Source organism: Leuresthes tenuis, unplaced genomic scaffold (assembly GCF_036924035.1).
Source record: "Leuresthes tenuis unplaced genomic scaffold, fLeuTen1.0.hap1 SCAF_3, whole genome shotgun sequence".
Lineage (NCBI taxonomy): Eukaryota > Metazoa > Chordata > Actinopteri > Atheriniformes > Atherinopsidae > Leuresthes > Leuresthes tenuis.
Window position 1 is genome coordinate 482,732 of NW_027325357.1, and position 69,831 is coordinate 552,562.

The window sequence follows — 69,831 nt, forward strand, 5'->3', positions numbered from 1 at the left end:
CGGCGTCCTTCAGAAGATATTTAGATAACTGGAGATCCATATAACGGAGTGAACGGGGCTTAGAGGATGCAGCCTCTAAATAAGGCATTATCTGTCTTTATTTCACCAATACTTTAAGAAGAATGAATGAATGAACGTGTGCTATAGCTCTGTTAGCTCATAGCTGCTGTTAGCTCATAGCTGCTGTTAGCTCATAGCTGCTGTTAGCTCATAGCTGCTGTTAGCTCATAGCTCTGTTAGCTCATATCTGCTGTTAGCTCATAGCTCTGTTAGCTCATAGCTGCTGTTAGCTCATAGCTCGGTTAGCTCATGGCTCTGTTAGCTCATAGCTCTGTTAGCTCATAGCTGCTGTTAGCTCATAGCTGCTGTTAGCTCATAGCTCTGTTAGCTCATAGCTGCTGTTAGCTCATAGCTCTGTTAGCTCATAGCTGCTGTTAGCTCATAGCTCTGTTAGCTCATAGCTGCTGTTAGCTCATAGCTGCTGTTAGCTCACAGCTCTGTTAGCTCATAGCTGCTGTTAGCTCATAGCTCTGTTAGCTCATAGCTCTGTTAGCTCATAGCTCTGTTAGCTCATAGCTGCTGTTAGCTCATAGCTGCTGTTAGCTCATAGCTCTGTTAGCTCATAGCTGCTGTTATGTGGCTACTTGCAGCTATAGGAGAGCTAACGGAGGGAATTTAGAACCTTTGATAAAAAAAAAGTAGGAACAAAAACATATTCTTTAATCACACCAAAACCCAAACTTTTATCCTTAAAAGTTAATCAGCAGAAAATCACAGAAACCTTCAGCACAGGTTGTTTTGGTTGTTATGGGTAAATGTAAGCTTCATTGGTTATGTGAGTGTTTCTGTGGTTACTTTCGGATCCTATTTGAACAAATTAGCCTCATAGCTGCATTTTCACTCAGTGTAATCGTGATGTTGGTCCTAAAATCTGTTTCTACGTCTAAACTACGTGCCAACAGAACTTTTACTGGTGAAGAACCTCATGAAATCATCCCTGGGTTAAAGTTAAAGTTAAAGTTAAAGTTAAAGTTAAAGTTAAAGTTAAAGTTAAAGTTAAAGTTACAGTTAGAGTTAGAGTTAGAGTTAGAGTTAGAGTTAAAATTAAAGTTAAAGTTAGAGTTAAAGGAAAAGTTAAAGTTAAAGTTAAAGTTAAAGTTAAAGTTAGAGTTAAAGTTAAAGTTAAAGTTACAGTTACAGTTACAGTTAGAGTTAGAGTTAGAGTTAGAGTTAGAGTTAAAATTAAAGTTAAAGTTAAAGTTAGAGTTAAAGGAAAAGTTAAAGTTAAAGTTAAAGTTAAAGTTAGAGTTAAAGTTAAAGTTAAAGTTAAAGTTAAAGTTAGAGTTAGAGTTAGAGTTAGAGTTAAAGGAAAAGTTAGAGTTAAAGTTAAAGTTAAAGTTAAAGGAAAAGTTAGAGTTAGAGTTAGAGTTAGAGTTAAAGTTAAAGTTAAAGGAAAAGTTAGAGTTAAAGTTAAAGTTAAAGGAAAAGTTAGAGTTAGAGTTAGAGTTAGAGTTAGAGTTAAAGTTAAAGTTAGAGTTAGAGTTAGAGTTAAAGTTAAAGTTAAAGGAAAAGTTAAAGTTAAAGTTAAAGTTAAAGTTAAAGTTAAAGTTAAAGTTAAAGGAAAAGTTAAAGTTAAAGTTAAAGTTAAAGTTAAAGTTAAAGTTAAAGTTAAAGTTAAAGTTAAAGTTACAGTTACAGTTACAGTTACAGTTAAAGTTAAAGTTAAAGTTAAAGTTAAAGGAAAAGTTAAAGTTAAAGTTAAAGTTAAAGTTAAAGTTAAAGTTAGAGTTAAAGTTAAAGTTAAAGGAAAAGTTAGAGTTAGAGTTAGAGTTAGAGTTAGAGTTAAAGTTAAAGTTAGAGTTAGAGTTAGAGTTAAAGTTAAAGTTAAAGGAAAAGTTAAAGTTAAAGTTAAAGTTAAAGTTAAAGTTAAAGGAAAAGTTAAAGTTAAAGTTAAAGTTAGAGTTAGAGTTAGAGTTAAAGTTAAAGTTAAAGGAAAAGTTAAAGTTAGAGTTAGAGTTAGAGTTAGAGTTAGAGTTAGAGTTAAAGTTAAAGGAAAAGTTAAAGTTAAAGGAAAAGGAAAAGTTAAAGGAAAACATGGCTCAGCAGAGCTCGGACTCTTTGTCAGCCTGGCTACAGCGCTGAAGAGAAACCTGGGATTATTCTTATTCTCTTCTATCAGTGATGAATAATAAGTATAACATGCTATCAGACTATCGCTCCAGACTAAGTGAGATTCTTCTAAATGAGTAAAACACCTTTTTCTCTCCAGCTTTCTTTCAGCCTGCTTTAAAGCAGCTGTGAATTAGACCAAAGAGCCGACCTCCTCTGACTGATTACCTTCTTTTTCAGAGGGGCAACATTGTTCGATGCTGTGAACGGTAATGTTGTTGTTTCTTGTCACGTGCACGCTCCAGCTGGGACGCACTGCCGGCAGAATTTTACCATAAAAGGAAATCCTGTCGTAGAAAAGAAGTCTTATGAGTGAGAGTTTGAGGCTTCGGGGTAAAAGTTCCTTCTTTGGGTGACATTAATCAATAAAGCTTCATTTTTTCACTAAAGATAAGCCAAAAAACATGGAAAAGAAAATATTTATACCTTTTTTTTTGTCACTTATTTGTTTGAAATGTGCTTTAATTATTGATCCTGCTTAAATATTTGAGTGTGTTTCAGTATTTGTCAGGATCAACAGTTTCTGTTCTAAACTAAACAGCTTTAATTGGACACTTTGTAGATAAAAACCCTTTTGATCATTAAAAAGAGACAAGTTTGATGTTTCAATCCCTTTCAACAACGAAGCATTTTTCTGTCAGTAAAACTGAGAAGTCACCATGAACATCATGAGCCTAAAAGCTGGAGCAGAGCGCCCCCTGCAGGTAATAACGGTGAACCTCCAGGATCTGCTGCTGCCTCAGCCTGCAGACCATCTCATCTGATCTGAACTGAGGTCCATTAAGTCAAGACTCAGGAATGTTTGGACACAATAATGGTCAGAAACACTCTCATGATGAAGTTTGTCTTTGAAAGGTTTCTTTACTGGAGCAGAACGGTTGAACGTCTTCACCTTTAGGGGGAAAATGGCAGGAAAATGATGCACAAAAAGCATGAAGTTTCTCAAATTAGCACAAAATGAGCAGTTCAGGGGTAAATCCCAAAGATTCAGAGGGTTAAATACTCCGGAAATTCATCAGAAAGAAGTTTTCTCCTGGAATTCAAACTCTGGTTGTGCTGTGGCGCCACCTGCTGGTCACCCCAAGAAGCTCTTCTGGGGAGCTCAGACCAGCTCTGAAAGCTGATGGTACGTAAAAATATACGATGAGATATACTCGTAATGACGAATCCAAACTGTGACTTCTTCACATGAGTCATAAAAAGGCATTAATCAACCTCCGATTAATTTAGAGACGACAGACTTCTGTTTCCATCTGTTTCCAGCTGCCAGCATCACCTCAGGACCTGCAACACTCACCAGGAGTCCTGGTCCTGGGCTGCGTTTTTATGGTAAAACACTTTGTTTTCAGAGACGCTGCTTTTATTAGGATTATTATTAATAATGAGCTTATAACTTGTTAGACTAGTTCTGTCTTTATGATGTCAGATTCATTCATTTTCTTTCTTTTTAACTCTGTTACTGTAATGAAAGCTGATCAAAGCTGTCCCTTTTTTTCTGTTTATTTTGCATCATCACTTTATTCTTCTCGATACGAACTAATTCTAAATGATGCTGTAAAAGTTCAACGCAGCGAAACTCTCTTTCAGCGCGGATATTCAGACTGATGGGTTCATAAATCCTGTGAGCATCATCGGCCGAAGTCTGTCGTCTCTAAATTAATCGGAGGTTGATTAATGCCTCTGACCCCACCTGAATGATGAGAAATGTGCTAAAGCTGTTTCCTAATCCAGTGTGAATGTCTTAATTATGAATAAGATTCTTTTACAGCTTTTTAAAAACTGTCTTATTTTCTGCGCATGCACGTGCGCGCTCACACACACACACGACTTTATATTTATACCAGATTTTTAAAGGATCATAGTTTTTTCCAGCAGGTTCTCAGTGAAATCAAAACTTCTTCTAAAAGTACCGAAAGGCTCTGATAAAAGGATGTTTCTGAATATTTCTCGTCTTTTTCAGCATTTTCACTGAAAATCTGTTTAAAAACAGGAACATACATGTTGTTCCATAAGTGAGCAGCTGGGGGCGCTAAAGCGTCAGAAAAAGATGCTGCAGTTGCTCCAAATAAAGAGTGAACGGTTGAAACTGAGTTAAATAAACTTTTATCTAACAGACAAACTGATTTTCAGTGTCTTCACTGACCAGCTTCCTCAGATTTATGCAGAATCTGCAGCAGCAACACTCAGTGAAAGCTGCTCCAGACTCATGTTTCCCTTCAGCTTCCTTTAATGACTCTTTTTAATGCTTTGAACTAAGGAATCTGAGTCCATTCCTGCTGAATCCCAGATTCCAGCTGCTCAGCAGTCCCTGGTTGTCTGGTTCTCCTCTTCATGATGCTCCAACATCTGCAGCAGGAGACAGATGTGGACTGCAGGCAGCAGCCGAGCTCACACACTCTGTGTGTCTGAAGCTGCTGGAAGTCCTGCAGAATGAGGTCTGGCATCGTCCTGCTGAAATAACCACGGACCTCCCGGGAAAAGACGGCACCTTGATGGCAGCATCTGTCTCTGCAGAACTCCAACATCCAGCTGTGCATCAGTGGTACCTTCACCCAGATGAAGCCCTCCATGCCCTGGACTCTGCTGCAGCCCCAGACCATCACAGACGCTGCTTTAAACCTTCCTCTGAGAACAGCTGGATGCTCTTTCTCAGCAGTTTTTCCCAGAAGCAGCTGAAACGTGGACTCATCTGCCCACAGAACACGTGTCCACTGTCTTTCTGTCCCTCTGAGATGAGCTGGAGTCCAGAGAACTGGGCCGTGGTTCTGCTCAGAGCTGATATATGGCTTCCTCCTGGTGTGATGCAGCTTCAGCTCACATTTCTGGATGCAGCCGTGGACTGTGTTGAGTGGAAATGCTTTTCCCAGCTCCTCCTGAGCCCATGTGGCTGTATGGATCATGGTGGCCTGACGGTTTCTCCTGCAGTGCTGCCTGAGGGCTCCGAGCTCATCCAGCAGGGCTTTCTGTCCTTGGCCTTTCCACACTGAGACTTCCCCAGACTCCCTGAATCTGTTCCCAATATCCTGCTCTGTAGATGCTGAAAGACCAAAGTTCTTTACAGTTTAATGTGAAGTTCTGCTCATTTTGAAGCTTTCTATGACAGAGAATCCAGCCTGGAACAGTGGAAATGTCCATTTATGTCACTTGTCCTGACTCTTCTGACATCTCAAAGGTTTGTTTTCTGACTTTTCAGACGGTAAAGTTGCTGCTAACTGACTTTATGAGGCATAAAAGCTAAATCTGTGAGGGACAGAAGTTCGAATCAGCTCAGACTGAAGTAAAAACCATCTGTGATACAGTGACACCATAAAAGTGTTTCTTCTTATTCATGCAGTCAGAAACGTTTACTGTGGGATTCTCAGGAATCCCAACATTCATGAGTCACTTCCTGTTTTTCTTCTCTCAGACGTCTTTATGGACTCGGCCTGTAGAGCATGTAAAAGCCCAACTTCACTTCCTGTTTCTGACAGAATATCAACTTCCCAGGAGCTTCTTCTAAATCCTGTTTCTGTCTTTGTCTTTCACTTCTCCTCTCGGACATCATCGGACTCTAAAGGTCAGCTCAGAGGGAACATGAACTTTGCCTCTGCTCAGTTTTCTCTGTTAGTCACATGAGGCTCTCGGGTTTCACAAAAAAACATGAACCAGATAAATGTGTCACACAAAACGGCTACAATGTTTCTGTATTTATCAGACGCTTTTATCCACAGCGACTTACAAATGAAGATATAACAGCTTTATAAAAAGCTAACAATAAGCTACATAGAAGGAACCCAGGAGTCCGACTGTCTGACAGAGGGGACAGAGTAGAGATAGGGTGCAAAGAGACATAAATTAAAACTAATAGATATAAAAGGACCAAAAGAAGTGAGAAAATGAAAACAAAGAGAAACAAAATGATGAAATAAAATGGCTGCAACCATGTTTTATTTCACCAACTCGCCATCAGAGAGGCGGCGTCCTACTGGACGGGCTCCAAGTGTCAAAGATAATTAAACTTTTATCATGAAAATGATTTGACACAGAATGGCTACAAAGATGCTACAGATGGGTGCTTTATGTGATGCGTTCATGGACATGTTAGCGTTTATAAGTGGTGCTTTTCCTCTGCTCCTCCTCCTCGGCTGAACTGGAGCTTACCTGCATCATCCTGTTCCTGCTGGTCTGAGGCCCCACAGGGCCAGAAACTTTGATGAAAACAACACAAATATGTGGTGAAACACTTTAAAAAGACGGGATTCCTGCAGAATTGATCCACCTGAGCTGAGCAGATGTGACAGATCAGGTGAACTCCAACTTCCTCCTTTAGATGCAAACAGAACAGCTGACCTTCATTTACAAGCTGTTTGCATTTATAGGCAACCAAAAATAAAACCCAAGACACACAGTGAGCATTTCCTCTCATGGAGCTAATATATAGTTTGCATCAGCGATGATATTACAGAGCAACACACAATGCCTTTGCCTTGGGAATTTCCCTGATTCACCTTATCTTTTATCTGCGTCTTACCTCCAGGTGGAACAGGAGAACTTTCCCTCTGATGTTTGTCTGAGCAGAATAAACAAATGTTTCCAAAGATGAAACTCAAATACAGAAATCAACGCCTTCAACACCAGCTTTTTTGTCCAATTTTACATGTAAATTCAGTTTGTTTTACATAAATATTCAGAGAGAAGTTTCGCTTCCCTTTCAACAGAAAGAAGTATCCTGTGTGAAGACTCGGATCAGTTTAGAGAAGATTTTTACGTGACAAACGCCTGAAACTCAGTAAGAACTTCAACCATCAGAGTCCAGCTCAAAGAGTTCAGCTCAAAGAGGAAAGGGAAAAACATCGGGCTGTAAAAACTGAAACAGGAAAACAAATGGCGCTGTCTCCACACGGAGGACTGGAGAGGAAGAGGGAGGGAAAGTGAAAGGAGGGGGGAACTTTACCAGAAGATGTCGTCACTCCAGGAATTTCCATGAAGCAGCATTAAAAAAGTCCCTCAGGCGTCTATTAAAACTGACAGTAGCTTCTATCTTTATGTTCAACAAAGAGCCACAGGTGGTGACAAAAAGACGTAAAAAGACAACAAAAAGACATGAAATAACCACAAAGAGAAATGAATGATGAATATAAATGTTAAACAACGAAAAGAAGGAGGAACGTAACAATTAAGAGACACAAAATTACTACGAAACCATCCTTTAGTTACATTTGTAAAAGAGTAAAGAAAAGTGTGGTTCATTGTGGATAAAACTCTCAGCAGATTATCAGCAGATGTTGATTTTTATTCAATTATGTAATCGTTTGTTATTTGTTATCAGTCTATATGCAGTTAATGTTTTGGTTTTCTTATGTGCCTCAAGTTTAACCATTAGACTCTAACTTTAGGTTGCTTTAAAGTAAAAGTAATTTATTTCTACAGCCCTTTACAACAATCCATTTCGGTGCTTTACAGCAGATAATAAATAAAGAAAAGAATAAGTACAAAACAATAAAATAACAGTAAACGCAATAAAATACAGCAAAATTGAATAAGATAATATAAAAGTGTCACCATACTACTGGGTATTAAAAGCCATCAGAAATAAGTATGTTTTTAGCCTAGATTTAAAGATTTAAAGGACAGAAAACCATCCAGCTGCCCAGTCAGGCCCAGTTAGTTTGTTTCTGAAAAATGTGATTAATAATTATTCTGTGAAACAAAAACACATCTGGTGTTACGGACGTAGTAAAAGAGTTCAAACTGTTGCTGTCGCAACGGGCCCGTAGCAACATGGCGGACAGGGGCGTGGCCAACCTGTCGAATGAGACGGAACTTCCCGAAAACTCGTCGGCGGGGGTTTGGGTCTCCGTCCTGACGTCACGGCCGTCGCTGATTGGCGGAGAGAGTAAGCGCGTCTGGGATATAGAGGAGCGGACGTGCCGGTGAGGAGCCCCAGTAAAGTCCAGCAGGGAGCGGAGAAGAAGCAGACACGAGCGGCGGAGAAGACACGGAACACCCGACATTTTACTGGACTATTGTTGGACACAGCAGCGGCTCACGGAAGACGTTACAGGTGCTGATCTCCAAGCGATAAGCTCCCCTGGAACCGGCGCCACTTTAACGGCTTGTTTTGAACTACCTGCGAGGACCGCCATGTTCAGCCTGTGCCTTGTGTTGATGTTATCTGCCTCCGTCTTCTCGGAGTCGGTAAGTTGTTCCTCTGAATCTTTCCGCTTGAAGCCGTAAACTTGCTTTTGGAAGTAGAGTTTTCTGCCAGCTTGTGAGCTCAGAGAAACGGTTTAAGCTCGGTTTAAACGGTAAAACCGTGGGTTTGGCTGCCATCTCTCTCCCGTCCGGGGCCCAGGTGGGGGTCCGGCACTGATCCAGGACCAGGTTCTGCGCATTTTTACGCCAAATGCCCCCCAGGTACCGTGTCTCTGGATGAGTTGTTCCGGGCTGTGGATTTCCATCCTAAAGCTGAGTTTCTCACACATTTGAGAAGTTAAACAGCGACTTCCTGTGTCGCTAAAAGCAAAATGTTGACTTAACGTCGAAAGAATGTGAGCTCTGAGGCCTGGAAGAGGCTGACATTTACCCTGTGAGCCCCAATCTGTGCGGGTTTCACCACTTTCTGCTCATTTAACGCTTTGCTTCCATTCCCAGACTGAACTTTAGTTTCTTCATCATCTATTTGAAGATGGCTGTTACCCCCTCACCTGAAGAAAATGACTCATGGGATGGTTTTAGGCCATAAACCACACAAGGATCTGCTTTATCTGCACATACAGACGTTTAAGCTGTAGAATTAATGCTGGATTTTTGCTGGTTTTATCTTTTCTGGGTTCAGGATAGTTGATGGGTTACAGTTAGATATTTTTTTGTTAGTGTAGAACAACAGAAAGCAGGCGTTGAATGCTTCTGGTGTAGATTTGGATAAATAATGTTGTTTGTGCTTATTTAACAAGTTAATTTAAAACATTTGAAATGTTTTTTTTTCATGTAAAATCCTCATCAGTTTAGTTTCCAGTAGCTGCTGTGAGGTGAATAAACGGGTGGCCAGCAGGGGGCGGTATGGGGGTCGCTCTGAATGGGAACTAAACTCAGAAGAAGAAGAAGCAGCAAACTTTTATATTTTCATTTTTGTTTGGTGGAAACAGCTGATCAGAATCTTCTCCGGTCACAACAAAGCAGATTTAAACCAACTCTAATTAAAGAAAGACGTGAAGGTGAAAAGTTTTTCAAATGTTTCCATCGACTGAGCTCAGGTTTATGAAATAAAGTGAATTATTGTGTTAGTCTGACTAAGATCAGACCGTCACGTGTTAGTCTGACTAAGATCAGACCTTCACATATTAGTCTGACTAAGATCAGACCGTCGCATGTTAGTCTGACTAAGATCAGACCTTCACACGTTAGTCTGACTAAGATCAGACCTTCACACGTTAGTCTGACTAAGATCAGACCTTCACACGTTAGTCTGACTAAGATCAGACCTTCACACGTTAGTCTGACTAAGATCAGACCTTCACACGTTAGTCTGACTAAGATCAGACCTTCACACGTTAGTCTGACTAAGATCAGACCGTCACACGTTAGTCTGACTAAGATCAGACCGTCACCTGTTAGTCCGACTAAGATCAGACCGTCACCTGTTAGTCCGACTAAGATCAGACCTTCACACGTTAGTCTGACTAAGATCAGACCTTCACACGTTAGTCTGACTAAGATCAGACCTTCACATATTAGTCTGACTAAGATCAGACCGTCGCATGTTAGTCTGACTAAGATCAGACCTTCACACGTTAGTCTGACTAAGATCAGACCTTCACACGTTAGTCTGACTAAGATCAGACCTTCACACGTTAGTCTGACTAAGATCAGACCTTCACACGTTAGTCTGACTAAGATCAGACCGTCGCATGTTAGTCTGACTAAGATCAGACCTTCACACGTTAGTCTGACTAAGATCAGACCTTCACACGTTAGTCTGACTAAGATCAGACCTTCACACGTTAGTCTGACTAAGATCAGACCTTCACACGTTAGTCTGACTAAGATCAGACCTTCACACGTTAGTCTGACTAAGATCAGACCTTCACACGTTAGTCTGACTAAGATCAGACCTTCACACGTTAGTCTGACTAAGATCAGACCTTCACACGTTAGTCTGACTAAGATCAGACCTTCACACGTTAGTCTGACTAAGATCAGACCTTCACACGTTAGTCTGACTAAGATCAGACCGTCGCATGTTAGTCTGACTAAGATCAGACCTTCACACGTTAGTCTGACTAAGATCAGACCTTCACACGTTAGTCTGACTAAGATCAGACCTTCACACGTTAGTCTGACTAAGATCAGACCTTCACACGTTAGTCTGACTAAGATCAGACCTTCACACGTTAGTCTGACTAAGATCAGACCTTCACACGTTAGTCTGACTAAGATCAGACCTTCACACGTTAGTCTGACTAAGATCAGACCTTCACACGTTAGTCTGACTAAGATCAGACCTGGAATCCTGTTGGATGCTAATAACAAAGTTTTTGGTTGAATTTTGCTGAAAAGGTGCAGAAAGTCACCAGAACTTATTCCTAAAGTGTGTCGGCACCACAGCTGCTGATAAGCGGCACGACACAAATGTTATTTAGATTAAAAGAAGAATGAATTTCCCCTGCTTTGGTTGGAAATATCTGGTGAAAGGTGCGTCCTGTTGGGGCCCGGTTGCTCGGTACAGACGGGCGGCGGCGGGTCCGGTTGCTCGGTACAGACGGGCGGCGGCGGGCCCGGTTGCTCGGTACAGACGGGCGGCGGCGGGTCCGGTTGCTCGGTACAGACGGGCGGCGGCGGGTCCGGTTGCTCGGTACAGACGGGCGGCGGGTCCGGTTGCTCGGTACAGACGGGCGGCGGCGGGTCCGGTTGCTCGGTACAGACGGGCGGCGGCGGGCCCGGTTGCTCGGTACAGACGGGCGGCGGCGGGCCCGGTTGCTCGGTACAGACGGGCGGCGGCGGGCCCGGTTGCTCGGTACAGACGGGCGGCGGCGGGCCCGGTTGCTCGGTACAGACGGGCGGCGGCGGGTCCGGTTGCTCGGTACAGACGGGCGGCGGCGGGCCCGGTTGCTCGGTACAGACGGGCGGCGGCGGGCCCGGTTGCTCGGTACAGACGGGCGGCGGCGGGCCCGGTTGCTCGGTACAGACGGGCGGCGGCGGGCCCGGTTGCTCGGTACAGACGGGCGGCGGCGGGCCCGGTTGCTCGGTACAGATGGGCGGCGGCGGGTCCGGTTGCTCGGTACAGATGGGTGGCGGCGGGCCCGGTTGCATGCCCGGCACACGCCTGTTTGTGGCCTTTACGCGTTAGAAAGCGTCTGGTCACTCGCTGGTGAGCGCTGCGTCCCGGAGGAAAGGCGGATCCACCTGGTCTGGGCTGCTGGTCACATTCCTCCTCCTCCCGCTGGAATGTGACCTTTGCTGACCTTGACCGGCCCTCTTGGGGATTTTGCACACTTGGAGGGATCTCAATGGGGCGCCGGCCTTTCAGCGGGACGCTTCTTCGGGCCTACAGAAACACCTACAGCTTTCCCACCTCACGGCTGCTCCCTAAATGAGCTTCTGCCCTTTGTCTCGCCGCCTCCTTCATTCAGATCACCGGCTTTTCTTCTCCTTTGATGGATACTTAGCCTCTGAGCTATGGCCATCCTTCTCCCCTTTTCTTCTCTCGACCCACGAGGTCATTATTGGTATGCGGGTCGGCCTAATCGATGACAAAAGAACGTGCTCTGAATGCAGGAGACGGCCTTTGAGGAGCCGCAGGCACGATCGGAATGTTTTTATCTGAGGAATCCCGTTGGATTTCAGCTCCACTGGAAGCCAGGAGGAAGTTATTGAGTCGACCTTCAGCTTTGACCCGTTTTCTCAGATTTTCCACCTGAGACGGGCCCAAACTTTCCTTTGGTGCTCTTTCTCTTCTGATTGGCTCCCTCGGGGTGTAATGATTGGCTAAATGTTTGGCTGCGGCGGATAATGGTGGTAAAAATCCTCTTTTCCAGGGGTTAATCCATGTTGCAGCACCGGCTTGTTGCCTTTGCAGCTCGGGGCCAGGTCCATTTGTTATGTCTTGTTGGAATGTGACTGGTTTTGCTTTAACCCCCCCCCCACATCACCACCAGTCATTTGCAAGAGAATGAGCCAGTTTCTTTTTTTTAAGGAAGTTTTTTTGGTCTCTTTTGCATGACGGGGCGCTCTGAAAAGCCGGGGGGGCATGATAAATGGTACGGCCGGGGTGTAATAATGGTTTGTGCTTCGCTGGTCTATAAAATCCCTTTGGACCCAGGAATGTTGGCAGGCAGAGGGGAGGTTTTTGTCCTTCCTGACGGCGAGCAGCGGAGAATCTGATCCCTTTCAACCGCTGCATACTCTGGCAGCTGGAGCTGCGGACACATTCAGGCCTGAACCCCCCCCATCTGACAGAAACGGGCATAAAACGGCTTTCTGCAGCGAGCGCCTGAACGCATCCTGGAGCTGCTGTGGACCCTCAGTTCCTCCATAAAGGAAGTAAATGTTTAGCTGGTCTTTAAATCATCTGACGGGTGAAACTGACTCATTAACCAGCTGGTTCCACTGACTCATTAACCAGCTGGTTCCACTGACTCATTAACCAGCTGGTTCCAACACACGTTAACCAATAAGGCGTCCTTTAAAGACTCCGGTCGATGACTCGGCTGATTGTCACCTGGTCACAGGAAGTGATGTAATATGACAGGTTATTTGGTTTGAATCAGCTGTTTATTGGTTAAGAATGGAGAGTTATTGTAAGATCTGACTGTTTGGAGCCCTTTAGAGGCCACCAGGCTCTTTTTCCTCAGCTTAGTTTGCTGCGTATCTCAGCTGGAGGCAGATGTGCAGCTTTGGGCCTTTAGAGGAGGTGAGATCCTGGACCTCAGCAGGAACCTCCTTAGGTTGAGGAAACCTCCACAGCTGCTGGCCTCCGAACTCGTCCTGAAAAGAGAAGTTTAGCTGCTTTGAGGGCGTTGGATGGCGGTGAACATGTTATGGTTTCTTTTGTGGGTTTCTGTAGAAACTGAGGTGGAGATTGCAGAGCTTTGGGGGCCCGAGGGCTCCCCCTCACTCAGAGACCCTTCCTCAGAGCACCATAAAGCTGATCTGAGGGGAACCGGGATGATTTAGACCTGCTTCCAGCGCAGCTTTGAGCAGAATCTGTGCTGGAAGCCTGGAGTCCGCTCCATGAACCTGGAGGCAGCAGAGCGGCAGCGCTCTGTGGTTCTGGCTCTGATCCGGCAGCGCCTCTGTGGCTCCACTGCAGGAATGTGGCGGCTGACTGAGGAGCCACGGTCTTGGCTGCAGAGCCGACCCACTTTCAGAAACTCATTCCTCAGTCGGCTTTTAGCTCGTGTAAAATCTTTACTTTTAACTGCGACTGAACACAGAAGAAATGACACAAAGTCTTTGCTCAAAGCTTCATTTCACTCATCAGAAGTCTCTGGTTTCCAAAAAAGGTGAAAATTAGACCGGAACAAACAAGTGAGAGCTCTCAGTTCCTGGCATCGGCCTCCTCCTTTAATGAGCCTCAGAGGTGCTGGAAGGGCCTCGGGCCTCATTTCTCCCCGTAAATGAAGGGCCTCGGGCCTCATTTCTCCCCGTAAATGAAGGGCCTCGGGCCTCATTTCTCCCCGTAAATGAAGGGCCTCGGGCCTCATTTCTCCCTGTAAATGAAGGGCCTCGGGCCTCATTTCTCCCTGTAAATGAAGGGCCTCGGGCCTCATTTCTCCCTGTGAATGAAGGGCCTCGGGCCTCATTTCTCCCCGTGAATGAAGGGCCTCGGGCCTCATTGCTCCCCGTGAATGAAGGGCCTCGGGCCTCATTGCTCCCCGTGAATGAAGGGCCTCGGGCCTCATTGCTCCCCGTGAATGAAGGGCCTCGGGCCTCATTGCTCCCCGTGAATGAAGGGCCTCGGGCCTCATTGCTCCCCGTGAATGAAGGGCCTCGGGCCTCATTGCTCCCCGTGAATGAAGGGCCTCGGGCCTCATTGCTCCCCGTGAATGAAGGGCCTCGGGCCTCATTGCTCCCCGTGAATGAAGGGCCTCGGGCCTCATTGCTCCCCGTGAATGAAGGGCCTCGGGCCTCATTTCTCCCCGTAAATGAAGGGCCTCATTTCTCCCCGTAAATGAAGGGCCTCGGGCCTCATTTCTCCCTGTAAATGAAGGGCCTCATTTCTCCCTGTAAATGAAGGGCCTCATTTCTCCCTGTAAATGAAGGGCCTCGGGCCTCATTGCTCCCCGTGAATGAAGGGCCTCGGGCCTCATTGCTCCCCGTGAATGAAGGGCCTCGGGCCTCATTGCTCCCCGTGAATGAAGGGCCTCGGGCCTCATTGCTCCCCGTGAATGAAGGGCCTCGGGCCTCATTGCTCCCCGTGAATGAAGGGCCTCGGGCCTCATTTCTCCCCGTAAATGAAGGGCCTCATTTCTCCCTGTAAATGAAGGGCCTCGGGCCTCATTTCTCCCTGTAAATGAAGGGCCTCATTTCTCCCTGTAAATGAAGGGCCTCATTTCTCCCTGTAAATGAAGGGCCTCGGGCCTCATTGCTCCCCGTGAATGAAGGGCCTCATTTCTCCCCGTAAATGAAGGGCCTCATTTCTCCCCGTGAATGAAGGGCCTCGGGCCTCATTGCTCCCCGTGAATGAAGGGCCTCGGGCCTCATTGCTCCCCGTGAATGAAGGGCCTCGGGCCTCATTTCTCCCCGTAAATGAAGGGCCTCATTTCTCCCTGTAAATGAAGGGCCTCATTTCTCCCCGTAAATGAAGGGCCTCATTTCTCCCTGTAAATGAAGGGCCTCGGGCCTCATTTCTCCCTGTAAATGAAGGGCCTCATTTCTCCCTGTAAATGAAGGGCCTCATTTCTCCCTGTAAATGAAGGGCCTCGGGCCTCATTGCTCCCCGTGAATGAAGGGCCTCATTTCTCCCCGTAAATGAAGGGCCTCATTTCTCCCCGTGAATGAAGGGCCTCGGGCCTCATTGCTCCCCGTGAATGAAGGGCCTCATTTCTCCCTGTAAATGAAGGGCCTCATTTCTCCCTGTAAATGAAGGGCCTCGGGCCTCATTTCTCCCCGTAAATGAAGGGCCTCGGGCCTCATTTCTCCCCGTAAATGAAGGGCCTCGGGCCTCATTGCCATGAGGTGGCTTGTTTACTCGGACGAGTCTTTTCCTCTTTATCAGACTCATTGTTGGCTTTTCTTTGCTTCCTGCTTTCTCTCATTATCTCCCGTCTTCCAGCTGAAAGGCTCTTCGTTCGGCCTTTGGCCGGTCAGAGGGACAGACGGACCTCAGGGAGACTCTCTGAAGGCGTCGGGCTCATTTCGCCTTCCTGCCATTGGCCCATCGGAGGCAGGAAGTGACCAATGAAGGCTGTGAGGATGAGATGAGACGTTCAGGCGCTCATCAAACCTCAGTTTGGCTCCAAGTCGGCTTTCTGCTGCTCAGGAAAGCTGAGAGAAAACTTTGGGTTATTTTAAGAATGACCGGCTGTCCTGATGGCTGAAAACTGTCCTCACTGAGGGGGGGGGGCGGCTCTGGGAACCGGAGATCTTCTCTGATAATTCCAAAGATGAACATTTTGTTTTACTTTATTGCCCCCGACGACACAACAAAGCAGAGTTTATTCACTTCAGACCGTGGGTGGAAAGGTTTCGGCTCATTTCTCTGAACCTTTCAGCTCTGCTTCAGTAGTTAAAGGGAACCCGGTCGCTGTGGTTGTTAAAAGGGCGCCGTTTCTTCTTCTGTGGCTCTTTGTCCTCTGCAGGATCAGGCCTGACCGACTCTTTGGGCCTCACATGGTGCTGGGAGCTGGAAACTCTGCTATAGATAGCCGGGCCGTAGGTAGAAGGAATCTGGAGCGCGGCTGTCAGAGGCAAAGGAGTGTGAGTGCAGATCTGTTCGTGGCGTTCATGGCGGGAGGCGGGAGGCGTGACGAGGCTCCAGAGTGGGCGGTCCTTACGGGAACTTGTTGCTGAAGTAAAGTGTCGGGTCAGAAGTGCATCTCGCAGGCAGATGAGGAGCGGCGAGGTTCAGATGCTGCCGGTCAGAGTTTCCCACAGCGGGGGGGGGCAGGAGCTCTGAGCCAGTTTCATTTCATGTGAAAGTGTTGCTGGAAGGTTGGAAAACGACAGTAATTCCCCTGAAAGCACATTTCTGCGTGCTGGTGTTTCTTTCCTGGCTCTGAACCTCCTCCCCGGAGCCTGAATGGAGCAGATGCCCCTCTGCTGAGCAGATGGACGGATTGTTTCTGTTTAATGAAGGCAGCCGGGGGAGGCTGGAGGCTGATCGGGTTCCTCAGACCTTTCAGTCGCTCTGAGGCGGTGAGACGGACTCTAAGCTGTGACGGCGTGACCTTCGATCAGCTGTTTCTGCCTTCATTTCTGTCGTTTTGAACCACACTGGGTCGTTCACCTCTAACCAGCTGACTTCCTCTCAGGTTGTGCATTACATAAGAGGCAGTAAATCTGATGGTGTATTATAAGTGCTGCTGTGAGCCAATCAGCAGAGTTTAAATGCTTTCACAGAGCAGTGAAAGAACCAAACAGCGTAGAATAAAGGTTTAAAATATTAAAAACAGTCTGAATAAAGGGATTAATAAAGGAAAAGCAGACGTGTGTAAAGGGCTTCTTCTGTTGGCGTTGGTTTCTTCTTCTGCTCTGGAGAAAATGAGCCCGATTCAGAACTAAACAAAGTCACTGAAGACGCTTCAAATGGTCAAAACTGTGACGCAGCTGACCCAGAATTCAGTTCAGCAGCTGGACGCCACGCCGTTCAGAGTGGGTCAGAAGCGACCCGACCCGATGGCGTCTGCAGAACTGCTGCGGAGCTGAATGTGTTGCCGTGGTTCTCCTCTTTAGCTTATCTGTAGTTCAGATAAAGAAGTCTGGGTCACAATCTGCAGCGGCCCGGTTGGGCTGCGCTCCACATCTGGCTGCTTGTGTGTTCCTGAGCTGTTTGGGCCTGATCTGCACACAGCTGGCAGGCTTTAGTTTTTCAGGATGTTTCCATCTCTTTGCTGCATTTAAGGGGGGGGGGTGTTTGTGGCAGCGTTTCCGTGGTAACAGCCATGTTTAGTTCCACATGCAGAGGGAGCAGCGCTGAACGGGTCAGAGGAACAGTTACAGCAGCAGAGTCGGGCTCTTGACCCGGTTTCCCTCCAGAGACTGTTGGACCTCAGGTTCTGATTCTCTGTGAGATGAGGTCCGATAGGCTGAGGTGGGGGGGGGGCTGCTACCGTCTGTGGTGGGTCGGCGCCGCATGGGAGCGTCCTGATAAGGTCCCGTCCAACCGGGCTCATTTCTCTGAGCAGAACTTTGATCATTTAGCTGAATATGTGCTGGTTCTGTGTCAACATTAACATGTTGGCTGTCCTGTTCTGTTCTGTTCTGTTCTGTTCTGTCCTGTTCTGTTCTGTTCTGTTCTGTTCTGTTCTGTTCTGTTCTGTTCTGATCTGTTCTGTTCTGTTCTGTTCTGTTCTGTTCTGTTCTGTTCTGTTCTGATCTGTTCTGATCTGTTCTGTTCTGTTCTGATCTGTTCTGTTCTGTTCTGTTCTGTTCTGATCTGTTCTGATCTGTTCTGTTCTGTTCTGATCTGTTCTGTTCTGTTCTGTTCTGTTCTGTCCTGTCCTGTTCTGTTCTGTTCTGTTCTGTTCTGTTCTGTTCTGTTCTGTTCTGTTCTGTTCTGTTCTGTTCTGATCTGTTCTGTTCTGTTCTTTAAGGCAGACACACGAAAGAGTTTCTGTTTCACACAACAGTTTGAGTTTTAAAGCTCCAAAACTTCTGAAAATATGAAAACGTTCCGACCAAAACGCTCGAGTTTATAATCTGTAATTTAATAAGAAGCATCTGAAACAGAGCATCGATTCTGCGGTTCTGCTGGGTCCAAACAGTAAAACAATCCAACTAAAGATGAATTCAGCCCTTAAATAGGGACGCAGTGTTGGATTATTACAGGTTACACCTGAGAGTTTAAAATCAGCTCATATTTACTCAACCAAACCATAAAGAAGCTTAGAGATATTCCTGGAGGCCAACAGAACCGACGTGATATTATTACAGCTGGAGCAGCTCATAATGAGAAGTTTAAATGGATGTTTTCAGGACATTTAAAGCGGTTTGAAACCACAAAGTGAAATAAATTGGGCCTCAGGGACTCGGCGGACTGAGATTCCTTTAAGGTGACTCAGCAGACCTGTTCCAGCTCGACTCTGAATGGGGTGAAATCTCCATTTTACAGGCGTGAAAACAGGTCTTTGCTGGGTTTGACTCGCAGTCAGGGGGGGGGATAAAGCTTCAGGTTTGGATTAAACAATGTTTGTGCCCCAGAATGTGATCTCTAGGGTTTATATTTCTATGTAATGATGTGTTAAATAACGCGGGGGGGGCACAGACTGTAGTGAAAAGGTACAGGGAGAGTAAACTCTAACACAAGAGAAGCTGGAGAATGAAAAGAGGCAAACAAACCGTCCTCGGCGGCCCGCCCTGTTGCAGGGAGTCACAGTAAAATGGCCGCCTTTGTTTGAGGCCCCTGTGCAGCCACAATGAGGCGCCCCCCCCCCCCCCCCCCCCCCCCCCTCCTGCCACTTTTAAAGGCCGGGGCTGAGAGGATTACCTTCAAACACACACTGTTACTATGAAACTGAGAACACACACACTCTTAATGCTGGGGGGTCTGTGTGGGCGGAGCCACCAGTTAACCCTTAAAGTCAGCCGCTGTCACAGGGCTGGAAGTGATTAAGAGGGTTCATGGTGTCAGAGCAGCTCAGAGGCTGCTTTCCTCACAGCTTCCTGCTCAGAGTAAAACTCCTCTCCTGAAAAGTCAACCGGCCTCGTCCCGCCAAACGAGCGGCGCCGGCGGGTCACTCATCAGATCAAAGTTCTGTCCAAACTAACAGCCTCACAGCTGTTCTGTTCACTGCAAATAAACAGCTGGAAGTCTTTCTTTAGGACCGAGTCAGTTCAACTCATTTAGTCATGTTTGAGATGCGGACCAGACCTTCACTAACCCTAACCTTAACTAGCCCTAACTCGACCTGAACTAATCTGACCTTCACTAACCCTAACCTTAACTAGCCCTAACTCGACCTGAACTAATCTGACCTGAACTAGCCCTAACCCGACCTTAACTAATCCGACCTTAACTAACCCTAACCCAACCGTAACTAACTCGACTTGAACTAGCCCTGACCAGACCTGAACTAGCCCTGACCAGACCTTAACTAACCCAACCTGAACTAGCCCTAACCCAACCTGAACTAGCCCTAACCCAACCTGAACTAGCCCTAACCCAACCGTAACTAACCCGACCTGAACTAGCCCTGACCAGACCTGAACTAGCCCTAACCCAACCGTAACTAACCCGACCTGAACTAGCCCTGACCAGACCTGAACTAGCCCTGACCAGACCTTAACTAACCCGACCTGAACTAGCCCTAACCCAACCTGAACTAGCCCTAACCCAACCTGAACTAGCCCTAACCCAACCGTAACTAACCCGACCTGAACTAGCCCTAACCAGACCTGAACTAGCCCTAACCCAACCGTAACTAGCCCTGACCAGACCTGAACTAGCCCTAACCCAACCGTAACTAACTCGACCTGAACTAGCCCTGACCAGACCTGAACTAATCCGACCTGAACTAGCCCTAACTCGACCTTAACTAATCCGACCTTAACTAGCCCTAACCCGACCTTAACTAATCCGACCTGAACTAGCCCTAACTCGACCTTAACTAACCCACACCCTACCCTAACCAGCAGATGGTTGACACACCAGAGGACCTCTGTTTGGTTACAGCTGGTTAACTGTGTGTTTCCATGGTAATTAGGCCTAATAATTATTAGATAATCGTCTTTTGGTCGCTTTCACGCTTCTTACTGAGCAAATGGTCGATGGAATGGAGTCTGGGAGGGATTAAGGAGGCATGTCTGCACCTTTCTTCAGCTTCCTCTGAACCCCCCCCTGTCTCTGGTGTCCCAGCAGGTCAGGGAGACGGAGACATGGATGCCCATGAAGACGGCGCAGACGGCGGCCATGTTGACGCACGGCGGCGACCTGGAGGCATCGGGAGACTCCCCGAACGTCTCCGACTTTGGCTTCACGGATGATGAAGACGACGACGAGGACGATGGGGACAACGACACCGACGGCGAGTTCTCTGGCTCTGGAGACGGAGGTTGGTCCTCGTCTTTATGGAAACCTGCTTTATGTCAAACCGCCAAAGTTAACCAGACTCTGCTGTTTCCACAGCAACGACTGCGTCGCCTGCAGCGGAGGCCAGGCCTTCCGGAAAGGTGAGGCGCGGTTTTACGGCATCGTTTGTGGAGGTTTCCCTCGCAGTGTTTTCAGATTCTGCTTTCGTCCGCAGCCTGACGTCAACGACAACAAGATCCCCGAGCTGGAGCGCCCGGTGCGGCCCACCGTGGACGAGGTCGACGTCATCCAGAACAGCAACGAGATCCCTGTGCTGAACGAGCCCGGCGAGGAGCACCCGTCCAACGTGCTCATGTCCCGCGGTGACAGCATCTTCAACAAGACGGAGGTCCTCGCAGGTCAGTGTGGGCTCCGCCTGGTTCTGCTCGGTCCAACGCTTCCTGTCTGACACGACTTCCCTTGTTTTCAGCTCTGATCGCAGGCGGCGCCGTGGGCCTGATGTTCGCCGTCCTGCTCATCCTCCTCCTCATCTACCGCATGAAGAAGAAGGACGAGGGCAGCTACGACTTGGGGAAGAAGCCCATCTACAAGAAGGCCCCCACCACAGAGATCTACGCATAGACCTGACCTCCGACCCCCCGACCACACACACAAACACACACACCTCGCTCCCCTAAAACCCATCAGGGCCCACGCCTGGCCTCTCAGTGCCTCGTCATCATTTACCTCCTCCTCACTTTCCTTCAGCGAGTGACGTTGGATGAGTCGGGAGAGAAGCCCCGACTGACTCCTCCCACCTGATGATACTAATATTACTGGTGCTCTCTTGACCAATCAGAGGCTTTGCTTCCTGGAGCAGGAGCAGCAGGAGTGACTGTTTCAGCTGCGGTACGCCGTTCGCCTGTTTGTCTTTATTTTGTCCTCACGATGAGAGAAAAACAGCAGAACGCTTCCTTCTTTCCTCCAGTTAAACACTAACTGTCCCGTTATTTATTCTCTTATTGTAGCACAAGACTTTTAACAGGCGAACATCTGCATTAGTTTTTATTTCAAAGTCATTTCATGATGGAAACAGCTGTGATAAGAAACATAATCATGCTAATTTGGATTGATATGCTGCTCCTGACCCCCTGGGGGAGGCTGGTTCTGTTTCTGCACTGTAACACGACTCCGATGATGCAGCAGAGTTCATTAAAACGGCTTCGAAGGCCTCCTGGCATGTTTTTGTTTCTCCTGGTGTGGGCCGAGTCTGTCAGTCGGCACGTAGCAGCAGATAAGTTCAGCGCCGCTAATCTGCAAACGCTGTCCGACCCGGGTCACGGAGCGAAAACACGCCGCTGTGCCTCCGCTTTGTGTTGCGTTGTTCAGCTGCTGTCAGAGCGACACAGCGAGCTTAAAGGAGCAGTCCCAACACTTTGGGAAGTGCAGACAGACGTCAGCTCTCATGAGGACAGCAGCTGCTTTGCTTAGCTTAGCTTAGCTTAGCTTAGCTTAGCTTGGGCTTAGCTTAGCTTAGCTAACCTTAGCATAGCAAAGCAAACTCTGAAAGCAGCTGAAAGAATGGGTTAAATTTAACCACCTTCATCCAATATTGGATTTAACTGAATGTGAGGCAGAGTTGAACCAAATTTCAGCAAAACAAAATGAAAATTGATTCCATGTTTTTACAGATACAGGAATATTAGCAGAAAGTTTGAGCTAAACGGCAGCTGGTGCTGTTAATTTTTTCTCCTTTTTGTCTGAAAACGTGACTAAAATGGGCACATAAACAGACTAATGCAAAATTCTGCTGACATGTTTTAAGCTAAGCTAACTGTAATTTGTATTAATCTTATTTCAAATCAAATTTGCCCAAAAAAAATGGTCAAATTCCACCTTAAATGAATGTGTTCCATTTTGTCACGTTTCTATAAAACCTTTCGGTACTTTTTCTTTCTTTGTTTTTTTTTGGTCTTTAAGCCGTGAGGTTGATGCTTTTCTCGATTAAGCTACACGACTGTTTTCTACGATCAGTCTACGAGTTTTCTCCGATCATTCTACGAGTTTTCTCCGATCAGTCTGCGAGTTTTCTCCGGTGAGTCTGCGAATTTTCTCCGATCATTCTACGAGTTTTCTCCGATCAGTCTGCGAGTTTTCTCCGGTGAGTCTGCGAATTTTCTCCGATCATTCTACGACTTTTCTCCGGTCAGCCTGCGAGTTTTCTCCGATCATTCTACGACTTTTCTCCGGTCATTCTACGACTTTTCTCCGGTCATTCTACGACTTTTCTCCGGTCATTCTACGACTTTTCTCCGGTGAGTCTACGACTTTTCTCCGTTCAGTCTACGACTTTTCTCTGATCATTCTACGACTTTTCTCCGGTGAGTCTACGACTTTTCTGCAGTGAGTCTACGACTTTTCTCCGGTCATTCTACGAGTTTTCCCCGTTCAGTCTACGACTTTTCTCCGATCATTCTACGACTTTTCTCCGGTGAGTCTACGACTTTTCTGCAGTGAGTCTACGACTTTTCTCCGATCATTCTACGACTTTTCTCCGGTCATTCTACGACTTTTCCCCGTTCAGTCTACGAGTTTTCTCCGGTCAGTCTGCGAGTTTTCTCCGGTGAGTCTGCGAATTTTCTCCGATCATTCTACGAGTTTTCTCCGGTGAGTCTACGAGTTTTCTCCGGTCATTCTACGACTTTTCCCCGTTCAGTCTACGACTTTTCTCCGATCATTCTACGAGTTTTCTCCGGTCAGTCTACGACTTTTCTCCGGTCAGCCTGGGCTCGGCGCGCTGCGTTCTCCGCAGGTTCGATGCCTGGTTATTTCTCTGCACGCAGACTGGTCGACCAAGCGTCTGTAAATAGTCATTCAGTCAACATAAAAAATATAAACCTGGTACTTTTCCGCCTCCCGGCAACAGAATTATCTACCAAATATTTAAAAGCCAAATAGATTTTGCTGTTTGTTTTTCCGGCACCGTAACATTCATGTAATTCACTGTAAATGTAAAGTTTTGATACTGCAGATGTTGATACTAACTCACCTCTCATTGTTCTCAAGTGTTTTTTAATTTTTGCTCCATTAGATCAACTTCTCCCCTTTTTTTGTTTTTGTATTAATTTAACTGTCAAATTATTTTATTGCCTTCTTTCAGGTTGGGGTGTTTCGCCCTTTTAAGCTGTTGTATATGTGATTTTAAAAGTTTTATATACACTAGTTTGAGATTTTCAGAGACGAATAGTTTTGAAACTTTTTATTTTGTAAGAGTTTCTATTATCTTTAGACTTTTGTATTTATGTTTTTTTGTAGAAGGATTGATTATGTGGTTGGTGTTCAGAGGAAGTTGTGCGATGAGCCGTGTTGACACCAGCAGACCTTGGGCTGGTTGGAATCCTTAAATTATATGTGGAATTATCTGCTCCTGCCAACAAAAACTACCATCAACTTAGAAACTTGTTCCAGGCTTTTCCTGTTCAAGAACCCAAGAATAATCAGGAAATCCGAGAGTTCAAGCTGACCAGAGTTCTGGTTCGATTACGAGGTGGGAAAAAACAAAGATCAACCGGTAATCGGCCCCAGGTCTGGTCGGTTAACACGGGAGAGAATGTTCTGCTGCTTAATGTCACAAACACCACATGTGAATCACCAATGGAATGGAGAAGCCAATGAATCATTGGTTTCTGCATGCAGGTTCTGATTTATTATTGGAAATAAAGCTATTTTTATGCACATTAACATTTAAAATTCCCTCTTTGTTCTGTTTTTCTCTTCTACTCTGCTGGAGAAACTCTGAGCTGCATCACAGATTACTTAAGTTTAATAATTTAAGTCACCTGCTTCTTAAAAAAGGTCATTCTGACATAAAATATAAAAAAAAATATGGCTGCCTGGTGCAACCTGGAAATCCCCTGAAAAGTGCTCCTGAAGACACTGAAGTTGCTTGTTTTTAACAGTCCTGCTGCTCTGAGAGTAAGAAAGGCTGTTTCCTATGAAGAGTCATTATTATTATCGCTTATTATTAACAACTGGAGCCAACTTAATTAAAAAAATTAATCCAATTAATTAGAGGCTTTGTAATTAATCGCATATAAACATTTGAACTAAGAACAGTGAGAAGCATTTATTTATTTTTACAAGGATTTTGGTAAAATATTGAATAATGACTGAATACATGAGCTTAAGCAACAAAACATGGTTTTTTTTTTTTTCAAGGTTTTACTGAACCTCGTGCTCTTATGGACGCGTCCATCCGTCAGTTTTGTTTATATTAATTTTTTATACCTTTTAATGGACAGGACAGATAAAAAGACAGAAAGCAGAAAGGGGGGGATGACTCGCAGTAAAAGGCGTCCGATGCGGGATTCGAACCGGGGCCGACTGCCCTGAGGACTGTAGCCTCTGTACAGGGGCGCCTGCTCAGCCCCCCACAACACTACCAACCATCCCATCTGACTGTGTTTTAAGAGAAAATTTCCCGTCCACGGGGCCAACCAACGCGGTCTGATCAGCTTCTTCGTTCATGCTAATAATCCCGGCGCTATTAGCGACTTTTCAAAGGAAAAAAAAGAAAAGAAACTGAATCCATGTTTTGGTTCATTACCCTAAAACCATCTGTTTCCATTTTGATTCACCTTCTTTGTCCTTATTGCTAACAGGTAAGTGTTAGCATGCTAACCGTCTTTAATTAGCAAATGTTAGCATACTAGCATTCTCTGTTAGACTCAGCTATATTTTACATTTGGTGCTAATTGTACTTCATATTTTACTATAATTAGCAAATGTTAGCATGCTCTATCAGCCCCAGTTGTTTTGTACTTTAGTGCATGATGTGCACGTAGCAGGACTTTGGGTAATAGATATAACAAAGTTGCATATCTCTATTCAATTTAATTACAATTAGCCTTTCTAATCACTTCTTTGCCTAAATTAACAACTACAAGTACTTTGAGACAAACAATGTTTTGGGCCAAATGTGTGTCGTTATGTTCAGATAAATTTGATCAATTAAAGTTTAATTGGCCTATTGATTAATTATCAAGCAACCAGGTGGTTCTTAAAGAGGCTGAAATACAAAATAAGTGTTTTTTTTTTTTAACAGATTTTAGCTGTTGCTACCTTACGGGCGTAAGGATTAAGCTTCAGTCTGTTTTGGAGAACAAATGAATGGTGTTAAAGTACATCAGAGCCTTTGGCCTCTAGATGTATATATGTGCAGGAGAAGCTATTGGGGGGAGTTCAATTAGCCGTGATTCAGCAAATAGCTTTAGCTGTATTTTATGTTCAATTCTAATTCGCAAATGTTAGCATGTTAGCAAGCTAAACCAAATAATTAAAGTGTTAAGGGAAAATAAATGTGTTCTGAGTTTGACTAAAGAAGAAAGTGTCATTAACACCCAGACAAATGATTAAAGATAACATTAAGTTTATGAAATTAGGCGTCAAAATCAGAATCACTTCATTGATTAAATTACTCTCAGCTCCAGGACTGAGGGGGCGTGTCTGCTGAAGGCGCTGGAACCACGCCCATATGTGGGAGGGGCTGCCTGTAACTTAGCAACAGCAGCAATGGCCGCTAGAGTTAACAACAACATGGCAGTGACCCGGTCCTCCATGTCTGAGCCGTCAGAGCCTCACGGCCTGCATCAGCACGGTAACTATTTCTCCTATTTATCCAAGTTAGCAATAATAAACGGGCGCATAATGCCGGTGGCGGTGATGATGGCGCCTGCTGCTGCCGGGACGGGAGGACGTAAGCCGGGGAGGGAGACGGTCGGTGCGGACCCCCTGACCAGCCTCAACGGACTGTTCAGAATCCAGACTTCCCCTGGTGATGGTTGGTGAGACTATCGGAGGTAAAGAGGACATCGATCGGTGGTGATTATTAACGTTCCACAGGAGCTCCTCGCATCCACCGTTCCTTGATGCCGTTGGAAATTGGAATTTTAAATAAAGTAATTGAGCCACTCCCCCCAGAGAAGGAGACACGAGGAGTTAGTTACAGTTCTTAGTTAGTTAGCTAGTTAGCTAGTTAGCTAGTTAGCGAGCTAGCTGCAAACTGCGGTGCTATGCTATCCGGGACTCGAGGCCGAGCGGGAAAACCAGCGAAGCTAATGCGCTGAATGTATTTCTGCTGCTCCAGCAGCAACGGCCGGTTTATGCTTAATCACACGGCGTGATTTCAGCCCGTTAAATCCTGACAGTGTTGAAACACAGTTTGAAGCCTGGCTCCACAGCTCCGGTCTAAATGGCTGAGAAATACATTTCTGACCATTTTAATGTGTTTAGAAGAAAATGGCGGTCTGTGACGTGGTTAACGCTTTAGCTCCCGAACAAACTTCCTTTTGTCACTTTGCTCCCATCAGCACTTTGGGTCCTTGTTGTGATTCCTGTGGAATATATTTATTAATTGATTATCAGCCTGTGAGGACCAGCTTTAGCCTTCAGACTTTCTACTTTCTCGTGAACAACATCTTAAATGATTGAGGATGATCTTTGGCTCCAGGTTTTGTCCCTTAACGCTGCTTTACCCACAGAGTCTTTAGAAGCAGGAACACCTCTGTGAGCCGTGACACCTGAAGGGAAAAATGAGAGCTTTGAAAGCTTTAACAGCAGAGGTAAGGGCCCAGGTGGAGCTGGATGAAAGAGCTCCACCTGAGCAAACAGTTTCCCTCTCGACCTTTATGACTCAGCCTGTGTGTTTGTGCCTGAAAATGAAAGAAACTCCGGAGTAAAGCGGCTGTAAAGAAGTATGTCTGAATGTGTTTGTGCTGGATCGCTCCCAGCTGCATTCATCCAGGTTTCACCTGTGATTGTGCTGCTCCTGGCAGGCAGCAACACGCCTGCCGGACCCGAGTGTGTCAACACACACATTACTCACAGCCCTATTTCTGTTCACCTACTGTAAAGCCGCTGTTCTGGTTATACTCCCCTGAGGTTTATAATAAAAATCAGTGTAATTTAGTCTTTTATTGAAGCTCATCTGTTTGAGGCTGTTTCACTTTACAAAGGAAGGCAGAAACAGGCTTATCTACCTGTTTATGGTTGTTTCACGTCCAGTTTTACATACATTTACTCTCTTTTTATGGTGTCAGAGCTTATTCTAACCAGTGAAGATTTCTTCTGGTCTGCGGATTTGAATTGTTCTGAATTCTGAGACTTTTTTTATTTGCTTCTCTTTGGATCGAGCCTTAAAACGATGTGATTCTGACTGGTTTTAAACGACTTTGGTTTCCAGCCCTGCACCCCACCGTTTTGCTCTGAAGTCACTTGATATTTCTGTGATCCTGATGGATTCGTGTGTGCGGCTGTGCATGTGCAGGGTTCACATGGACATTAGTTTTTATGTGTCGCCAAAGAGCAAAAAACTGCAAACTTCTCTCAGGCTACTTTAAAACAAACAATTAGATCTCAAACTTATTTACTGAGATAATAAATCAAGAACGTCGCCTCCTGCTGGTCATTAGAGGAAATGCAGGTTTAAAGAGCCTCAACGAGAAGGAAAACGAGAACAAAAAGATTGTAAATCATTAAAGAATATAAAACAAAAAGTTCTGCGGGGTTTCAGGTGGTTTATCTGACATGAAACCCGTTGTTTCACACTCTGTCCATGAAGAAGAAGCTCCATCAGTCCGCTGTCTCACACAGTCTCTAACAACAGCCCAAGTTTAGGATGTTTTTCTCTCTCAGAGAACCTGCTTTGCTAACTTAAAGCCCCAGTTTCACCCCTCCTCCCCTCCTGTCAAACACAGCAGACAAAGAGCCACAGGTGAGCTCCGGGTGTCCCGTGGGACAATGGAGGGAACGCGACACCCGCAGTGATGTCAGAGCGGCTTCGTGCTCTGCAGCAGGTTAGCTTCAGCGATCCTTCAGCTCGCCTCCTGCTGATCTGCGGTCTGGACCCGCTGTGACCCGAACAAAAGAACCAGGGACACATCCCGACCTGAGCTGGAGCTGAGATCTGTGAAACTGATTTCACCTGGTAAAGCAAACCCAGGAAACCTTTTCCCTCTGCCTTCAGCAGGGTCTCCTCCAGAGCTCTGAGGGCTCCAACAAACCCACAGCTGGACTGCAGAACATCTGCTGTAGGGATCCTTCAGAGCTTCTGACAATCACAACAACACTCATTCATCATTTCTGTCTCACAGATGGTAAAATCCATCTTTCTGGTTCTTCAGAGTTTCCATGAGAGACATTAAACGAGGCAGTAAATTCACTTCAGTTTTATCCATAAAGCACCAAATCAAAACGTAATCTCAAGGCTTTTCAAAGATAACTGAAGCCAGTTACAGTCCAACTCACTGTAAAACCATCACAATCCAACTCATTCACTTCCAATTTGACTCAGTTCACACATGCAAAGCCAGTCCAAATGATGCTGCTTTGCTAAGGAAAGGAACAGGTTGCTGTCCTGTTTCAGAAGGGAAAGACGGCAGAAACCTGTTTTATATGTGAGGCAGAGGATGGATCCTGCTCAGAAAGACTCCAGAGTTCCTCACTGTGGGGCGAGAAGCTGAGGAAACGCCATCTGAGTAACAGTTTAACCTTCAGGTTCTCCCTGGAGAGAAGAAGCAGACGGTTCTGATCGGGTTCAAAGGGCAGCTGATCGGGTTCAAAGGGCAGCTGATCGGGTTCAAAGGGCAGCTGATCGGGTTCAAAGGGCAGCTGAGTAACATTTCAGGTGTTTCTCCTTCTTTAGTTTTCTCGTTCTTTAACTTTTCTTCTTGGTGTTTTCACCTCAGGAGGCATAAATCTGAGGTTTTGATCCGTTTGTAGGAAAAGGTCAAAGTTCTGACCCCTGCGGCCTGCCGTAGTTTCTCTAAAGGTCGCTGACTTCTTCTCTTTGTCTCCTTCAGCAGAACTCGGGCTCTGAAACCTGCCACTTTGTTTCCATTCGTTTCTCCCTCATTTGCATGTGGATAAAAGTCTTCCTCTTTCCTTCTCGCTCTCATTTGAATGTTGAAGAGGAAACAGGTGAATCGGGCCAACAGAATCTGTGGCCTCTTTACTGCAGGAAGGAAACCGCTGAACAAGCCTTTTTATGGCGTTTCCATTTATATCGGCTCCCCATCCAGGAGGAGCTGAAACGTTTTACCAGCTCAGCAGCACTCTCAGCACATATGTGATTTTTGTTGTTTCATTTCCTTTCCTTTTTAAGTTTTATTGCTCACAGGGACTTTGTGACATGCCAGAGCTGCTCCTGCAGCCAGGTCTCTGCCTGATATTCCTGCTGTCCTCATCAGGGCTCCAGGCTCGTCCATTTTATCCACCAGAGATCTCACATTTCCCCTGATGATTAAAGGAAGAAATGCTTTAAACTTCCTCCTTTTCCTCCATTTGGTTCCTGCTCTGCATCCCAGACGTCTCCTCTTCAGCTCATTTTGATTTAGGGTCTCATTCCAGGTATTAGTTGGGCTTTGGGAAGCTCAGGTAGCTGCTCCAACAGGTGAACAGCTTTCCGGTTGCCATGGTTACGCACCATTACAGATGTAAAATCTGACTCCCAGCAGAAGAAAAAAGCTCTGAGGACACTGAAACCTTTTCTTTGGACTCGATTCTGTTCATTTAAGCTTCAAATAAATCAATAAATTACAATTAAAATGTTTTATTTGCATTTTAGAACAACCTTTTTTGGAGATGAGGTTTGTACAAAGTAAAAGAACCGGAAAGCGGGTCCTGAACGTGGGGCTCGTGTTTCTTTCAGCTCTGGAGCCGGAGGAACCGTCAGAAAACAGATCACAGGAGGTCAGAGGAAGCAGAAGGCCTTAAATCTGTCGGCACCCTCAGAAAGGTCAGAGGTCGGCTGATGAGGGGACACAGGAAATGAGGTCCGAGGCGTGCGTTTGAGTGACTGTAACGACTGTGGTCAGCCGCTCCGTGTTGGAAGCAGTGCTCGCCATGAGGCGTGTGATAATGTTGGAGTTCATGAGTCGGCTCCAGATGCTGTCTCAGTGTTGGCTGCCGTCCTTCTGCTGCCTTCTTCCTCTGTTTCCCTCTCTGTGCCTCTTCCTCGCCGCCTCCCTCTCAGCCATAGGCCGTCTTTTGTCTTCATGCAAAAACGCACATTCCTCACGGCCTCCACACTCACACACATTCCTCTGCCCAGCAACAATGAGCTCTTTGTGCTGTGCGCCGCCGTGTTTTCATTTCATTTTTTATTGCTTTTGAACTCCTCACATAGAGAATTTAATCATCTCGCCGCCGGTTCCTGAGGTTGGTTTTAAAAGGACTTTTTTTGTTTGGCGGCTGGTCGTCAGGGAGGCCGGCAGCTGTGGTGTGCGCTCCCATAACCCCCCCCACACGCTTTCAAAGTACCTGACTTCACTTTGTTTCTGCTCCTGACTCATCGTCAGAGCCAAAAGGTTTCAGGGAAGATTTAAGAAGCCGGAGAAAGTGACACAAAAAGACGAATCACAGCAGAGCCTCTGATGTTCTCCTTTAGAAAGCAGCTCCTCGCTCATCATTTCTAATCAATTACACGATTTGAGCCCTGGTAGGAATGAGCGAACAGGTTCTCGGGTCAGAGCCTCTGTTTGAGGTCACTATCATTATTTCTTGTTTGGAAACGACGGAGCTCATTCACGAGAAGACAAAGACACACAAAACTACAAAGAGCAAAGCTGAACGATCACAAAGATGCAAAACAAGCTCAGAGAGGCACAAAGTGACTGAGTGACCAGAAAGAAGAGTTCAGCTGCTAAAGGAGCAGCATTCCTCCATCCCAGAGAGAGGAAAACAGCAAAGAGTTCAGACAGAAAAGGAGTGCAGCGTGGCCCAAAGTGGCTGCAGAGAGAAAAAAAACCTCAAAACAGACGAGAAAACAGAAAGATGGTTGGAAAAAGAAACTCTTCTCCATCCCAGAGAGATGAAAAGCTGCGTAAAACATCCACAGAAACCCTCAGAAGAGACAAAGCTGCAGGAGGCAAAGGAAGAGAAAAATACTCATTGAAAACAATCCCAAAGTTACTGATAAAGAGGAAGAAAACCGGCACGAGACGAACGAACTGCAGATAAACGGTTCAGAGGAAGGATGACTCCAGATGAGTCGAACAAGCTGCTTCCATCACGGCTTCTTGAAACTGCTCTCCATATTTCTCTGATACAGCAGCAGAGAACAACGATCTGCAGGCACACAAAGCGCCTCAGATCCGGTGCTCAGGCAGGTGAGCCGGCTTCTGCAGAACTGCAAGGAGCCGCTGCCGCCGCCACGCTGCCATCCGCCACGCTGCCACCGCCACCTGCCGCCGCCACGCTGCCGCTGCCGCCGCCACGCTGACGCTAAGCTGCTCAGGATTCAACAAATGCGTCAGAAAACCCTCTGAAGGCACAAGTTTAGTTCCACACAGAAGGCACAAAGTTGCTTCCGGCCCAGAGGAGGCGGTCCAGAGGAGGCGGTCCAGAGGAGGCGGTCCAGAGGAGGCGGTCCAGAGGAGGCGGTCCAGAGGAGGCGGTCCAGAGGAGGCGGTCCAGAGGAGGCGGTCCAGAGGAGGCGGTCCAGAGGAGGCGGCCCAGAGGAGGCGGTCCAGAGGAGGCGGTCCAGAGGAGGCGGTCCAGAGGAGGCGGTCCAGAGGAGGCGGTCCAGAGGAGGCGGCCCAGAGGAGGCGGTCCAGAGGAGGCGGTCCAGAGGAGGCGGCCCAGAGGAGGCGGTCCTGGATCGTGTCCACACTGGCTTCCTCTCTGCCTGATGCAGCTTTAACCTGCTTCTGTGGATGGTTCCTGGAAGTGTTCCTGGGCCCAGGCAGGGATTTCCAGGACAGAACCAGGTCTGCTGCCCGGCCTGAAGGTCACAGACATCCAGGCCTGATGTTCAGCTGTGTTCTGTTCACAGATGTGTTCTTTAGGTCTGAGAGACTCTGCCTCCCTGAGGTGCTCTTTTTTAATGTTATTTTTTAATGTTCCTCCAGATGTTTCTTTTCAGCTCCCCACATGTTCCTCCAGATGTTTCTTTTCAGCTCCACACATGTTCCTCCAGATGTTTCTTCTCAGCTCCCCACATGTTCCTCCAGATGTTTCTTTTCAGCTCCACACATGTTCCCCCAGATGTTTCTTTTCAGCTCCCCACATGTTCCCCCAGATGTTTCTTTTCAGCTCCACACATGTTCCTCCAGATGTTTCTTTTCAGCTCCCCACATGTTCCCCCAGATGTTTCTTTTCAGCTCCCCACATGTTCCTCCAGATGTTTCTTTTCAGCTCCCCACATGTTCCTCCAGATGTTTCTTTTCAGCTCCACACATGTTCCCCCAGATGTTTCTTTTCAGCTCCCCACATGTTCCCCCAGATGTTTCTTTTCAGCTCCACACATGTTCCTCCAGATGTTTCTTTTCAGCTCCCCACATGTTCCCCCAGATGTTTCTTTTCAGCTCCCCACATGTTCCTCCAGATGTTTCTTTTCAGCTCCCCACATGTTCCTCCAGATGTTTCTTTTCAGCTCCCCACATGTTCCTCCAGATGTTTCTTTTCAGCTCCACACATGTTCCTCCAGATGTTTCTTATCAGCTCCACACATGTTCCTCCAGATGTTTCTTTTCAGCTCCCCACATGTTCCCCCAGATGTTTCTTTTCAGCTCCCCACATGTTCCTCCAGATGTTTCTTTTCAGCTCCCCACATGTTCCTCCAGATGTTTCTTTTCAGCTCCACACATGTTCCTCCAGATGTTTCTTTTCAGCTCCCCACATGTTCCTCCAGATGTTTATTCTCATCTTCACACATGTTCCTCCAGATGTTTATTCTCATCTTCACACATGTTCCTCCAGATGTTTCTTGTCAGCTCCACACATGTTCCTCCAGATGTTTATTCTCATCTTCACACATGTTCCTCCAGATGTTTATTCTCATCTTCACACATGTTCCTCCAGATGTTTCTTGTCAGCTCCCCACATGTTCCTCCAGATGTTTCTTCTCAGCTCCACACATGTTCCTCCAGATGTTTCTTCTCAGCTCCACACATGTTCCTCCAGATGTTTCTTTTCAGCTCCCCACATGTTCCTCCAGATGTTTATTCTCATCTTCACACATGTTCCTCCAGATGTTTCTTGTCAGCTCCCCACATGTTCCTCCAGATGTTTATTCTCATCTTCACACATGTTCCTCCAGATGTTTATTCTCATCTTCACACATGTTCCTCCAGATGTTTCTTTTCAGCTCCACACATGTTCCCCCAGATGTTTCTTTCCAGCTCCACACATGTTCCTCCAGATGTTTCTTTCCAGCTCCCAACTCTTATCATAAATTCTATGATAAAATGTTAAATGTTTTCTTCCTTCTGTTGTGAAAAAGGTTTATAAAATATGAAAATGACATTTGAAACAGCATCACAACATTTTTACAGTTATGATCGTATTATCCTGCATTTTATTTATCGTTACATTCTTATTATTCTTATTATTTGTCTCACTTTGTGGTTTTATTCATGATGGAGTTTCTTTTTCCTACATTTCAGTTTTTATAGATCCTGTGAACCTTTAGAGCAAGAAGTGAGTCAGAAAGTTGCAGCGGTTTAAAACTGAATTATTTGTCTTTAAAGTCACATCAGAGTTCATCCTCTTAAGATCCGGTTTTTATTTGAGGATTTTTAGGCAGTTCTGTGGTGGCTCTGCTTTACTTTCAGGTTTTAAACGGTTTCTCGCTCCTTTAGAAGCAGCAGTGTGTGAGTCAGAGAAAGTGACGGCAGGTTGTTGCCATGCTCTGTCCAACGTTCAGCTTCATAAAGATGGAAAGAATGACGCACGTCTGCAGTAACAGCTTTAAAGTCTGCAGACACACAGCGCTGTTAGCTCCTGTTACACCTGAGCGACTCGCCACCTGCTCGCCGCACACACACTTCCTGTTGAGTAAGTTTCCAAAGCCAGGCATGAAAATATGTTCTGACCTTTTCTTTGTACCGATGCTGGAGCCGATCCACACAGTTTGTGATCAAGGAACCAGACTTTCCTCCAGCTCCAGCGAACACTAACTGATGCTGATGGACACAGACTCTGCTTTTCTGGTGAAGGTATGTGCTCGGGGCCGGTTTGAGTCCCAGAGAACATGCAGGAGGAGCTCAGCTCCTGACCTCATTATGTGTTCCTTTAAAGCAGCTGTGTGCCCCTCCTCTGCTGCAACACCTTTCTGACCTGTTGAGATACAGACTTTGGTTTAAAGGTGACGTTTTCTGCCCTTTCTGACAGCTTTACACACTCTTCTGAGGTCTTATTGAGATGTATCAGACAGCCTTTTGTCAAAGTGGTTTAAACACAGGCTGGTTTTTCTCTCAGCCCTGTTAGAAATGAGACTTAATGAGTGATCGGAGAGTGAGGAGAGGACCGGTGTTGTGTTGGAAACACACCTTAAACACAGCTGCAGGTTGTCTGAGTTACAGAACGGAACCGTTCAGCTAGAAAGCTTCAGCTAACAAAGTAATGTGGGAACAATAATGTTCATCTTTCAGAAAGGAACAGCAGTAACTCCTTAGAAGTTGGTGTACGTCATCTTCATTAGCTAAGCTGTTAGCGTTAGCTTCAGCTAACAAAGTAATGTGGGAACAATAATGTTCATCTTTCAGAAAGGAACAGCAGTAACTCCTTAGAAGTTGGTGTACGTCATCTTCATTAGCTAAGCTGTTAGCGTTAGCTTCAGCTAACAAAGTAATGTGGGAACAATTTGTTCAACTCTTGAACAAGATCCTGAGATACCTTCTCCCTGATAAAGCTTATAGTTAGGGATGGCTCAGGTGACCCTGAAACATCCCATAGTTCTGCTGCTATAGGCCCAGCCTGCTGGGGGAGCTCCCATGATGCACCTCTCCTCCCTCCATGTTCTGCTGCTATAGGCCCAGCCTGCTGGGGGAGCTCCCATGATGCACCTCTCCTCCCTCCATGTACAGATGACATCATTGCTGTCATTAACTTGTGTTTCTCTCTCTCAGCAGGTGTCTCTGGCCTGGTGTTACGCTGCTTGTTGTCCCCTCTTTCCTGTCCTCTCAGCCCCAGCTGGTCCAGGCAGATGGACCCTTCCTGGTTCTGGTTCTGATGGAGGTTTCTTCCTGTTAAAGGGAGTTTTTTCTCTCCACAGTCGCCTCCTGCAGCTCAGGACGGGTTTCAGTTAATCTGTTGGTTTCCTGAGCTGTTTTTAATTGGTTCTGTATGAATTGGACTCATTTGGAATTTAATTAATTGGATTTAATTGGATTAAATGTGTTGGACTGTGGTGTGGTGGTCAGCACCGTCGCCTCACAGGTTCCAGGTTCGATTCCCGGCTGGTTCTGTCTGCATGTTCTCCCCGTCTGTGCGTGGGTTATGATCCCTTTTCTCCTGCCCTGCTGTCTTTTCATGTTTCCTTAAAGCGAGTCACCTGCTCGCACTGAACTTTGGACCCACCTGGTCCTGTTTTTCCAAAGAGCCGAACAAACAAGACCGAATGTTGCAAATGTGGAACTTTCAGTCGATGCAGAACAAACAAAAAAAGCTTTTTTAGCGTTAAACTGAGGAGGAACCTAAAAAGAGGATATAATAACTCTTATATTTATACTCTTAAATATCTAGTTTTTAACGCCTCGCCGTGTGGTTTGAAATGTGTAAAACAGCAGTGAACGAGCCAAAGCCATTTAAAGACCTCAGGATGGAGGGAAACGATCCACCTTTATGGCCTCAGCAGGACTGAATCAGCTGATCTGCTTTTACAGACCAGGAAATGCTCTGTTACAGCCATCAGGGCTGCATGAAGCAGCAAAATGTTTCAGAAAGCTGCGTTTTCAGCCAAAAAAACATTACTGAACAGAAGCTTGGAAAACACACAGATTAATTTCACTAAACTCCAACAAGCTCTTTGTTTCATAGACAGATGAAGCTGTAAAAAAGCTAGCAAACGTAGCTGCGTTTCTTTGGTGTTTCCCACGGCTAAATGTGTGCTTTTTGAAAAGCTTCTTGGTGGAAGTGGCTCAGAGGGCAGCAGACGTCCTGTTTGGTGTCGGCGGGCTGCAGCTCGGTCTGGGCGTGTTCGCTGTGCCTGGCAGGTCACAGCAGCGTGTAACAGGAGCCTCCTGAGCGGCTGAGCATTACTGCTCACGTGCACACGTGCACGCACCTCCCAGTGAAACTCAGCCAGCACGGCCAGAGCAAATAAAGACTGAAAACAGCAGTTTGGGATATTTTAGTTGAGCTCTTTGTCGTCTGTGATCTGAAGCAGTGGAGCGTGACTGCAGTCATTTCTCCAGCCAAACTTAAGCAGGAACTCTGATCATAGCTGCTTCACGTAAGCTTTTAAACTGACATATTTTGGCCTTTTTAACTTGGGTCAAAGTTGGTTTAAGCAGCTCTGTGTCTGCTTTAAGGCACGAGCTCAACTCCACCATCTGAGGTAAAAAGGAAGAAATAAATCAGTCAATAAACCATGAGGAGTTATTTCATTAGCTAAGCTGTTAGCGTTAGCTGCTAGCATTAGCTGCTGCTAAAGGATGAAATAAATCAGTAAATAAACCATGAGGAGTTATTTCATTAGCTAAGCTGTTAGCGTTAGCTGCTGCTAAAGGAAGAAATAAATCAGTAAATAAACCATGAGGAGTTATTTCATTAGCTAAGCTGTTAGCGTTAGCTGCTGCTAAAGGAAGAAATAAATCAGTAAATAAACCATGAGGAGTTATTTCTGCATTAGCTAAGCTGTTAGCGTTAGCTGCTGCTAAAGGAAGAAATAAATCAGTAAATAAACCATGAGGAGTTATTTCATTAGCTAAGCTGTTAGCGTTAGCTGCTGCTAAAGGAAGAAATAAATCAGTAAATAAACCATGAGGAGTTATTTCATTAGCTAAGCTGTTAGCATTAGCTGCTGCTAAAGGAAGAAATAAATCAGTAAATAAACCATGAGTTATTTCTCAGATGCTTCCATTTCCCTGCTCTGAAGTTCAGGCTCTGAGAGCTGGAACTGATCCTCTTTGTGGCTCAGTTCCTTCAGTCCAGCGTTGAACTGGACCAAGTTGTTAAAACAGTGGGATGAAAAGTGTCTGCTGCACATTCACAGTCTTTAGCTAACTCTGCTGGAACATTAGCCTCAGATATAGTTTATCCACTGGGCTCTTATATCCTCTGAGGCTGCTGCTGGATGGAAGATGCATGCTCCTCAGTACAGCTGACAGCAGAACATTTCCACCAGAAGCTGGCTTCATCCGTCCAGCAGGGTGGATGTGAGTGGGCGGGGCTTAGCAGAGGAGGCGGGGCCAACTTTAAAATCTGCTCCCAGGAACAGGAAGAAGGAGTTTTACCTTTAAAGGTGATTTCGTATTGAACAGGTAGCCAGTGATGTGTTTATGGAAGCTGCTCATTGTTTTATATTTTATTTTTAAGTCTATTTTTAGATCAGGCTTCTTGGTCAGATTTTTAAATAAATGTGACGTAAACATCTGAACCTCTGCAGCAGCTTAATTCCACTCTTTCCTGTGTGCTTCCACTCTGTTTGTTTCTGCTCTCACAGAGGACAGCCTCCTCCCTGTCAACGCTGCCTTCCACCTCTCACCCTTCACCTTTGACCCCCAGCATGACTTAATAACAGGAAGTGATTGACTCCCTGCTGCGGTGGGAAGAGAACTGAGGTGAAAGATGGTTTGAGGGCTTAATGAAGGACGGAGCTCTGAGTGTTTTACTTTCATCCTCATTCACAGCAGAACTTATTTTTACATGAATCATTTATTCGTTGTTTTCATATATTCTCAGTTCTGAACCAGTAAACATCACAGAGACTTTAAACTTTAAGTATTGTGAAGAATTAAATTCTGAAATCATCTGCACACAGATGTAGAACATTGCTTTCTGGCTGCAGCGCCCCCTGGTGTGTGGATGCCAGAACTTACAGTAACACAGACTGAATGATGTAAAAACAGCCGTCAGGATTATTAAAATAAGATGTTTCAGTATCAGAGGCTCACAAAGAATGTGGGCCTCATCAGGCCTTAAAAGGGCCAAATCCAACCAGAGTAACAACAACAGGACATAGTACCTTAAAACTAAGTGAACCCCTGATCCAGCAGCTGGACTCTGACTGGACCATTGCAGCACCTTGATTCTTTTCTTTTTCCCACATTCTGCTGTAGATCTGCTGCTGTGTTTGGGGTCTTTGTCCTGTTGATGAGCCAGTTTCAGCCCAGCTTTAGCTGTGGGACAGAAGCCAGAGACTCATGATTCGTTCACAGCCGTAAAAACATACAACTGCATCAACACAGCAGACAACAAGACAGAAACTGAGTGAGTTAAAAGGCCTCATGTGCTGCCTCTGAGCACAGCTTTATCTCTTTTAATCCCTCCCAGATGTTGTCACACAGCTGCTGCTCTGGTTTCTTGGCTTCTTGTGGGCGTGTGACCTGTTGTTGTTGGATGGAAGTCATCTTTAGTCAGTGAGATGTTATCTGTGAGACTCACTGATCAGATAAAGTATCTGCTGGTCGTAGCGCCCTTCTTCCAGTATTGATAAAACTTTATATAACAACAAGTTATATAACAATTTGCTCCATATAAGGAAGAGAATTCAGAGGTGGTAAATTAAAATTACATTTATTTATACATTTATACATTTTAGCACCATGAACTTGGTTTGGAATTTCAAATATAACTTAAGAACTTCTTGTAAATTGTGAACTTTTACAATCCTGATCATGAAATATAATGAAGATGACCTACACCAACTTCTAAGGAGTTACTGCTGCTCCTTTCTGAAAGATGAACATTATTGTTCCCACATTACTTTGTTAGCTGAAGCTAACGCTAACAGCTTAGCTAATGAAGATGACGTACACCAACTTCTAAGGAGTTACTGCTGTTCCTTTCTGAAAGATGAACATTATTGTTCCCACATTACTTTGTTAGCTGAAGCTAACGCTAACAGCTTAGCTAATGAAGATGACGTACACCAACTTCTAAGGAGTTACTGCTGTTCCTTTCTGAAAGATGAACATTATTGTTCCCACATTACTTTGTTAGCTGAAGCTAACTCTAACAGCTTAGCTAATGAAGATGACGTACACCAACTTCTAAGGAGTTACTGCTGTTCCTTTCTGAAAGATGAACATTGTTGTTCCCACATTACTTTGTTAGCTGAAGCTAACGCTAACAGCTTAGCTAATGAAGATGACGTACACCAACTTCTAAGGAGTTACTGCTGTTCCTTTCTGAAAGATGAACATTATTGTTCCCACATTACTTTGTTAGCTGAAGCTAACGCTAACAGCTTAGCTAATGAAGATGACGTACACCAACTTCTAAGGAGTTACTGCTGTTCCTTTCTGAAAGATGAACATTATAAGTGAGGTTAAACAACACTGAATCCTGCTATTACAGAAGAAGCTGGTTAAAAATGGGTCATAGCAAGAAGTTAAAGCTGTAAAAACCTGAAGAGAACACAGGAAGTGAGGTCCAGAGTTTATAGAGCTGGACTTTCACCTGTAACCTCCTTCAGGCTCGCTGTCTTATGTGCTCTAACAGCTTATCGGTGTATATCTGTGATGTATTTCCATGTAAATCTGAGGAGGTCCGAAAGCTAGTCCCAGCAAAAAGCCCAAAGTGGAAACTTCCATGAAAAACTTCCATTCAAATTCAAGCTTTGGCCTGAAACATGTGTTTTTTCTTTGATAAATGGAACATTTCTGACTAGAAAACAGTCTGTAACAAATTTAGTTGACAGTATTAAAGGAAACGTGACACCAGAATCTGCTGGAGGGAAGAGACTCTGAGGTGTGTTTGACAGGCTCGAAGAAGAATTAGACATTTGGGGGTTTTCTGCTTGGGTTGAGCTAAATCATCTCCATGTGTGTGTGAAGGTACAGTAAATCCAGCTCCGTGGCCCCGGGCTCATTTTACCGAGGCTTGGGATGAACTTTAAGCTGACTAAAGGCGGTTCAAGAGTCCCACCCTCAGGGGGGGCATCAAGGAATACAGTCTGCATACTTTATGTATGGAGTCAAAGTAACGTGATTCCCTTTCTTTGCCTCCTCCTGTATGTGCGAACATGTGAGATGAAAGCCTGTGTTTTCAGCCCGGAGAGCGTCTCCTGTGAGCTGCAGAGGCACGAATGTGATGTGACCTCATCATCTGAGGTCTGAGTTTCTGTGTGAAGAAAAGGTTCCTCATCATCTGAGGTCTGAGTTTCAATCTGTGAAGAAAAGGTTCCTCATCATCTGAGGTCTGAGTTTCTGTGTGAAGAAAAGGTTCCTCATCATCTGAGGTCTGAGTTTCTGTGTGAAGAAAAGGTTCCTCATCATCTGAGGTCTGAGTGAAGAAAAGGTTCCTCATCATCTGAGGTCTGAGTTTACTTTAATACTTTTACTTTAATACTTTTACTTTAATACTTTTACTTTGATACTTTTACTTTGATACTTTTACTTTAATACTTTTACTTTAATACTTTTACTTTGATACTTTTACTTTGATACTTTTACTTTGATACTTTTACTTTGATACTTTTACTTTAATACTTTTACTTTAATACTTTTACTTTGATACTTTTACTTTAATACTTTTACTTTAATACTTTTACTTTAATTATTTTACTTTAATTCTTTTACTTTAATACTTTTACTTTAATTATTTTACTTTAATTCTTTTCCTTTAATTCTTTTCCTTTAATACTTTTACTTTAATTCTTTTACTTTAATACTTTTACTTTAATTATTTTACTGTAATTCTTTTACTTTGATACTTTTACTTTGATACTTTTACTTTAATTATTTTACTTTAATTCTTTTACTTTAATTCTTTTACTTTAATACTTTTACTTTAATACTTTTACTTTGATACTTTTACTTTGATACTTTTACTTTAATACTTTTACTTTAATACTTTTACTTTAATACTTTTACTTTGATACTTTTACTTTGATACTTTTACTTTAATACTTTTACTTTAATTATTTTACTTTAATTCTTTTACTTTAATACTTTTACTTTAATTATTTTACTTTAATTCTTTTCCTTTAATTCTTTTACTTTAATACTTTTACTTTAATTATTTTACTTTAATACTTTTACTTTAATTCTTTTACTTTAATTCTTTTACTTTGATACTTTTACTTTGATACTTTTACTTTAATTATTTTACTTTAATTCTTTTACTTTGATACTTTTACTTTGATACTTTTACTTTAATTATTTTACTTTAATTCTTTTACTTTAATACTTTTACTTTAATACTTTTACTTTAATACTTTTACTTTGATACTTTTACTTTAATACTTTTACTTTAATACTTTTACTTTGATACCTTTACTTTGATACTTTTACTTTAATACTTTTACTTTGATACTTTTACTTTAATACTTTTACTTTAATACTTTTACTTTGATACCTTTACTTTGATACTTTTACTTTAATACTTTTACTTTGATACTTTTACTTTGATACTTTTACTTTAATACTTTTACTTTGATACTTTTACTTTGATACTTTTACTTTAATTATTTTACTTTAATACTTTTACTTTAATTCTTTTACTTTAATTCTTTTACTTTGATACTTTTACTTTGATACTTTTACTTTAATTATTTTACTTTAATTCTTTTACTTTGATACTTTTACTTTGATACTTTTACTTTAATTATTTTACTTTAATTCTTTTACTTTAATACTTTTACTTTAATACTTTTACTTTAATACTTTTACTTTGATACTTTTACTTTGATACTTTTACTTTAATACTTTTACTTTAATACTTTTACTTTAATACTTTTACTTTGATACTTTTACTTTGATACTTTTACTTTAATACTTTTACTTTAATTATTTTACTTTAATACTTTTACCTTAATACTTTTACTTTAATACTTTTACTTTGATACTTTTACTTTGATACTTTTACTTTAATACTTTTACTTTAATTCTTTTACTTTAATTCTTTTACTTTAATACTTTTACTTTAATTATTTTACTTTAATTCTTTTCCTTTAATTCTTTTACTTTAATACTTTTACTTTAATTCTTTTACTTTAATACTTTTACTTTAATTATTTTACTTTAATACTTTTACTTTAATTCTTTTACTTTAATTCTTTTACTTTGATACTTTTACTTTGATACTTTTACTTTAATTATTTTACTTTAATTCTTTTACTTTGATACTTTTACTTTGATACTTTTACTTTAATTATTTTACTTTAATACTTTTACTTTAATTCTTTTACTTTAATTCTTTTACTTTGATACTTTTACTTTGATACTTTTACTTTAATTATTTTACTTTAATTCTTTTACTTTGATACTTTTACTTTGATACTTTTACTTTAATTATTTTACTTTAATTCTTTTACTTTAATACTTTTACTTTAATACTTTTACTTTAATACTTTTACTTTGATACTTTTACTTTGATACTTTTACTTTAATACTTTTACTTTAATACTTTTACTTTAATACTTTTACTTTGATACTTTTACTTTGATACTTTTACTTTAATACTTTTACTTTAATTATTTTACTTTAATACTTTTACCTTAATACTTTTACTTTAATACTTTTACTTTGATACTTTTACTTTGATACTTTTACTTTAATACTTTTACTTTAATTCTTTTACTTTAATTCTTTTACTTTAATACTTTTACTTTAATTATTTTACTTTAATTCTTTTCCTTTAATTCTTTTACTTTAATACTTTTACTTTAATTCTTTTACTTTAATACTTTTACTTTAATTCTTTTACTTTAATACTTTTACTTTAATTCTTTTACTTTGATACTTTTACTTTAATACTTTTACTTTAATACTTTTACTTTGATACTTTCTGGCATCTTTTCCCGCAGCTCTGATGTTTGCATCATGAAATGAAAGCAGCTCCCAGACAACTGAATGAACTCCTGACACCTTTTACAGAGACTCCAGGTCACTATTTGTAAAAGCACAGCTGGATCTTTCTGAGATTATTTCCCATCATGCACCTGGTGTCAGTCCTTAAAAACGCTGAAGTCAGCGATAAGCAGCTTTTAGCCACGGCTGCATTTTTAAGTTCAGATGAAACATCGTAGAGATGCAGCTAGCTGCTCCTCCTCCTGTTCGGTCCAACTGAACCGTACGTTTTTCTGCCTCATCGCCATGGTTACTGTCAGCCACAGCTTCCCCTGCTTCCTGTTTGGAAGTGATAACAGCAGAAAGTGTCACTGAACGACACAGTTTACATGAAACAAGACCGAAGAATTACGATGATTGATGGTTACATGGTTGATTCTCATGTGAAAAATACCGCCTTAAAACATGAGATTCTGCCACCAGAAAACTGTCCACAACTTTGAAATCTCTTGAAAAGTCGTGTCGTGAATGAGCAGCTTAAGTATTAAATCAGACAGTAGATGACCTTTGACCTCTCTGAGTGGTGGTGTAAAGATGTTTAACTTGTGGAGCTGTGCTAGCTGTATTAGCATCCAGGGACGCTGCCAGGTGAGTGTTCACATCTGGAATTAACCGAGACTTTTGGCCAAACTTCCTTTCTTCTCATGAAATGCCAAAGTCTTATGGATGCAAAGAACTGACGGTGTGTTGTTTTTCCTCTCCAGTCAGCAATGATAAACCTGTAAGTTAACGCAGATCAATGAGGCAGCCGAGATGAGCTGAGCATTTAAACAGCATTTAAACAGCATTTAAACAGCATTTAAACAGCATCTAAACAGCATTTAAACAGCATTTCAACAGCATCTAAACAGCATTTAAACAGCATCTAAACAGCATTTAAACAGCATTTCAACAGCATTTAAACAGCATTTAAACAGCATTTAAACAGCATCTAAACAGCATTTAAACAGCATTTAAACAGCATTTAAACAGCATTTAAACAGCATCTAAACAGCATTTAAACAGCATTTAAACAGCATCTAAACAGCATCTAAACAGCATCTAAACAGCATCTAAACAGCATTTCAACAGCATTTAAACAGCATTTAAACAGCATTTCAACAGCATTTAAACAGCATCTAAACAGCATCTAAACAGCATTTAAACAGCATTTAAACAGCATCTAAACAGCATTTAAACAGCATTTAAACAGCATTTAAACAGCATTTAAACAGCATCTAAATAGCATTTAAACAGCATCTAAACAGCATTTAAACAGCATCTAAACAGCATTTAAACAGCATTTAAACAGCATTTAAACAGCATTTAAACAGCATCTAAACAGCATTTAAACAGCATTTAAACAGCATTTAAACAGCATTTAAACAGCATCTAAACAGCATTTAAACAGCATTTAAACAGCATTTAAACAGCATCTAAACAGCATCTAAACAGCATCTAAACAGCATCTAAACAGCATCTAAACAGCATTTAAACAGCATTTAAACAGCATCTAAACAGCATTTAAACAGCATTTAAACAGCATTTAAACAGCATTTAAACAGCATCTAAACAGCATCTAAACAGCATTTAAACAGCATTTAAACAGCATCTAAACAGCATTTAAACAGCATTTAAACAGCATTTAAACAGCATCTAAACAGCATCTAAACAGCATCTAAACAGCATTTAAACAGCATTTAAACAGCATTTAAACAGCATTTAAACAGCATCTAAATAGCATTTAAACAGCATCTAAACAGCATTTAAACAGCATTTAAACAGCATCTAAACAGCATTTAAACAGCATTTAAACAGCATCTAAACAGCATCTAAACAGCATCTAAACAGCATCTAAACAGCATTTCAACAGCATTTAAACAGCATTTAAACAGCATCTAAACAGCATTTAAACAGCATTTAAACAGCATCTAAACAGCATTTAAACAGCATTTAAACAGCATCTAAACAGCATTTAAACAGCATTTAAACAGCATTTAAACAGCATTTAAACAGCATTTCAACAGCATTTAAACAGCATCTAAACAGCATCTAAACAGCATTTAAACAGCATTTAAACAGCATCTAAACAGCATTTAAACAGCATTTAAACAGCATTTAAACAGCATCTAAACAGCATTTAAACAGCATTTAAACAGCATTTAAACAGCATCTAAACAGCATCTAAACAGCATCTAAACAGCATCTAAACAGCATTTAAACAGCATTTAAACAGCATTTAAACAGCATTTAAACAGCATCTAAATAGCATTTAAACAGCATCTAAACAGCATTTAAACAGCATCTAAACAGCATTTAAACAGCATTTAAACAGCATTTAAACAGCATTTCAACAGCATTTAAACAGCATTTAAACAGCATCTAAACAGCATCTAAACAGCATTTAAACAGCATTTAAACAGCATCTAAACAGCATCTAAACAGCATCTAAACAGCATTTAAACAGCATCTAAACAGCATTTAAACAGCATTTAAACAGCATTTAAACAGCATTTAAACAGCATTTAAACAGCATTTAAACAGCATTTAAACAGCATTTAAACAGCATTTAAACAGCATTTAAACAGCATCTAAACAGCATCTAAACAGCATTTCAACAGCATTTAAACAGCATTTAAACAGCATTTCAACAGCATTTAAACAGCATTTAAACAGCATCTAAACAGCATTTAAACAGCATTTCAACAGCATTTAAACAGCATTTAAACAGCATTTAAACAGCATTTAAACAGCATCTAAACAGCATCTAAACAGCATCTAAACAGCATTTCAACAGCATTTAAACAGCATTTAAACAGCATTTCAACAGCATTTAAACAGCATTTAAACAGCATCTAAACAGCATTTAAACAGCATTTAAACAGCATTTCAACAGCATTTAAACAGCATTTAAACAGCATCTAAACAGCATTTAAACAGCATTTAAACAGCATTTCAACAGCATTTAAACAGCATCTAAACAGCATCTAAACAGCATTTAAACAGCATTTAAACAGCATCTAAACAGCATTTAAACAGCATTTAAACAGCATCTAAACAGCATTTAAACAGCATTTAAACAGCATCTCAACAGCATCTAAACAGCATTTAAACAGCATTTAAACAGCATCTAAACAGCATTTAAACAGCATTTAAACAGCATTTAAACAGCATCTAAACAGCATTTAAACAGCATTTAAACAGCATTTCAACAGCATTTAAACAGCATCTAAACAGCATCTAAACAGCATTTAAACAGCATTTAAACAGCATCTAAACAGCATTTAAACAGCATTTAAACAGCATTTAAACAGCATCTAAACAGCATCTAAACAGCATCTCAACAGCATCTAAACAGCATTTAAACAGCATTTAAACAGCATCTAAACAGCATTTCAACAGCATCTAAACAGCATTTAAACAGCATCTAAACAGCATTTAAACAGCATTTAAACAGCATCTAAACAGCATTTAAACAGCATCTAAACAGCATCTAAACAGCATTTAAACAACAGCTTTTAAACAGCATTTAAACAGCATCTAAACAGCATTTAAACAGCATTTAAACAGCATCTAAATAGCATTTAAACAGCATCTAAACAGCATCTAAACAGCATTTAAACAGCATTTAAACAGCATCTAAACAGCATTTAAACAGCATCTAAACAGCATTTAAACAGCATTTAAACAGCATCTAAACAGCATTTAAACAGCATTTAAACAGCATCTAAACAGCATTTAAACAGCATCTAAACAGCATCTAAACAGCATTTAAACAACAGCTTTTAAACAGCATTTAAACAGCATTTAAACAGCATCTAAACAGCATTTAAACAGCATCTAAACAGCATTTAAACAGCATTTAAACAGCATTTAAACAGCATTTCAACAGCATTTAAACAGCATTTAAACAGCATCTAAACAGCATTTAAACAGCATTTAAACAGCATCTAAACAGCTTTTAAACAGCATTTAAACAGCATTTAAACAGCTCAAATGCTGTTTAAATTCGAAGGAACGGGGCTAAAACCACCGTGACGTTGTTCTCTGTGTAGAATCAGCTGCAGATCCTGAGCGAAAGTGGAATCAGGCGATCGACCAGTTTGTGGCGCATTTTATTGGATCCAGGCGTCCACATAGTGATGTAATTACATCTTCTGTGTTAAAATCTGGTTGTGATTCATTTCTGCAGCGGTTCCAACACCCTTCCTGCCGTGCTCCACAGGTTTTTATTCTGTATAAAGTCTTTATCAGAACTATTAGCTACAGATGGGCTGAATGTAAAGTACTGATGTTTATTAACTAATTAATAAATATATCCTTCAAAGTACCTTTTCTTTCATTTTTTAATCCAATTGAATCAGTCCAAACTGAATAGATTTATCTTAAAGCAAGATTAAAATACTTAATGAGGTACCGTAAAGTAGAGGAAAGATGAAAAGTTACAGAATATGACTATAAAAAGCTGTAATACTTATTTAATGTCCATGTTTGCTGGTACCGTAACTGTTCCAGATGTTTTCCTTCATGTTAGCCATTAATCAGGGTTTTAATGTTTAAATCAGAGAATCAAACACTGTAAAAGAAGTTAAAATCATCCACTTTAACCAGACTCGTACTGAAATATTCTCTGTAAATCATCGTGTGTGTATTTGATTTAAAGCCTCCGACTGAAATATAGTGAAGATTAACCTAAAGCTGCCACATGGCAGCAGCTAACCAGCTTCATCAAAGAGCCTGTTTCAGGCTTGTATATCAACCAGAATCTGGGAGAAGATCCAGCCGTACATTTTCCCCATTTCTCCCTTAATGCTGCAGATTCCTTCCTTCCTCCGTCACGCTGCTCAGAGTTTGGACCGATCAGCAGAAGTACATCTGATTGTGTTTCCATGATAAGAAACAGACGACAACGTCTCAGGAAAGTGACTCCAAATCCATTTGGACAAATGCACATTCTTACTGGAAACTGAGACTTATTTAGGAACATCTACAGTTCATAAAAAGCTTATATTCAGAGTATTTCAGTGGATTTGGTCTTTTCTTGATGCATCGTCATGCTCTTATTTCTTTTAGCTAGGCTAAGCTAACAGGCTGCTCTCCACACAAGACTGCGTCAGTTCTGCCTTTCAAGCTCTAGATGTTCACAACACATTCTGGTTTAAAGAAAACAAAGGTTGGATCTACATTTAAATATTCAAATCATCAGTTTTTTTCACATAGTTCTGCTAATTATCAAAACTGCTTTCACAGGTTTGTGTTTGTGTAGATAATGTAGTTTCACCAGTGGGCTGAAAACGCTCTTTACAGGTGAATAAAAGAAGGGAAACTATATATATATATATATATATATAGCTAATAGTGCCAGGTTAGATCAGAATGGCTACTCATGTTATTACGTTTTATTAAATTAATAATTTTAGCCTTAAAAAAGGGGCAGAAAAAGAAAACCAATTTAAAAAGACATCATTTTACTGTAAAAATGGTTCTAATAAAAAATAAATGTATAATTTGTAGAATTGTGTAACCACAAACAAAGCTTTAATGATATGAAAATCTCATGAATTATGTTTTTAGAGCTTAGAAAGCAGCAAACAAATGTCGACGTGACACATTTTACACTTTATTTGGGACAGCTCCATGTTTCCAGGGTGCAGCAGCTCCTCTTCTTCTAACAACATCTGTAAACATCTGGAGGAGCCCAGCTGCTGGACCTCTGGCAGATATGATGCAGGGAGGCATAAAAGCCACTCTGAGACCAGCTGATGTCCGGATATTTATCAGTTCAAGGATTGAATCTTCTGCTTCTCGCAGGTAAAGCATCGCGTCATCGGCGTATAAACGAATAAGAGTTTCCACCTGGAGCCCTTTAACTGGGGGCTGGTGAGAGGGACTGGGGGCTGTAAGGGGAACGGTTCTGGTCTGTGGTCTTTTTCCCCGGTTGGTTAGATCTGAAATAACATTTATCTGAATAAGTCAAAGTCTTCTGAGCTCCTGATTCTCTTGTTTAAAGAAAATAAAAATGAGAAAAGTCCCAAACCACCACATTTGTATGATATTTGACACATTCTTGATGCATTTATTTCATTGTCTGCTGATTTGAGTTGTTTTCAGCTCTCAGGCAGCTTTGTGTAAATGTAGTTTAAATCTAAATGATTTATAATGAACATCTTTCCTCAGATCAGAGATGAAGGAGAACCAACACTTACAGTCAGTCCACATCCGATCCATTCAAAGCACAGCAGGCTTTTATTCTGTGGATTAAAGGGACAGTCCGCTCAGAACAGGAAAAATCCAGCTCTGCTTTAAGAAATCATTTTTAATCATCTGAATCGTTTTGCTTTGCACTAACTTTCATGTTATTTGAAATAACTGATTAATTTACTGGTTTAAATTTGAGATTTTAGTTCTGTTGGTTCTGGAAATTTAAATCAGCCAGTAAAACAAAACCAGAAGCATCTGAAAAGCTGCTCGAGTTGAACTTTCCGCTCTGATTGCACCATTTTCCCCCTTTTGAAGCTGGAAATGAGCTTTCTGAACAGTTTTTACCGGCAGCACAACATCAAACTGTTCCTGGAGGTTTCTGCTTTTCGGACCAGTTTCCCACAGATTTGCCTCCAAACTCTCAGAGGCGGAAGCATGTGGAAGCATTTAAAAGTGGCAGCCTCAAATCACCGTGTCCTCTGTCACCCCAAACACCACCCTGAGAGGTCAGGGGTCAAACAGGAGGGGTGAGAACTGGGAAGGAGCCCAGGCCTCCCAGGGACAATCAGCCGCCGGATCGGGCGAAACACGGATGACATCATCTGGACAAACACGCCTCGTTTTTCTGCCTTTTTCATCCGTAAAAGGAAATGTGCTGCATTTGACTGATATAAAGATCATTTGGTTGTTCTCCATAACTGGAATGAAATAGTTTTTGTTTGGTTAAAGGTCTGATCTGCAGCTCAAACCCTAGAATTATTTCAGTTCCAATGAGTTAGTTTCCCTGCTGCTGACAGTTTGTGAAATATTTGATTTGTGCTTTTGTTTGGCTCACAGGAGCTGATGAGAATGAAATTATGCCTGTAAGTTAAGTATTAATGAATAAAATATTCAGGTCTTGAGCAGCAAATGAGGAGGTGATAAAGAACCTAAAGTTCTGAAACTGTCATGAAACATAATCTGATTATCAGTGACTGGAAACCAGTGAAAACATTTTAATCCCATTTAGAGATCTGAAAACAAAGAGAATAAAAGTGGAAACTCTGGAGGTTTATGCTGCGACTTTCGGTGTTTCTGCCTTTTATCATTTTAGGATTAAAAAGCGTTTTTAAATCTTTTGGCATTAAAATGATTGGATGAGCCCTGATTTACACGCAGAGCTGGAAATAAAAAGTATTTAAAAAGTATCTTTAAAGATAACTTTGTTGTTGTGACATGTTTATAGACTCAGAACAAGACTCAGCTGCATGCATCAATAAGTTAAATGTCTGAGTTCCTCTTAATGTGGAGCGCTGGTTCAGGCTTTTATTTCCAGCAAAGTTTCACTAAATAAGCTCCGCTGAAGGTTTTGAGTAGAACTACCAGCTTTGGTCTTATCTGTCGCTCCTTCACTGCTTCCAAAAGGCTGATTTAAGATCCTTCTCCTTGTTTCTGAAGCTGTGGAAACATTTCCTGACCCTTAAAGGCTCTTCAGCTCTCAGATTATCGTCCTGCTCTCTGGTTCCTGTCAGAGTCAGTCTGATCCAGCCGAGGTGTTTTAAAATCAGATGTTTTTATGATTTTTTATGATGTTGAGTTAATGTTTTATCTGTTTTAGTTGAAGCTTGCAGCTGTTTGCTGTCATTCTGTGTCTTTGTGCATCTTTCTGGTTGATTTTCATCTTTTTGCTGGCATCTGAGTCTCTTTGTATTGGTTTTAAATCATTTCCGTGTCGTTGTTCGACTCTTTTTGTGGCGACTCGACTGACTTTTCTGCAACGAAGATGAACAAAGATTTAAGTCATGAAGGGACCGATGAGACGTTTCATGGAAAACTGACGACTCCTTCTGATAATTCTTTAAATATTTAAATGTTTTACTCTGTTGTTGGCGAGTAAAACGCATTTTAAATGATTTTCTAAAAGATTTCTACCACGATGACGAATTACAGATAATAATGATTCATATTTGTATCTGAGCAGTGAGTCTGAGGCGTGCAGCAGCAGCACCTCAGCTGTGGCTGCAGAGCTTTTAGCCTCCACAGTCCAAACTAAAACCAAAGTAAACGGCGTTCTGACGGGCCGACGGTTCAGAAGTCGAACCTTTCGTTTTTCGTGCCTCATGACGCCCATCATGTGGAGCTCTGCTGCTCCTCGTTTGCTCAGGTAACAGAATCTGAGTCTCTGTGATGGAACCTGATCCCATGTCCTGCATTCCTGCAGCAAAGAAGAGGGAAGCGTCTCAGACAAATATGAATTACACCAGGACTGCTGAGAAGTTAGAACCTATTGTGAATATTTCCTTTCTCTCTTGGTGAGAACTTCTGAATCCTTTTTACGTTACCGGTGCAGCACTTTGTGAACATGCAGCCGAGTCTTTGCCTCCTTCCACATGCTTTGCAGAACTTTTTGGTTCACGTTGACCTGCTGGAGGTCAGAATGACAGATAAACTGAAACAGAAACAGTCTGTAATGTTTGTGCAGTGCAATAAAACAATAAAGTTTTATTGAGAAACCATCAGACTGAACCTCGGGGTTAAAGTGCAACTCAAACAAAACGAATTCAAGTTCTAAGAAGTCAAAGAGTGAATCCCTGAAGGATCTCAGGCATCGCCTCGTTTCCGGCGCCGTGCGCACGCTTTATCTTTACTTTATATCTTTATCTTTACTTTATATCTTTATATTTATCTTTATATTTACTTTATATCTTTATCTTCTTTATCTTTATCTTTATATTTACTTTATATCTTTATCTTTATATTTACTTTATATCTTTATCTTCTTTATCTTTATCTTTATATTTATCTTTATCTTTACTTTATATCTTTATATCTATGGTCAGATTCTGGAGACTGGTCCGGTTTTCACTGCAGAACATTCATTTCAGGATCGTTGGACTCCAGGCTCCCCGGACCGCTGTGAGTCATAGTTTCTGCTTTAAGGTCACGACGCTGACCTCTCCGCCGCAGCCTGACGTGCGCCTCCAAAAACCCTGACGCCACGTGGCCGTGAGGGCTGTGATTGGTCCGTTTGGTCGGCTCAGAACGTGATTTCCAGCAGTTCTGGTCTTAATGGCTTTAAACGGCCAAGAAGCTCGTTGACATTAGAAATGATCTAAAGTGCATTTGTTCATCCAGGCTGTAAATTCACCCGTTCAATCTATAGTACATCTATATCTATAGTAAATAGTGCTGTGTTTGGTTTGTAGTGTAAAAGAATTATTGTTTTTAATGTTTCACATATTTTAACTCAATAAGACTTTATTATTAATCACTGCAGAATTCATTATTATCAACGATCAGCTGTTCCAGATGGATAACAAAACCTTTTCCTCCATTTCTTCCTGCTCTGCATCCCAGACGTCTCCTCTTGGTTTGGGGCCTTATTCCAGGCATAACTTGTGCTTCGGAGAGCTCAGCGAGCTGCTCCAACAGGTCAGGAACGCTCCCGTTGCCGTGGTTACGCATCATAACAGATGTGAAAAAAGAGTTCCCAGCAGAAATGCTTCCAAACCAGCTCAGAAAAATGTGTTTCCACAGAAAACAGCTCAGTGGAAAACCGTCCAGCTGTGTTTGGTTGGGCAGGATTCAGCAGAACACTTTTCAGGTTTCAGCCATTCGCTTCACTGACTGGTCCAAAGAGCGACTCCTTGGTCCAAAGAGCGACTCCTTGGTCCAAAGAGCGACTCCTTGGTCCAAAGAGCGACTCCTTGGTCCAAAGAGCGACTCCTTGGTCCAAAGAGCGACTCCTTGGTCCAAAGAGCGACTCATTGGTCCAAAGAGCGACTCATTGGTCCAAAGAGCGACTCCTTGGTCCAAAGAGCGACTCCTTGGTCCAAAGAGCGACTCCTTGGTCCAAAGAGCGACTCCTTGGTCCAAAGAGCGACTCCTTGGTCCAAAGAGCGACTCATTGGTCCAAAGAGCGACTCCTTGGTCCAAAGAGCGACTCATTGGTCCAAAGAGCGACTCATTGGTCCAAAGAGCGACTCCTTGGTCCAAAGAGCGACTCCTTGGTCCAAAGAGCGACTCATTGGTCCAAAGAGCGACTCATTGGTCCAAAGAGCGACTCATTGGTCCAAAGAGCGACTCATTGGTCCAAAGAGCGACTCATTGGTCCAAAGAGCGACTCATTGGTCCAAAGAGCGACTCATTGGTCCAAAGAGCGACTCCTTGGTCCAAAGAGCGACTCATTGGTCCAAAGAGCGACTCATTGGTCCAAAGAGCGACTCCTTGGTCCAAAGAGCGACTCATTGGTCCAAAGAGCGACTCATTGGTCCAAAGAGCGACTCATTCAACCATCAGACACACCGGCCGGGCTGTGGGAGTCAGAAGGACCTGCTGATGCATCATTTCCTCCCAGCTGCTGCTGCTCTTTGTGCTCAGACCTGTTTCCACACATCCTGCACCTCAGTGAAAACACAAGAACCAACCAGCCTGCAGGAGCCTTCTGAGGCCTGAGCTGTCACTGAAAACTTCTCAGGCTGCAGATTACTGTGCTGCCAGCTCCAAAGTGTGCAGAAAGTCCCGTGAGGAGGGACTTTCGCTGGTCTTTATTCTCACATGAACACAGAAATGTGTTGGAGGCGGTTCTGATAAACGACTCCCACAGAGAGCTCTCACAGAGCTGCTGAGAGTGAAAACTCTGTGGTTTTACAGAGAAGCGACAAAACTCCCGGCTCGTTCACGGCCACATTAAAGGCTGACAGCAACACAGCTTCTTCCCAGCAGTCAGGGGACCTTTGTCTTCTGGCTGGACTTCCCCTCGTCTTCATGTTGATCTGAGAGCAGCAAGCAGGAAGTGAGATGTGGCAGCAGACCTCAGATTCTCTGCATTTACAGACTGTAAATACTGCTGTGCACACGTTTCCTTTGAATCTGAAATATTTCACTATCTGTGGGCGATTTCTTATGGGAAAAATACAAAAAATAGCATTTTTTAACACACTGGAATAAACTTTCAACTTATCAATATCAAGGATCTATTTGACAGTCAATCAGTCCTTCTGTTAAAAGTCAATTTAGCTACAAAGTCAGACTTTATGTTATATTTATGCATTTGGAAGATGCTTTTATCCAAAGCGACTTACAGAGAGGGTGGGGGGGTCTTTCCTAAGGACCCTACTGGAGATAATACCTTTGATGCAGGGATTTGAACCCAGATCTCCATTAAAGTGGAAATCACACCAGTGCACCATGTGATCTGAACTCTGAGCATAAACAGCTGCAGTTATGAGTTTAATAAGCAACGAGTCACTAATGTTTCTCTGTAGAAACCCCCCAGGTGTGAAAGCAGAACTTCAGGCAAAACAAACAGCACAAAGGAGCAAATTACAAAATGAAACAGGAAAGAAAAACCCTTCGAAGACCAGAGAACTTTTAGTCTGGCAGCATGAAAGGCTGCCCCTGTCTCCAGTGAACTCCTTTAAGCCCAGACAGCCGTGACTGCTGCTTCATCACATAGAAACTATCAGAGCTTCGGTTTATTTCTGACTCTGGGATGTTTTATGCATGTCTGATGCATATTTCACAGTTCTGTCAGGTCTGAGAGCTGCAAACATGACCAGAAAGCTTTAAAAGAACCTTGAGCAGCTCTTAGAAACGTCTCAGCTCTAATTAATTCATGAGAATATGATGAAGTGGGCCTGAGGAGGAGCTGTGAGCAGGACTCCTGTCTGTCTGGGGCTGAGCTGGAAGCCCAGCCTGAGCCCAGCTGACCACAACCAGGACCCCAAAGTTTAGCTTTTCACTAACTTCAGCTGAGAATTTGTGTTTCTGAAATGTTTTAAAAGTAAACTCATTCTTAACAGATAAAGAAATGACAGAAAATACGGCGTCAGACGAACTCAAATATGAAACTATGCTGTTCATAAGGAGCTGTTGGTTGTACTGACATGCTTATGGAAACCAGAACATCGGTGATATCGATCATCAGATGAATAAAGAGCAGACCTCTGTATTATTCAGGGTTATCAGTTCAGTTCAGGCTGTTTGAGACATCAGGAGAATATCAAAGTGTTCAAGGGGGGCAACCAGAAACTGCAGCTATTACCGCCGATTTATCATGGTCAGCAAAGCAATCCCCCATCCCAGAATCAGTCCTACAAGCTAAAGAGGGCGAGCGTTTCATTTCGGAAGGATTTACGGAGCATTTAGTCACGAGAGCTTCTGTAAAGTTAAAACAATGTAAATAAGACCTGTTTCCAGTGATGGTTTAAAGGGATTAAACGCGGCTGCGTGGAGCCACCACAAGAGGGCAGTATAGGCTACATTTACAGTGGCTGTGATTCAGTAGAAGAAGCAGTTGCCTTAACAGGAAGAAATATCAGCTGTGGTGGACACACGAGGAAAAGAGCTGCTGCTGAGGAATTACTTTAATCTCTGGAATCTGTTGCTTTCCTTTCTTTTTATTGACTAATTTGGAATTTATTGAATTTGAGTTGCTTTGAACAGCTTTTATCATGTCACTAAATGTTGCCCCCCCCCATTTCATAGAAACTTAACTTCAGATTCACTGAATGACTGAATGTGGCAGAAAGCTAATCTGTCTCCTATAATCAGGTTAAACCCTGCAGGGGGCCTTTAGTGGCCTTAACTGGTTAATCTCAGCCATGTGTGACTCTTATTGGGCAACAACTCATCTCTGAAGAAAAGGTTCACACCAAATCAGCGTTTATTGTTCTCACAAACTGACACATTAAAGGGAAACACATCAGGCTGAAATAATCCTTTAACTACAGGACTAGAATAAAGCACTTAGTGACTTTCCAGAGATGACATCAGGCACCCATAACCCCCTCTGTTTGGCAAGTTTTAGCTGAACAAGACATGTTAGGACAAAATCAGGCCTCCAGCTTATTTTAGCTGCTCAGTTCACTCACAGAAGAGCAGAGAGAGGTGCACGGATTGGGAAATCACCGTAAACAAACATGAGCCTGAGATCAGCTGGGTTTCCTCCCCCTTTGTTTGCTGAACTATGTGATTTCTTTGGTGCAGAACAGGTTTGATTACCTAAGTTCTTTCACTGTTTGGCTCTTTTCAATCCCAGAGGAGAAAAAGACACACCCAGCTGAAACATTCTGGGCTGTGCAGAAAGTTAACTCATAACCCTGCAGAGCAAACACTGAGCTGACGTTTAACAGCGCGGGTGCTGCCTCCTGGCGGCCACATGGCACCACTGCATGCTGTGGTCCACACAATTTAACAAAAATATACATTTAAATTAATTCAATCTGTAAATAAGACATAAAGAGACGTTTTACAATAGTCCTGCGAACAGAAGTTAGAGTAATACACATAATAATCTCATTAAATTAAACACAAAAGGACATTATTCTGCATAAAAAATCAAATGAAACAGTTTGATTTGATGAAAGTTCGGCTGAATATTTGCCTCATGCTCACAGAGCATCAGCCTTCAGTGGAAACAGAAGCAACCTTTTCGCTCCTCACAGGGTCACAAAGATATTAGTTTGTTGCTTTTAATGGATAAAAACTGAGCCCAAAACAGAGTTTAAATAGATTGAATCCCATCAAATTGCTGTTGGTGAACATAAGGTTAAAAATAAAGAATCTGAGCCGCTGATAAATGGGACTTGGTCGGACTGTTGATGAGCAACACGGGCTGGATGCCCTTTATGTAACACTGACGTCATAAATTCTTTATTAACGCTGCATTTTGGTCCCTCGAAAATTACAATGACAATGGGATTTTTTTTATGCACAAATTCAAGCAGCTTTTTGTATTCAGTTGTTCAGTTATTTTACGTTCAGTTCGTCAGCCGTAGTTCTGGGTTCAGGCTGAGAGTTACAGAAGCTACTCTGTGTGGTTTTGTTTGATTCGTCCTCGTTCAATTGCAGAAATTTCGAGTTGTCCCCGAATGCAGCATATTCAGTTCAGTTCAAATAAGTTCAGTTTAGTTCAGTTTAATTCAGTTCAGTTCAATTCAATTCAGTTCAAATCAATTCAGTTCAGTTCAAATAAGTTCAGTTCAGTTCAGTTTAATTCAGTTCAGAGCAGTTCAGAGCAGTTCAGTTTAATTTAGTTTAGTTTAGTTTAGTTTAGTTTAGTTTAGTTTAGTTTAGTTTAGTTTAGTTCAGTTTAGTTTAGTTTAATTCAGTTCAATTCAGTTCAGTTCAGTTTAATTCAGTTCAATTCAGTTCAGAGCAGTTCAGTTCAGTTCAGTTTAATTTAGTTAAGTTTAGTTTAGTTTAGTTTAGTTTAGTTTAGTTTAGTTCAATTCAGTTCAGTTCAGTTTAGTTTAGTTTAATTAAGTTCAATTCAGTTCAGTTCAGTTTAATTCAGTTCAATTCAGTTCAGTTCAGAGCAGTTCAGTTCAGTTCAGTTCAGTTAATTTGATTTCAGTTCAGTTCAGTTCAGTTCAGTTCAGTTTAGTTTAGTTTAGTTTAGTTTAGTTTAGTTTAGTTCACTTCACTTCACTTCACTTCAGAGCTTTATTGTCCCTTTTGGGGAAATTAGGTTTGCAGTTGCAGCGCAGACAAACACAACAACAATAATAACAAATAGTCTGACTATGTATCTGTACTATGTAATAACTGTGACATAACAAGCATTAAACAATGTTGCAGAGTACAGCACAACCAAAAACTTGATTTAAAAGACAATCCAGTCTAAAACACATTTCCTATTAAATGTTTAAATGACTCTCTTCCTTTCCCCAAAAATACGGGTTTGAAATAAAATAAAATAAAATACGTGTAAATCTATTGTATTAGGTTCAGTTGGGGTGTGCGCGTGATATTCCTTCAGACTGATATTTCTAAAAAATAATCACATCGGAAAAAGCGGATCGGTGCAGAGTGACGTCATCGGGTTTGGGGCTGCCGACGTGCGCAGCTTCGCGTTGTTGCAGAGTCACTGCGACGGTTTGACTGTAAACAACCTGCGGGCGGAGAAAACTCGGGAATTTCTCCATAACTTTTGAGCCCCTAGTCGCTACCATTATCCACAACTGCTGGTCATTCGTGTGTGTTTCCGTGAAACGAGCCCAGGGCTTCAATGCGACATCTTTTCCCCGAAGCATAGATCGTGTTTTCGCGGTTCAGAGCTGGCTCCTCTCGCTCGTCAGGCAGCCGCGGCAGCTAGCTCCTCTTAGCTCCCTGCCGCTAGTTTCGCTGGCTGCTCCTCATCGACAGAAACATCCTGTATGCCCTGGGTTTCTCTCTCTGTGTGTGCTGGGACCAGGATAACCTGAACCGTGGGTATCACCTTCATTGTTTATTTGAATTTAAAGAGGCTCAGAGCCGTTTAAATTGCATCCAGATAGACGGTAGCTAGTTTAGCTTAGCATGCTAAGCTAACTAGCCCAACAGGATAGGAGTGCTTACGAAATCCCCGGTTTACATACAGTGATGGCGACTGTTGACTATAAATATAACAGTCCGCGAACACCTGTGTTCCACTTTAATCTGTACAGCCAAATAAGCTGTTTCAGTAACTGTTGACACTCAACTTGATGCTAACTCAACGGCAGTGACGTGTTGGGCCTGTTATTATCTTCTGTTTGTCCTCCTTAAACGACTAAATTACACTTAAAATATAGACGCGGTGAGTTGTTTTTGGTTTAAAATCGCAAAGATGTTCAGGCATCCAAGAAGTTTCTCTCTTTTTAGCATTCAAGTGTGACTCTGCACCTGCTATAATCAGCTGGGTGCTGCAGATTAAATGGCTCAAATAGTTTGCAGGACACCGACATCTGAGTTGCTGTTTTGGATATTCTGAGATGTGTCTTTGCTTAGTTTATCACGAGCATTCAGACCCTCTGTCTCTCACATGCAACCAACTCTTACTTGAAGATAAAAATGAACAAATTGCACAAATCCAGGCACCTTTAAATGGGATCAGATCGTGTTACTTGACCCGGTTAATGTAGTTAATCAGAAACACTGCATTTTACAGCCAAGATGCTGTTTTTTCTTTACTGATATTACTGAAGAGTTTTCATAATGGATGAAAAGTCATTATGTGAAACAAACCCACCCAAAGCAGATAGTGAGGCACCTTTCTGTCATCATGTTAAAAAGCTGCTGATGGAACAGACAGAAAGGACAATAACTAGTTGTTGTTTGGTTTAAATCAGATAATCTGCACCTTATTTTCTAAATCCATCCATCTTTTTCATGAGATTTTAAAACAGTTTAAGCTTCAGATGTCTCGGTTCATAAGAAGTTTCCTTTCAGACGTGTTGCTGTCGTGTGTGAACCCCCCCGCTGTGTTACTCTGACATGAGATCAGCTGATCTGACGGGTCAGATGAGATAAATGCGGTGCTGTTCACACCTTTATGGTTTCACCTCCTCGGCTTCAGCACTGACTCGTTTTATTTCAGTCTGAGCCAAAGCGCCGTACCTTTGTCAGCTTGGTGTTAAAGAGGAGGCGGCCGCTGAACATCTGTCTGTGTGTTGCAGCTGGGTGGCTGGTCGGAGCAGCCTCCTCCCACCATGGAGGCAGGAGGTAAAGACTGTGAGGACGAGACGCTGCAGACGGCCTTTAAGAAGCTGAGAGTGGACGCTGAGAGGTAAACGCCCAACGCTGCTGGTGTTTCATGATAAAACAGAAGCTGGGGGGGGGTAGAGGTGATGAGTGTCTGTGATACAGGTAATAAAGCTCTATTCTTCTGTGGGGGGGCTGGAGGAAGGTTTCTGGCTTATTTTTATCCAGAAATAAGAGAATTATTACAGTTTAACAGATAAAACAAAGATCACTTTTGAACGTTTGATGTTCTGATGGTTCTGACGGTTTCTTCTTATCTTCCCAGTTTAACTGGATCTGTGAGTGTTTCGGAGGCGCTGACCCCCAGAGCAGCGTCTCGATCCTGTCTGGACGGCGGCGGCGGAGCGAAGCCCAAACTCGGCTGTTCGAAGGACAACTGGCACTGGTAGGTTGAGCCGGGCCCAGTTCAGCTGGTAGACGTCCGGATGGGAACATTTTCCTCCTCAGTCTGAGTTCTGGTTCTGTAATGTGTTGTTTTTATATAAAACCAGAGAAGAAGAGGCAGGTTAGCATCCAGACAGAAACATGAGAAGCATCGGCTGCTGTGGCTGTAAAGCCAGCTTGTCGGAAACAGAACCCTGTGGTCCAGCACCGTTTCCACCCCCCTCACAGCTCTGGTTCTGTCCAGAAACCCGTCATGAAGACAGAAGCTCGTTTATTGGCCTGAAAACCTTTTCACTTCTCCTTTTTCTCCTCTTTTAGCTGCATGAGGAAAACCTCCAGGGGTGCATCTCGGAGCCAGCGCCGTCGGAGGTCCAAGTCCCCCATCCTGCACCCCCCCAAGTTCACCTACAGCTCGGCCTCGGCGCTGTCGCCGCCCGGCGGCTGCCTGAAGCACCAGCGCCTGGCCGTGCCCGCGGAGCCTCGGCCCGCAGCCGATGAATTAACGGCCCCCGCGGCGGCGGCTCCGGTCCAAACGGAGCTGTGTTCCTCGGGCACGCCCGGACACATCTCCCCTCTGGTTTTTGGGTCTCGTGCTGGTTATGACACACGAGTCGGGGGGGTGGTTTCCTCGCCGTCCCTGCAGGAGGTCCCCGCCGTGGTGCCGTCCTCCACGTGGGACACGGGGGGTTCTGGAGACGCCCGCTGCACCGAGCAGGTCTGTCCTGGGAAAAGTGCCTGCGGCGGGGCGGAAGACTTCCGCGCTCTGTCCGAGCTCCACGGTGTGGGCTCCACCGAGGCCCCCCGGGCCCCCTGCTGCTGCGCTCAGAGCGGCGCGGCAGACTCCCGGGAGGAGGGCGGGCAGGAGGCCGGCCCCCAGTGCGGCTGCAGGTCCCACCGTCAGGGCTGGCATGGCGTGGAGGTGTACTCCTTCACCGGGCTCCGGGACGTCATCTCCGAGTGCGAGAGGAGCCTGCCGGGCCACGAGGACGCGTCCAGAACTCTGAGCAGCAGCGGCGCCGCAGCAGCGGCTCCTTCGGCCTCCTCGCCGGCGCTGTCCGGCTCCCCCCGGTCCTGCTCGGAGCAGGCCCGGGCCTACGTGGACGACATCACAATAGAGGACCTTTCTGGCTACATGGAGTATTATCTTTACATCCCCAAGAAGATGTCACACATGGCGGAGATGATGTACACTTAGAGAAGAGATGGCTCAGCCTTTCTGCTGCTTCTCACATGTTCAGACTGACCTCCTGTTCCTGCTCTATGGAGCAGTTTGTTTTCTAATTAAATTTGACGTTTACAAATGACGTTGCCAAAGCTGTTGGTGCAGCCGGGGGGCCGACTCTGTGTGTGGTGTTGTGACCTTGAACGTCACCTGTCTGAATTCAGTTCACTCAATAAAGAAGCAAAATGATTTGTGGGAAAATGTGTCGTCTTCACTTTGCTGCTCTTTGAAACTCAGTTTGAAACCAACGCCGTTTTCTTTCATCTCATCTGTTTCTTTCACTGTTCCACTGTGTTTTAAAGGGATATTCCAAAGAAAAAGCTGTAGTTGGGCTTATCTTTCAGTAAAAGCTGAAGATCCTTCATGTTCCGCCTCAAACAAACGTCCATCTTTACATTTCAGACCTGCAACACATTCCTTCTCCCAACACTTTTGGGCTGGATGCTGCTTTTGCTCTTTGCTCCATTTCTTCCAACAAAGATGTGGAATACTGATGGGTCTGACCACAGCACACGTTTCCACCGTGTGACGGTCCATCCCAGACGCCTCCGAGCCCAGAGAAGTGGACGAGGTTAACATCAGGCTTCTTTCCTGCACAGTAAAGCTTGTGAATGGAACTCTGTATTGTGGTGCTTGACAAAGGTTTCCACAGTAATCCCTTGTCCAGGTGCTTCTATCAGCTGCTGATGAATGACGGTTCTTGATGCAGCGTCTGAGGGGTCAGAGGTCACGGGGTCCAGCTTAGGCTTGCTCCCTCGTCCTTTACACTGAAACTCCTCCAGATTCCCTGAATGCTTTAATGATATTCTGCTCTGTAGAGGCAGAAATAAGCAGATCCCTTCCTTCTTTGAACTTTAAAGTGGTCGGTTACAGTGAATAAATTGCCAAATTTATCTGAAAAGTCTGAACTGTTTACTGATTACTGAATTGGCTAAAACTGGATACCATTTCCAGGAGGATGTGATGAAATGAGGACAGTAGAAAGTATCTTCATGTTTTAGTTGTTCTGGAGCTTTCCATCATCTGTTGGTTCCCTTTCATCACATTAGAGACACGTTTTAAACCTTTTAATGTGTCTTTTTGGTACTGTTTCCTAAACACTTATTTAATTTAAATACATGTAATCGGACAACATTTTACTCTTTTAATGAGCTTGAATTTCCCTGTTACTCAAACACGTTACGAGAGCTTGCTGACGCTGTGGACCAATCACAGCGCGCCAACTGGACGTTGTCCCCGGAATGTTCTGCCTCCGTCCAATCAGAGAAACATTCGTGGAGAATTCTGGGCGGAGCCGGGCGTTCTGACCAATCAGGCGCCGGTTACGTGTGACGTGGCACCGGGAAACCCGGATCGTCGCTCAGTTTACCGGCGTCTGTCTGCTCAAGCGGTGGAGACTCATGAGTACGGAGTGTTCCTGTCCAGCAGCGGTTAAACGGACGTCTTCTTTAAGCTCATAATGTTGTGTTTAAGCGGGTTGTCGGTGGCTCTCGCGCTCGCTCTCGTGCCAGGTTCTGTTAAAGCCCTGAAAGAAGGAGATTGTGAAGGTAGGACCGTTAGCTCGCTCTGTTAGCTTCGGCTGCGCCGGAAACTTCCGAGCAGCGCCTCTGATTTACATCTGTTTCATGCTTCATGTGAGGGTTCCGCAGCTGTTTGCTGTTCATCTGTGATGTAGCAGGATGTCTAAAGGCAGGAACACAACGGCCCTTAAAGCTGACGTTAGCGCTTGGCTATAAACGGGTAGTTATGGGTTGTGACTCGGACCAGGAACCTGAAACTCACCTGGAACCAGACTCCGAGCCTCGGTGTTTCTGTCCGGATCATTTCTACAGGCAGGAAGGGAAGAATCACTGAGAAACATTTCACAAATGGGACATGTTAGATAATTTAACTTAAAAACACGATGGATAGTTATTGTCTAAAGTAAACGATTAAAAACACAGAATAAGACAAACTAAATGTAACGTAAAGAACGAAAAAACCTGAGATTTTTAGACATCTACATCCCAAATATTTTAGTAACGTAAAGAACAATAAATATTTTATTGTATAAAAGCCTTTAAAAGAGAGGATTAGTGTTTCTGATAATTTATTCTTCAGTTTGAAGAGACTTTGTTCTGGACTTCTGGTTCTGATCTGGGGCAGCAGCTGTGGAAAAGCTTTTAGTAAAATCTGTAAACATGAAATTAAATGTTTTAGGTGATAAAAATGTCTCCTCAGATTTGAACCTTCAGGTTTATTAGATTATCTGGTTTAATAACGGCCTGTTTTTGACTAATGTGCTGATTAAAAGCTGTTCAGAGCTCAGCAGCTGTTTCTTTCTGCTCCAGACTCAGAGTTTCATGCTGATCCAGAATCAAACTTATCACATTATATCTGTTTAACTGTCACTGCTCCTGTTCTGGAGCTTTTTCAGTTCAGGAAACGGATCGTATAGAGTTAATGTGCATCAAAGAGACAGAAAATAGAAAGTGTTCTGGAGAGAAGAGCGGTCGGACTGGTTGTGTTCGTCTCTTACGGGAAACTTATTGAACAGACCGTCACAGACACATGAACTGCATCTTCTTCTTTATCTTTATCTTCTTCTTTATCTACACGGGTTCATTCTGACCCCAACGACAGCTGATTATGTGGGAGGCTGTGCAGCATTAATGAGCCTTTAATCAGTGAATCCAGAGTGAATCTAAAGTGAATTTAGAGTGAATCTAAAGTGAATTTAGAGTGAATTTAAAGTGAATCCAGAGTGTATTTAAAGTGAATCCAGAGTGTATTTAAAGTGAATCCAGAGTGACTCCAAAATTAATCTAAAGTGAATTTAAATTGAATCCAGAGTGACTCCAAAGTGACTCCAGAGTGACTCCAGAGTGTTTCCTGCTCGTTTCAGTGTGCGTCACCTTTCTGGGGAAGTTCTATCAGACGCTGAAGGACAGCGACACCAAATTCAACAGCGCAGACATCGAGAAGGCGCTCACAGCGAGCTGCAAAGATGCCAGAGGGAAGGAGAACCGCTTTGTGAGTAAAACACACGGCAGGAACACTTGGACTCTGGTTCTGTCCGTCCTCTGGTGGACAGAAGCCTGATTTCTTGCTTTTAAAATGAAATCCAACCAGCAGATATTTCATGTTCTGCCCAAAAAGCACGACTCGGTTCCACCGGGTCTGCGGGTCGTACAGAACCGCACACAGTCAGCGGGTCGACTGATGTTTCTGAGTCCCAGCTGGGTTCTGACTAATTTCAACAGGTTCGGTTCTGCAGCCGATGAGGAGCTCTGAGCCGGACCTAATGCTGGACTTGGTTCGGTCCAGCAGAACCGAACCGCGGTGCTGCTGTGGACAAACTGAACCGTCTGAACTCTGCTGTCTGCAACTCTCACTGTGAACCAGAACTTTGTGTCCTGGTCCAGAAACCCGCTAACATCTGGATTGTGTAGTGCAGCCAGTGTTTGATCAGCTCCACAGCTGCATTTACAGCCTCAGCACGGCGGTCCCGACCCGGCGGTCCTGACCCGAAGAGCTCATACTCACCTGGAAGGCGGGCCGGGTCTTTCTTCTTCTCTTACAGAAAGAAGGCGGGCCGGGTCTTTCTTCTTCTCTTGCAGAAAGAAGGCGGGCCGGGTCGTTCTTCTTCTATTGCAGAAAGAAGGCGGGTCGGGTCTTTCTTCTTCTCTTGCAGAAAGAAGGCGGGCCGGGTCGTTCTTCTTCTTCTATTGCAGAAAGAAGGCGGGCCGGGTCGTTCTTCTTCTCTTGCAGAAAGAAGGCGGGCCGGGTCGTTCTTCTTCTCTTGCAGAAAGAAGGCGGGCCGGGTCGTTCTTCTTCTCTTGCAGAAAGAAGGCGGGCCGGGTCGTTCTTCTTCTCTTGCAGAAAGAAGGCGGGCCGGGTCGTTCTTCTTCTCTTGCAGAAAGAAGGCGGGCCGGGTCGTTCTTCTTCTCTTGCAGAAAGAAGGCGGGCCGGGTCGTTCTTCTTCTCTTGCAGAAAGAAGGCGGGCCGGGTCGTTCTTCTTCTCTTGCAGAAAGAAGGCGGGCCGGGTCGTTCTTCTTCTCTTGCAGAAAGAAGGCGGGCCGGGTCGTTCTTCTTCTCTTGCAGAAAGAAGGCGGGCCGGGTCTTTCTTCTTCTCTTGCAGAAAGAAGGCGGGCCGGGTCGTTCTTCTTCTCTTGCAGAAAGAAGGCGGGCCGGGTCGTTCTTCTTCTCTTGCAGAAAGAAGGCGGGCCGGGTCGTTCTTCTTCTCTTGCAGAAAGAAGGCGGGCCGGGTCGTTCTTCTTCTCTTGCAGAAAGAAGGCGGGCCGGGTCGTTCTTCTTCTCTTGCAGAAAGAAGGCGGGCCGGGTCGTTCTTCTTCTCTTGCAGAAAGAAGGCGGGCCGGGTCGTTCTTCTTCTCTTGCAGAAAGAAGGCGGGCCGGGTCGTTCTTCTTCTCTTGCAGAAAGAAGGCGGGCCGGGTCGTTCTTCTTCTCTTGCAGAAAGAAGGCGGGCCGGGTCGTTCTTCTTCTCTTGCAGAAAGAAGGCGGGCCGGGTCGTTCTTCTTCTCTTGCAGAAAGAAGGCGGGCCGGGTCTTTCTTCTTCTCTTGCAGAAAGAAGGCGGGCCGGGTCGTTCTTCTTCTCTTGCAGAAAGAAGGCGGGCCGGGTCGTTCTTCTTCTCTTGCAGAAAGAAGGCGGGCCGGGTCGTTCTTCTTCTCTTGCAGAAAGAAGGCGGGCCGGGTCGTTCTTCTTCTCTTGCAGAAAGAAGGCGGGCCGGGTCGTTCTTCTTCTCTTGCAGAAAGAAGGCGGGCCGGGTCGTTCTTCTTCTCTTGCAGAAAGAAGGCGGGCCGGGTCGTTCTTCTTCTCTTGCAGAAAGAAGGCGGGCCGGGTCGTTCTTCTTCTCTTACAGAAAGAAGGCGGTACAGGATCAGGTCTCAGACCCACTGTGAGCTGGACCTGGGCTCAGAGGGAGTTACGCCCTCGTTTGATGCTCTACAGAAAGTTTTCTGTTCTCTTACTTCAGGGCCACCGTAGCCACATGTGAACGCTCCTAATTCTCCGTAAAGAAAGCGTCGGCCCCTGGCTGCTGCGGCGTAACTCAGTCCAGTTTCAGCCCTCAGGCGTAGCAGGTGTTTAAAACCCTTATTTTTAGTGTAAAACAGCTTCTGCAGACCTGAGGAGCAGAAATATCCACGTCCTGGACGCCAGGATGCTTCCCCTGAGTCTGAGGGACCTGTTCCCAGTGTTCACAGCTGTGCTCAGAGCGGTCCACTTGGGATCGGATCACCCAGAACGCACCTAAACAGCTGTTTAAAGCTGGAACCCGACTGTTTCACAGCGCTTTGTTTGTCCCTGTTTCTGTCTTCAGTGTTATTACATCGGAGCCACGAGTGACGCGGCGACCAAGATGGTCAACGAGGTGTCCAAACCGCTCAGCTACCACGTGCCGGTGGAGAAGATCTGCGAGAAGCTGAAGAAGAAGGACAGTCAGATCTGTGAGCTGAGATACGGTGAGAAGCCGGCGCTGCTCTGCTGACAGCTCGGGTTCTTCCTCATCAGACCGGTTTAACTTTCTGTTTCTGTCGCAGACAAACAGCTGGACCTGACCACAGTGGACCTGAAGAAGCTTAAAGTGAAGGACCTGAAGAAGATCCTGGAGGAGTGGGGCGAGTCCTGCAAAGGCTGCGCCGAAAAGTCCGACTTCATCCGTAAAATCACGGAGCTCATGCCCAAGTACGCCCCCGCAGCCGCCAAAGCACGGACAGATCTGTAACCAGGCGGGGAAGCGAGCCACTTCAGACCGGACTGTCCCCAGACTGCGGTCCGGTGAGGAGGAGTCTGGGCCGACCCGTTCGTCTCAGTCCTGTGTGCAGATGTTGGTGTTTGTACATAAGGCCGAGGGGAACGACTCCCAGAGGATGCTAACAGCTGCTAAACACATTTTGAATTAAATTTCCTCATCACTGCCCCCAAATAATCGATTAAGATGGAAGGATGGCGCCCCGGTCTGACCCTTAGAACCCAATCGGCACAAATAAAACGGGGTGGAGAGATGATTTAGGTCCTGGTGAAGGAATCTGGCTCAGCAGGAGAGTCTCATCTTTGGGAGCTTAGAGAGGAACTGGGTGTAAGTGAGGAGTTCGCTGGGCTGAACCGAGTTCATCTGCCTTCACGGGTTCATCTGGGCCACAGTTCAGCTCACATTTCTGTTAAATAAATAAAACTGTTTGGACCTCAGAGGCTCCAAAATGGAACATTTTAAAGTAGATTAAATTCCTAAACCTAAAAGCTGTCTGATGTCCTCTTTGCTTCGGTGCCGCCTCCCTTTGTGACGGCGCCCCTCTGAACCGTTGGAGTTGGACGCCACGTTCAGAGCGTTCCTCAGTTCTGTTCAGTGGTTCTGGTTTGGGTCCAGAGGTGCCGCCTCTGGGCTGAAATGAAACCTGAAGCATCAGAACAGACTCGCTGTTTCCTGCAGACTCGGTTCTGTTAGCTTCAGGCTCCTCCCACTCACAGTAAATATTTATTAAAGTTTCTTTAGTTTTTCATGACTGTTTCCTGCTCTCTGCTCCTCGTTAACTCAGCCCCCCCCCAGCAGCTCTGAAAGCTAAAGTAAAACGAGTTTCTGCCTGAATGCTGTCGTGGTGACGGGTGAATATTGATCTGAGGACACGCCTTCACTGCCAGACGTGTGCTTCCACTGTGGGAATGAAAAAGCTGTTCATGAAGTCATTTGTTACGGCTGTATTATTGTACTTTTTCATTAAAAGGTGAAAATGACGCAGACTTCAGGATGTTTGTTTTCAATCGTGTAAAAATCTGATCCTGATATCGAAACTTAAACCCTCATTTTCAGTTTATAGAGCAGCAGAACTGACTCCAGCAGGTTTAAAGTATCACTGAGTTCAGTTTAAACGGTTCAGCTGGAACATCTCCTCAGATGGAGCAGCTGCCCAAAGCCTGACCTGCGTCAGGGTTACTCTGACGGTTCAAACTGTGCACAAACTAAAATCATGCTGTGTGGATTTAGGTTGGGTTTATATCTATAATCCACATTTTTGGATAATCTGCCAGGAAATGACTAATTCTGCAATCCTATTTTCAATAATTACACAAGAACTTTCTGAGAGAAAAGTGCCTGTAAATGAAGACGAACTGTTCCACACAAAGTAACTGTAACAGGCTCCACTTTGCCTTCCTGCAGGCTGTTTAAATATTACATCTATCTTCTTCAGGCCTTCTTTACTTTAACATAAAAATCTTAAAGTGAGGCAAAAGTAACACAAAATGACCTAAAAAAAAGAACAAAAAGTGTATTTTCCATCTGAGCAGCAGGACTCAAACCCGTCAGTGATTCACGACCCAGAATGTTCCACATATTGATTTATTAAGAAGGTCTGTATGAAGAAAAGCCATGAAAATGAAAAAGAGCTCAAATTAAATGTTATAAAACGAAGCGTCCAGCGTCGTGACGTCCGCCGCGCTGACGTCACCGCGGTCTCCGCCTTCCTCAGGGAAAGCGCACATTCCTATTGTCCAAGATGGCGGCGTTGGTGCAGCTCCTCTGATGCTGACATGTTTTTAAACGAGTTTATCCGTTTTTATCGGTAAATGTGCCAATACCCAGCGGCCGTCGTGGAAGCGTTTCGCCGCCGAAGCCGTCGTCTGCCTCCGTTGTCGCGCTAACTCTCCAGGAATTCGCTCCCAGCGCCGGATCCCCGCTGCAGGCACCGAAAAGTTTGAGCTCCATCATCCAGTGAAAAATGAAGAGGCAGGCCGGGAGGGAGACGAGTCCGCCCAGGGCCATCGCCAAGCGGATACGGGAGCGGGAGCGGGAGAGCACACGCCGAGAGGAGCTTCCTCCGCCGCCGCCGCCGCCGCTCGCGCTGCTGCTGGCGGAGAGCCGGAGCTACCACCGCCGGAGCCGGAGCAGGGAGCGGGAGAAGCCGCGGCTCCGGGAGGAGCGGGCGGCCGCCCTGGAGCTGCACCACCGGCACGAGCTCAGCCTGCTCGGCCGCCCGCCGCTCCGGACCACTGCCGCCGAGCTCCCCGCCGCCAGGCCGGGCACGCTGGAGTACAAGACGCTTCTCATCAGCAACCTGGGCTCGCAGGTGTCGGACGAGGACGTGGAGGACGCGCTGTTCCACGAATTCAAAAAGTTCGGGGACGTCAGCGTGAAGCTGTCGCACACGCCGGAGCTCGGCCGCATCGCCTACGTTAATTTCCGGCACCCGGAGGATGCCAAGGAGGCCAGACATGCCAAGTCCTCCAGGTTAGTGCTGGGGGAGCGGCAGCTGAAAATAGAGCCCATGTACGTGAGGAGGCGGAGCGTCACCCCGCCGGACGCCGGATATTTACCGCTGCACGCGCCGTACCCGTACAGGCAGCGCTCCCTGTCCCCGCCCGCGCCCGGGGTGAGCAACATCAGGGAGCTCAGAGCCAGACACTACGCCCTGGAGACCCTGGGCCTGAGCAGGGACAGGGAGCGGCTGCTGGATT

At 44.0% G+C, this 69,831-nt stretch overlaps 4 protein-coding genes across 5 annotated transcripts in view; all 4 read left to right on the forward strand.

The window, feature by feature from the left end:
* The first annotated feature begins 8,019 nt into the window (after positions 1–8,019).
* Positions 8,020–24,058, forward strand: sdc4 (syndecan 4). 2 transcript variants are annotated; one of them, XM_072381368.1, is made up of 5 exons: positions 8,020–8,346; positions 20,165–20,360; positions 20,435–20,478; positions 20,553–20,736; positions 20,808–24,058. In XM_072381368.1, the coding sequence occupies exons 1-5, from the start codon at positions 8,293–8,295 to the stop codon at positions 20,957–20,959; spliced, it is 630 nt and encodes a 209-aa protein (XP_072237469.1). In that variant the 5' UTR covers positions 8,020–8,292; the 3' UTR covers positions 20,960–24,058. The 2 variants fall into 2 exon arrangements, with proteins under 2 accessions (XP_072237469.1, XP_072237470.1); XM_072381369.1 differs by having other exon boundaries at positions 8,022–8,346; positions 20,168–20,360.
* A 34,056-nt stretch (positions 24,059–58,114) lies between these two features.
* oser1 (oxidative stress responsive serine-rich 1) lies at positions 58,115–61,583 on the forward strand. The gene is made up of 4 exons (XM_072381351.1): positions 58,115–58,481; positions 59,691–59,800; positions 60,041–60,160; positions 60,478–61,583. Exons 2-4 carry the CDS (start codon positions 59,724–59,726, stop codon positions 61,352–61,354), a joined length of 1,074 nt encoding a protein of 357 aa, XP_072237452.1. The 5' UTR covers positions 58,115–58,481; positions 59,691–59,723; the 3' UTR covers positions 61,355–61,583.
* Positions 61,584–62,731: 1,148 nt separating this feature from the next.
* Positions 62,732–68,110, forward strand: manf (mesencephalic astrocyte-derived neurotrophic factor). Its single transcript, XM_072381352.1, has 4 exons — positions 62,732–62,928; positions 64,266–64,393; positions 66,701–66,842; positions 66,921–68,110. Exons 1-4 carry the CDS (start codon positions 62,841–62,843, stop codon positions 67,103–67,105), a joined length of 543 nt encoding a protein of 180 aa, XP_072237453.1. The 5' UTR covers positions 62,732–62,840; the 3' UTR covers positions 67,106–68,110.
* A 739-nt stretch (positions 68,111–68,849) lies between these two features.
* Positions 68,850–69,831, forward strand: part of rbm15b (RNA binding motif protein 15B) — a 3,683-nt gene continuing 2,701 nt past the window's right edge. The window contains exon 1 of the mRNA XM_072381353.1: positions 68,850–69,831. This exon is cut by the window's right edge and continues 2,701 nt beyond it. Within this exon, the coding sequence (XP_072237454.1) occupies positions 69,096–69,831 (736 nt within the window). The 5' untranslated portion in view covers positions 68,850–69,095.

Excerpts from the sequence above, each read along its gene's own strand:
- sdc4 (XM_072381368.1), top strand. The coding sequence starts at position 8,293 with ATGTTCAGCCTGTGCCTTGTGTTGATGTTATCTGCCTCCGTCTTCTCG. Across the intron at positions 20,361-20,434 it reads CTCTGGCTCTGGAGACGGAG|CAACGACTGCGTCGCCTGCA; the intron begins GTTGGTCCTCGT and ends CTGTTTCCACAG. Across the intron at positions 20,479-20,552 it reads AGGCCAGGCCTTCCGGAAAG|CCTGACGTCAACGACAACAA; the intron begins GTGAGGCGCGGT and ends TTTCGTCCGCAG.
- manf (XM_072381352.1), top strand. The coding sequence starts at position 62,841 with ATGTTGTGTTTAAGCGGGTTGTCGGTGGCTCTCGCGCTCGCTCTCGTG. Across the intron at positions 62,929-64,265 it reads GAAAGAAGGAGATTGTGAAG|TGTGCGTCACCTTTCTGGGG; the intron begins GTAGGACCGTTA and ends TGCTCGTTTCAG. Across the intron at positions 64,394-66,700 it reads GAGGGAAGGAGAACCGCTTT|TGTTATTACATCGGAGCCAC; the intron begins GTGAGTAAAACA and ends TTCTGTCTTCAG.
- oser1 (XM_072381351.1), top strand. The coding sequence starts at position 59,724 with ATGGAGGCAGGAGGTAAAGACTGTGAGGACGAGACGCTGCAGACGGCC. Across the intron at positions 59,801-60,040 it reads CTGAGAGTGGACGCTGAGAG|TTTAACTGGATCTGTGAGTG; the intron begins GTAAACGCCCAA and ends TTATCTTCCCAG. Across the intron at positions 60,161-60,477 it reads TCGAAGGACAACTGGCACTG|CTGCATGAGGAAAACCTCCA; the intron begins GTAGGTTGAGCC and ends CTCCTCTTTTAG.